At 44.3% G+C, this 71,522-nt stretch overlaps 3 protein-coding genes across 5 annotated transcripts; all 3 read right to left on the reverse strand.

Moving 5' to 3' along the window:
* Window positions 1-517: 517 nt before the first annotated feature.
* On the reverse strand, window positions 518-5,388 carry LOC121578099 (transmembrane protein 82). Of its 2 annotated transcripts, none has more exons than XM_041892208.2 (6): window positions 5,079-5,388; window positions 4,821-4,893; window positions 4,428-4,641; window positions 3,766-4,183; window positions 3,035-3,219; window positions 518-878 (listed from the first exon to the last, which is right to left on the reverse strand). In XM_041892208.2, exons 1-6 carry the CDS (start codon window positions 5,161-5,163, stop codon window positions 690-692), a joined length of 1,164 nt encoding a protein of 387 aa, XP_041748142.1. In that variant the 5' UTR covers window positions 5,164-5,388; the 3' UTR covers window positions 518-689. The 2 variants fall into 2 exon arrangements, with proteins under 2 accessions (XP_041748142.1, XP_041748141.1); XM_041892207.2 differs by having other exon boundaries at window positions 4,428-4,644.
* A 294-nt stretch (window positions 5,389-5,682) lies between these two features.
* LOC121578102 (solute carrier family 25 member 34) lies at window positions 5,683-19,578 on the reverse strand. Of its 2 annotated transcripts, XM_041892214.2 has the most exons (5): window positions 18,343-19,552; window positions 14,582-14,647; window positions 13,280-13,432; window positions 7,031-7,165; window positions 5,683-6,895 (listed from the first exon to the last, which is right to left on the reverse strand). In XM_041892214.2, the coding sequence occupies exons 1-5, from the start codon at window positions 18,865-18,867 to the stop codon at window positions 6,668-6,670; spliced, it is 1,107 nt and encodes a 368-aa protein (XP_041748148.1). In that variant the 5' UTR covers window positions 18,868-19,552; the 3' UTR covers window positions 5,683-6,667. The 2 variants fall into 2 exon arrangements, with proteins under 2 accessions (XP_041748148.1, XP_041748149.1); XM_041892215.2 differs by lacking the exons at window positions 5,683-6,895; window positions 7,031-7,165 and adding an exon at window positions 12,883-13,138 and having other exon boundaries at window positions 18,343-19,578.
* Window positions 19,579-22,321: 2,743 nt separating this feature from the next.
* LOC121578088 (F-box only protein 42-like) lies at window positions 22,322-43,016 on the reverse strand. Its single transcript, XM_041892191.1, has 10 exons — window positions 42,873-43,016; window positions 41,925-42,210; window positions 33,049-33,165; window positions 30,678-30,812; window positions 28,770-28,923; window positions 25,277-25,387; window positions 24,879-24,975; window positions 24,598-24,654; window positions 24,360-24,476; window positions 22,322-24,216 (listed from the first exon to the last, which is right to left on the reverse strand). Exons 2-10 carry the CDS (start codon window positions 42,193-42,195, stop codon window positions 23,167-23,169), a joined length of 2,109 nt encoding a protein of 702 aa, XP_041748125.1. The 5' UTR covers window positions 42,196-42,210; window positions 42,873-43,016; the 3' UTR covers window positions 22,322-23,166.
* Between the last annotated feature and the right edge of the window lie 28,506 nt (window positions 43,017-71,522).

The raw sequence follows: 71,522 nt of genomic DNA on the forward strand, positions 1-71,522 counted from the left end.
TGCGAAACTGGGTGTGCTGATGACTGCTTTTTGAAGGGACAAGGTACAACCAGTAGAGACAACAGTTACCACACACCTCTCCCTCTTATCTTTGAACCTCAGTTCATCTCTATCTTCAACCCTCTCCTTCTCATCATCCCCCAAGTTACTTTCCACTCAACCACTTACTTACCACCTTCTATCTTTCACTGTGTACTCACCCCTCTTAAATAATAGAAATGATCATCACAATTGTTATATTTTGAATAGTCAGGACATCTGGTAAAGCTAAATAGACTACAATTCCTAGCTACAGCGCAAATCTACACCGCAAAGCTGGAGTGTTATATAAGCCACTTAGCCAGAGAACAAACTGTATATTTATGGCTCTAGCAACCACACCCTTGTCACTGTGGTAATAGACTGGTTAATAATTCAAGAGAAGACAGAGTAAAGAAACAACAGATCAGTGTCCTTGTGTAAGCAGGTTTAGGTCTCCCTTCACTGGTCCAAACAACATAGTGTCATAACAAGGTTATAAACAACAGTTCATATTTTAATATTGATATAATTTATGACAGAAATGGTGTACGTCTATGTGACAAAACAGCATCAAAGCTTAATATGGCTGCGTAAATGGGGACATTATTGGATTTCAACAGTATCACTGAGTGAGATAGGCCAGTAGATGGCAATATTTGAAGTCTGAGTTATTTGTCTCTATCTGAGGTAGAGTGAAACAGGGACTGGTCTGTGTTGTGGTATTCTGCAGCCTGATAGTCTCTCTGTGTGTCGCAGTCTGATGACATGGAGCACAGACTTCTCCTTGTTGACATGTGCTGCTGTGTGCTGCTGGAGTGCCGGGCAGATCTGCTGGGAATGTCTTTTTCTGCTTCCTCCTAAAGAGCAATAGAACAACAGAGAATACTGTCATGAAGAAACAGAAAACGATTTGGAATCAATGATTACCGTATGATCACAAAAGTCTGTGCCATAAAAGCGGAAGAATCTTTCACGTTTTAGAGGTATTGTGTTTTCACCCCGTTCCCTAAAGCTCCTCGAAGCAGAAATGAAAGAGAAAACGTAACCGATTTCAACTAGATTATTGATGCATTCATTCTAACATTATTCTTGTAAGCAAAGCTATATTAAGTCTTCTAGGGCAAAGTTATGACAGACGAGAAGCTGCATGTATGTACAGTGGGGGAAAAAAGTATTTAGTCAGCCACCAATTGTGCAAGTTCTCCCACTTAAAAAGATGAGAGAGGCCTGTAATTTTCATCATAGGTACACGTCAACTATGACAGACAAAATGAGAAATAAAATTCCAGAAAATCACATAGTAGGATTTTTAATGAATTTATTTGCAAATTATGGTGGAAAATAAGTATTTGGTCAATAACAAAAGTTTCTCAATACTTTGTTATATACCCTTTGTTGGCAATGACACAGGTCAAACGTTTTCTGTAAGTCTTCACAAGGTTTTCACACACTGTTGCTGGTATTTTGGCCCATTCCTCCATGCAGATCTCCTCTAGAGCAGTGATGTTTTGGGGCTGTCGCTGGGCAACACGGACTTTCAACTCCCTCCAAAGATTTTCTATGGGGTTGAGATCTGGAGACTGGCTAGGCCACTCCAGGACCTTGAAATGCTTCTTACGAAGCCACTCCTTCGTTGCGGGCGGTGTGTTTGGGAACATTGTCATGCTGAAAGACCCAGCCACGTTTCATCTTCAATGCCCTTGCTGATGGAAGGAGGTTTTCACTCAAAATCTCACGATACATGGCCCCATTCATTATTTCCTTTACACGGATCAGTCGTCCTGGTCCTTTGCAGAAAAACAGCCCCAAAGCATGACGTTTCCACCCCCATGCTTCACAGTAGGTATGGTGCAACTCAGCATTCTTTGTCCTCCAAACACGACAAGTTGAGTTTTTACCAAAAAGTTATATTTTGGTTTCATCTGACCATATGACATTCTCCCAATCCTCTTCTGGATCATCCAAATGCACTCTAGCAAACTTCAGACGGGCCTGGACATGTACTGGCTTAAGCAGGGGGACACGTCTGGCACTGCAGGGATTTGAGTCCCTGGCGCGTAGTGTGTTACTGATGGTAGGCTTTGTTACTTTGGTCCCAGCTCTCTGCTGGTCATTCACTAGGTCCCCCCGTGTGGTTCTGGGATTTTTGCTCACCGTTCTTGTGATCATTTTGACCCCATGGGGTGAGAACTTGTGTGGAGCCCCAGATCGAGGGAGATTATCAGTGGTCTTGTATGTCTTCCATTTCCTAATAATTGCTCCCACAGTTGATTTCTTCAAACCAAGCTGCTTACCTATTGCAGATTCAGTCTTCCCAGCCTGGTGCAGGTCTACAATTTTGTTTCTGGTGTCCTTTGACAGCTCTTTGGTCTTGGCCATAGTGGAGTTTGGAGTGTGACTGTTTGAGGTTGTGGACAGGTGTCTTTTATACTGATAACAAGTTCAAACAGGTGCCATTAATACAGGTAATGAGTGGAGGACAGAGGAGCCTCTTAAAGAAGAAGTTACAGGTCTGTGAGAGCCAGAAATCTTGCTTATTTGTAGGTGACCAAATACTTATTTTCCACCATCATTTGCAAATAAATTCATAAAAAATCCTACAATGTGATTTTCTGGATTTTTTTTCCTCAATTTGTCTGTCATAGTTGACGTGTACCTATGATGAAAATTACAGGCCTCTCTCATCTTTTTAAGTGGGAGAACTTGCACAATTGGTGGCTGACTAAATACTTTTTTTCCCCACTGTAATTATAGACAAGTTGACTAACAAATAGCCTACCCAAATATTATCTAGGCTTAATAGAAACATATCTAGGCTTAAACCATTGTTTTCCCGCACCCCCTGTGAAATGTTTTCGCTGTCCCTGCAGAGAAAGAAAGAGAAGGTGAAAGAGAAAGAGAGACAGACAGAGAGAGAGACAGAGAAACACAGAGAGAGAGAAACAGGGAGAGAGAGAAACAGAGAAAGACGGAGCGAGAGTGAGATGTGTCCAGGCTGTAGAGCCACACTGACCTGGGGCAGGGCTTGGAGGAGGTCCTGAGAAGGCAACAGGCAGACAGCTTCCCCCAGGAAGGTGATGAGGATATGGAGCACGTCGGTCCAGCGGCCCACCATCAGCATGAGCACCAGCAGGGCTCCCAGACGCAGAACCACCGTGTGCAGCAGGGCCTCACTACCAGGGCGCCGATTCTGCTCCTCTGTGGAGGGCAATAGAGAAGATAATGAACAAACGTGACACTACTAGAGTGCTAGATCCATTTTACTGATAATGTACATTTGTACATCCACTGTATATCAACTGTATATTTGTATATCTGCTCATCCTCTTATAGCTCTATGTTCACTCTACCTGTTTGTATATAATGTATGGAAACTTTGTGTAAACTCCGCTGTCTGTATTCTGTCTCTAATTGTTGTCTATCACTAGCAGCACCATATCACCAAGTACAATTCGGAGTATGTGTAAATGTACTTGGCGAATAAAGGTGATTCTGTTCAGTAGGGCACACTGTAACGTTTTGTGACTGAAAATGAAAATCTGTGTTCTTATTGGACAAATTGAAGTAGTACTTGCCCCATTTCACTCTGTTTTGAAATGTTTCCTCAATACTGAACACGACCCTGATCTTTAAGAGGCGATGCTACTTGTTGTGGTGCTACTTCTCTCAATTGATTGGTTCAACTCATTCTTTGGGCTGCTAAGAATTTCTATGGAAATCAAGTTAATCTAAGTGAAGCATCACCTTGGACGTAGACCACCAACAGGGTGTAGCAGATGGTCAGTGGTGTCCAGAACCTCAGAGACTCCGCCTCGGACAGGAAGTGGTGGTGCACGGTGGCGAGGCCGGCCATGCCGGCCACGGCAAAGGCCAGGACCACGGCTCTCTGCAGCGAGGGGAGCAGGGAGTGACCGGAGGTCAGGAGGGTGATGCAGACCCCACAGTAACGCTGGGAGCTGTGTAGGTGGTAGAGCCTGGAGACGTGGCCCCAGAGAAGGTGGCAGTGACCTGCCAGCAGCCAGCTGAGGCCAGCCGCAAGCAGGAGGCTGAGGGAGCGGTGGGGAGCCCCCTCCTGGAGGAAGTGGAGACTGCAGCTCAGAGCACAGCCCAGAGAGAACTGGCACTGGACCAGCATGAGCTTGGTGCTGCCTGGGAGGACATCCTGGGTACAGAGCCAGGCAAAGAAACAAAGAAACAGACAGACAGACAGACACATTAACGAATGGATTAAGGAATACATTTATAGAAGAATGAATGACTGAATATCCCCCAAAACAAAACACTAAAATAACACAAGTGTATCATATTTACAAAAGGAACCAAAAAACTATATAAAACACACTGTGTTGATGTGTGCGTGTGTGTGTGTACGTGTGCGTGTTCGTGTGTTTGTGTTTGTGTCTCACCGGTCCTGCAGTGATCCAGGCAGCAACGGCCCTGAGGGAGAACTCCAGGACCACTAGGGAGGAGACCCGGGGGCCGACCAGAGACAGGAGGCCAGTCAAGAACCAAAACTGCAGCACACCACTCAACCAATGTCCCCCCACTGGCCTGTTCCCTGCTGCAGGTGAAGACTTCGACCTTTCCTTCTCTTTACTGTCCCCATTACATTCAGAACCACTGCTACAGGGGAGAGATTAAGTTAAGTGTACACAAATAACGTTGTACACATAAACACTATAGATTACAACATTGCATTTGATATAAGCATTCATGAACACAGGTTATTTTTACTCTAATACAGTAGGGGTTATTTATTGTTTTGAGACAATATATATTAAAAAGCAATAGTATCTCACCTGATTGACTGAAGGAGTAGGTGAACTCTCATGAGATTATAGAACACTGAGATTCCACATGCACCAACCAGACCTGAGGACCAAAAGCACACACACGCGCGCGCGTTACTATCATCTTCATCATCACCAATAAAGTTCCTGAACATGATCGTTTCATCATCACCACCATAATTCAAGGACTTTGATATCAAGTAATATATAACCGGTGCAATAACATAGACGGCGAACGTATAAATGCACAACCGCATAGCGACCCACCTTGTAATACACAATCAAAAGGGTTGGAGTCAAATGGCAGCCACACGGGTATCCACGCTAGCCAGGTTGAGGGAGACATTGACATTTGTTCGTTTTTTCTGACTCGCACGATCCGACAAGTATTTGTTAATTAACCAATGCTAGAAACTTCGATCCAAAATGTACAGTGATATTGTCATTGATTAGAAACGCAGTGACCAAATGGGATGCATTTGTATCCTTTCCTCCGCAACACGACACTCTTCAGATGGTTTTCATGTTGCCTTCATTTACACCGTATTGATCACTTGTGTGTCCTCTCCATGTTGAAGTTTCAAAGGTCGTCTGATTGTGGTCTGACGTGTGCCCCCCGTCTGTCTGAGAAGGCCTACACGTTTCATGATCAAAAGGGGTTGCAAATGAATAACTGTCAGAGATAGGCTTAACTATTCAACAATTATCAAAAGCACTGTATCTAAATATAGATGATTGCTTGAAATTGCATCAAGAGAATCTGCTTGATTAGGCTATTGTCTTGAAGAAATTCATTCTCAGAAACTAGGCTGGGGTACTCATCTGTGCCATCAATGGGATCTGTGAATGTTAAAAAGGAGGTGTATTCCAATTTTAAAGTAGAAATGTCTTTATTAATAGCAATTCAAAATAACAATTATACATATACTTCAGTTAGTTCAAGTTATCTTACATTTTTCTAATCTTCAGACATGCACAAGTCAAGGCATTGTTATTTTCACACATTACATGGAAACAACAAACATATCAGTAAAACTGTTGCCTCAAAATTATCTAGGTCACTAACCCAGACTAAAAGGCACATATTACACAGAATTGTTGATCCGACCAACCTTAGTCTTGCTTCATCAATAATGGGCCTTCTTGTGCACAGTTTTACTTTTGACCTTATAGTGGCAATCAGCAGTTGAATAAAACAATTTTTAAAGAGACTCCCCACCCCTGTTTTGGCAAAAGTTGAGGGATGGGGTGAAATTCATAGACAGAGCTATGGATGCAAGGACTGACCATCCATGATATCAAAATTATAGTTTTAACCATGTTTTTGTTTGCATTTACAATTTGTTTACAAACACTGGAGTAAAACAAGCTTATATTTTGGGTTCTGATGGGGTAGGACAGTTGAACTAAGCTCATGAGGCAATTCTAAGTTATATTCTTTAAGAATCAATGGGTACATATCATTCATAAGTCCAAAAATGTATATAGAAACTTCAGATTGCCCCTTTAAGGCTTAGGCATGGAGTGAGCCTCATCTTCCATATCCTCCTTCAACATCACCGTCCAGCAACTTGAAGTGTCTATAAAATAAACCGGAGATGGATCAAGTTGTTTAAGTCAAGTCAAGTGATATATGTCAAGCTATTATGTATCCTTCCTGTCAACCACTGAGTGAGCACAAGTATATTCTGTGGAATCAAGAGCGTCTACTCCTCATCGTCTCTCCTTCTCTCCACCAATGGACCTGTCAATTATTACACCTCAACTCTGTCCATGTACAGTATGAGGCCTTATGTCTCAGCTCCGGCTCTGACGAAGGCAACAGGTCGAAACGTAATGAAGAAGTCTTTTTTAATTCAACTTCCATTGTCATCCAGGATTGGCTGAATATCCTCTTCTCTACAGCTCTGGTTCTGGACGTCCTGAAAGGCCCGTTGTCTCATCAGGTCCCAGAAGAGCATGCTGAGAACAGTGTGAGGGCACAGGCGGAAGAATACAGGGCCCATGCCTTTATACAGCCCCAGCAGACCCTCGGTCCGGCACACCTTCACCAGACAGTCTGAGAAGCCCAGGTACAGACGACCCTAACAGACAGGCAAGAGAGGCAGAGAATAAAACTGTGAGTTCAACAGCTAAAGATAGTTACAGTATAGATATTTATATATATTGGAGTTGAACAGCTAAGAGGAAGGAAAACGAGATAATGAAAAAAGGCTCACCCTATGACGCTCATCCACTGGCTGGTTGTAGAGGCGGGTGCTGATAACATCAAACGGCGTCATGGTGATCGCCACCACAACTCCACTGATACAGGCAGCTGTCAAGGCAACCAGCCAGCTGTTTGGACTGTACCACTACAAGGACACAGAGAGAGAAATCAACTAACTGTAGAGGTGCCAGATTATTCATATCTTTTTGGCTTCTTGTATCATATGTACCTTGTAAAAAAACAATCAAGTCAGAAACGATCAATCGTTCTATATTAGAGCTGGTCCCTGTATTACCGCCACACCAGCAGTCATGAGTCATGACTGAGTCACGGTAATCTCCTTTTAAGCACTCTGGAAATGCTTTGGTAGTACCCAACTTGCTAATGACCATCAGGTCACTAATGGCCTGGTATTCAGGGATCTATTGTCCCTCTAAACACTCTGACATCAATGCACATGCAATCGAAAATCATATCAAACACTTATCATCAAAACAGTATCCTGCTTTTAAAACTCACCTCACTGTGATGAAAAATGTTAAACAGCAGATTGAAACTCAGTGTATAACATGGTCGTAGTGGATGTTGTTTCAAAGCCTAACACAACGAAATGGACAGAGCTTTCTAAGGTGATGATTCATTCAAAACACCCATATGAGCCTTTTACAATACATATACTACAGCATATTACGCATAAAAAACAACTGATTTAAGATGTCTTTGGTACATAATTTGTCTAGCCTATACAGTGCATTCAGAAGTATTCAGACCCCTTGACTTTTTCCACATTTGGTTATGTTACAGCCTCATTCAAAAATTGATTAAATAGTTTTTCCCCCTCATCAATCTACGCACAATACCCCATAATGACAAAGCAAAAAACATAAATATGACATTTACATAAGTATTCAGACCCTTTACTCAGTACTTTGTTGAAGCACCTTTGGCAGCGATTACAGCCTTGAGTCTTCTTGGGTATGACACTACAAGCTTGGCACACCTTGGGGAGTTTCTCCCATTCTTCTCTGCAGATCCTATCAAGCTCTGTCAGGTTGGATGGGGAGCGTCGCTGCACAGCAATTTTCAGGTCTCTCCAGAGATGTTCGATCGGGTTCAAGTCCGGGCTCTGGCTGGGCCACTCAAGGACATTCAGAGATTTGTCCTGAAGCCACTCCTGCGTTGTCTTGGCTGTGCCTTCCTGTTGGAAGGTGAACCTTCGCCCCAGTCTGAGGTCCTGAGCGCTCCGGAGCAGGTTTTCATCAAGGATCTCTGTACTTTGCGCCGTTCATCTTTCTCTCGATTCTGACTAGTCTCTCAGTCCCTGCCGCTGAAAAACATCCCCACAGCATGATGCTACCACCACCATGCTTTACCGTAGGGATGGTGCCAGGTTTCCTCCAGACGTGACGCTTGGCATTCAGGCCAAATAATTCATTCTTGGTTTCATCAGACCAGAGAATCTTGTTTCTCATGGTCTGAGAGTCCTTTAGGTGCCTTTTGGCAAACTCCGAGCGGGCTGTCATGTGCCTTTTACTGAGGAGTGGCTTCCGTCTGGCCACTCTACCATAAAGGCCTGATTAGTGGAGTGCTGCAGAGATGGTTGTCCTTCTGGAAGGTTCTCTCATCTCCACAGAGGAACACTGGAGCTCTGTCAGAGTGACCATTGGGTTCTTGATCACCTCCCTGACCAAGGCCCTTCTCCCCCGATTGCTCAGTTTGGCCGGGCAGCCAGCTCTAGGGAGAGTCTTGGTGGTTCCAAACTTCTTCCATTTAAGAATGATGGAGGCCACTGTGTTCTTGGGGACCTTCAATGCTGCAGAAATGTTTTGGTACCCTTCCCCAGATCTGTGCCTCGACACAATCCTGTCTCTGAGCTCTATGGACAATTCCTTCGACCTCATGGGTTGGTTTTTGCTCTGACATGCACTGTCAATTGTGGGACCTTATATAGGCAGGTGTGTGCCTTTCCAAATCAAGTCCAATCAATTTAATTTACCACACGTGGACTCCAATCACACTGTACATACATCTCAAGGATGATCAATGGAAACAGGATGCACCTGAGCTAAATTTCGAGTCTCATAGCAAAGGGTATGAATACTTATGTAAATAAGGTATTTCTGTTTTTAATTTTGTATACATTTGCAAACATTTCTAAAAACCTTTTTTGCTTTGTCACTATGGGGTATTATGTGCAGATTGATGAGGATTTTTATTTATTTAATCAATTTTAGAATAAGGCTGTGAGTGACAAAATGTGGCAAAAGTGAAGGGGTCTGAATACTTTCCGAATGCACTGTACTCCAAAATTAAACAAATTCGAGTAATCACCTTTGAGTGTGGACTGTATTATTATCCATACTGGATGGACTGGTTACCTTATGCTACACTCAAAAATGTATATCCATGTGTCTGAGAGAGAACATATAGCCCTAGGCGATTACATTTACATTTTACATTTTAGTCATTTAGCAGACGCTCTTATCCAGAGCGACTTACAGGAGCAATTAGGGTTAAGTGCCTTGCTCAAGGGCACATTTACGTCATTTAGCAGACGCTCTTATCCAGAGCGACTCACAAATTGGTGCATTCACCCTATAGCCAGTGGGATAACCACTTTACAAATTTTTTTTTGGGGGTAGAAGGATTACTTTATCCTATCCCAGGTATTCCTTAAAGAGGTGGGGTTTCAAATGTCTCCGGAAGGTGGTGAGTGACTCCGCTGTCCTGGCGTCGAGGGGGAGCTTGTTCCACCATTGGGGTGCCAGAGCAGCGAACAGTTTTGACTGGGCTGAGCGGGAACTATGCTTCCGCAGAGGAAGGGGAGCCAGCAGGCCAGAGGTGGATGAACGCAATGCCCTCGTTTGGGTGTAGGGACTGATCAGAGCCCGAAGGTACAGAGGTGCCGTTCCCCTCACTGCTCCATAGGCAAGCACCATGGTCTTGTAACGGATGCGAGCTGTTGGTTCATTGATTGTGCAGGGCGGCTTACAGGTAGCCTATAATTATAATCCATTTCTATTTGATTTTGAATAGCCTAGTAATTAGGGCATTTTTTATATTTTCATAATTAATTGGGTGGCACATTACCTTTAGCTATAGAGAATATTTCACCACCATGCGTTTCCATCCGCTAGTCTTTCTCCATTATTCCAGTTTAGTGAAATATGTTTCGGTGTGAAAACATGTTCGCCTACTATCAATGTTCCGGAATAGATTTCACTTGGTTTCCCAAATTAAGCACTTGGTAGCTGCAGGAACAGGGTTGGTGATTCCATGGCATACAGAGTTTGGGCTGAATATCACCTGTCACGCAGCGAGAGCATGCTCCTCAAACAGTGGTTGATGAGTGGAGTGAAATAAGTGTTCTTATATTTATTTCTCAGCTGCTCATATTAAGCACACCTCCACTATAAAACCGAAGTAGCCTACCAGGCATCACTGAAAAACGGCCCGGCGGAAAAGCGCGCGGCCTCCATTCGCTATCCCAGTGCATACAGATGACGTCTTTTTTCCACTGCCCATGTTCCTGGCCATTTAATAATGGGCCATTCTAAATCGAAACTAATTTTACATATTAGTAAAGACAAAATTAAATTGAAAATATGATCGCTTGATGAGAGAACAGCTGTGCAGCGTGAGGCAAGGAACAGGGTGCAATCTTTTTTTGCGGCTTTCTCAAATCATCAATAGCCTATAGTCGCATCATGCAGCCTATATATGTTTTTATATCTAAGACATTATAAGGTTTGTATCATTCAAAACTAAAGTTGCCAAATAACTCTAAATCTAGCGTATAGGACCTGTTTCAAATGATCACTTTTACGCTTAACATAGCCACTTCATACCCACTCGCTTCGGAATGGGAAAAAATATCCTTTCTATTTTATTCAGCTAAGTTCAATTACATTCTTCTTACTATAAAATCATATCATATCAAATAATGGCACGGGGCTTATAAACCTACATTGTCTGCAAAATGAACAAGCCTACAGCCTATGGCATGGAGCATAGCCAGATAACATACAGTAGGCCAACTTATATTCTGTTTTTCGGAAATACATTTTCTTCATATCATAATGTTTCTTTAGACCTGCCTAAAATAAATAATGGATTTATTGTGATGGTGTATATTAAATTGATTTATTATAGGCCTACTTTTTTCAATGTAGATGTTCCAAAGGCGCGCATCAGCTGCTTGTTTGCAGCTTGTGTGCGTGGAGGCCAGGAGATTGTCACGCCCTGGCTCTGGGGACAATGTTATGTTGAGCCAGGGTGTGTAATTCTATGTTTGATTTTCTATGTTGGTCTGAGTGACTCCCAATCAGAGGCAACGAGTGTCAGCTGGGTGTCTCTGATTGGGAGCCATATTTAACTGTCTGTCTTTCACGTTGTGTTTGTGGTTTCTTGTTCGTGTTGGTTTAACCATAGACGTCACGTTTTTCGTTTGTTGTTTTGATCGTGTGATCATTTAATAAATATAATATGTTCACCCGCAACGCTGCGCCTTGGTCTCTCCATGACGATCGTGACAGAAGAAACCACCTAAACCAGACCAAGCAGCGTGTCCAGGAGCCATCACTGGCAGATCTCTGTGGCAGCCTCGACTGGGTCAAACCTAATGAGGAGCAGAGAGGGTGGACTTGGGACCAGTTGAGGAGGAGCTTCGACTGGGTCAAGCCCATTGAGGAGCTGAATGGCGAGAGTTGGAGACAGAGGAGCGAGAGTTGGGCGAGAACGATGGAGGCCTGGCCCACGGGGAGGAGAGACCCCCAGAACATTTTTAGGGGGGGGCTCACGACGTCGGGGCAGCAGGAGGCCGCGATAGAGCGGTCCAGCGGGTTGGCAGAGGAGGCCGCCAGGTTACGGGAGTCACTGGTCACCAGGGGGAAGGAGGTTGTAGAGGCACGGCGAGAGGTACTGGCGTGTGTTGCCAGTCCGGTCCAGCCTGTTCCTGATCCTCAAGTAGGGCCAGTGGTGTGTGTTCCCAGTACGGTCCGGCCTGTTCCTGCCACTCCCACCAAGTCAGTGGTGCGTTTCGTCAGCCCGGCGCGGCTCGTTCCTGCTCCCCGCCCCAAGTCAGTGGTGCGCGTCGTCAGCCCGGTCTGGCCCATTCCTGCTCCCCGCACCAAGTCAGTGGTGCGCGTCGTCTGCCCGGTCCGGCCCATTCCTGCTCCCCGCACCAAGTCAGTGGTGCGCGTCGTCAGCCCGGTCCGGCCCATTCCTGCTCCCCGCACCAAGTCAGGGGGTGCGCTCGTCAGCCCGGTCCGGTCCATTCCTGCTCCCCACGCCAAGGCAGTGGTGCGCCCGTCAGCCCGGCTCGGCCCGTTCCTGCTCCCGCACCAAGTCAGTGGTGTGCTTCGTCAGCCCAGTCCGGCCTGTCCCTGCTCCACGCACCAAGCCTACGGTGTGCGTCGTCAGCCTGGTAAGGCCCGTTCCTCCTCCACGCACCAAGCCAGGGGGTGCGCGTCGTCAGTCCAGCACAACCCGTGCCTGGGTCATGTCCGGAGCCGGATCCGCCGCCTAGGCGGAGTGCCCACCCGGTCCCTCCCCTGTGGGATTTAGTTGGCGCGGTCGGAGTCCGCGCCTTTAGGGGGGGGTACTGTCACGCCCTGGCTCTGGGGACAATGTTATGTTGAGCCAGGGTGTGTAATTCTATGTTTGATTTTCTATGTTGGTCTGAGTGACTCCCAATCAGAGGCAACGAGTGTCAGCTGGGTGTCTCTGATTGGGAGCCATATTTAACTGTCTGTCTTTCACGTTGTGTTTGTGGTTTCTTGTTCGTGTTGGTGTGTGTTTAACCATAGACGTCACGTTTTTCGTTTGTTGTTTTGATCGTGTGATCATTTAATAAATATAATATGTTCACCCGCAACGCTGCGCCTTGGTCTCTCCATGACGATCGTGACAGAGATGCTAAACGTGTTTATGTTAATTGACGGTCAGTTACTGTGAGACCAGCAGTATTTCGCATGACAATAACAGACAGCCTTTTTCTATATACACCATCCTTATCTGCTGGTACTGTACTATAATTGTCATCTGCACGTGTGACACCTGGCTTGTAACGCAATAAGCAACACAGTCTGTGAGTGCGATACATAGTTTCTATGGTTACCTGCAGGCGTGCCACCCATTCCTTGGCGGAGCTGAAGGTGGCCAATTGGGCGGCTGATCCCACCATGACTCGAGGCACAGCACCGTTCACACCCCTCCACAGACCCACCACGCCCTCCCGCCACATAGTTTCTATGGTTACCTGCAGGCGTGCCACCCATTCCTTGGCGGAGCTGAAGGTGGCCAATTGGGCGGCTGATCCCACCATGACTCGAGGCACAGCACCGTTCACACCCCTCCACAGACCCACCACGCCCTCCCGCCGGTAGATATTGGCAAAGGCACTCGACAACCCCTTAGGGAGGTAAAGAAAGACAGAGGGAAAAGGGGTCATCCATCAGTTAAAGGGCTTTACTTCTTTTTACTACGAGGTATGCGCTAGCAAACTGCAGGTAGAGGCAACTGGCTTGTAAAGAAAATTCAGAAGAAGATGGATACATTTTATGAGGGAGAAAAGTTGGAAGTGTTGAGCCACAAGTGTAGGCTACCATACATAGCCTAGTGCTTCTTGCTGTTGAATGTGAAAGTGTTTTCTTATGGAAATCCCTCTCTGAAGGATGGACATTTTTCTACTATTAAATTATGAACTCTGCACTTACATCACTTGTGGACATTTTGCCCACAAATGGCAGTGTGTCAGGGTATTGGATTGCTTCAGCCTATGGCACACACAAAGGGATATTGTGCCAGTTGACTTCACTGTAGAAAACCTGCATACCTTAGATCTATACATTGCCTTGAGCTTTACTGCAGGGTTTCCCAAACTCGGTCCTCGGGACCCCAAGGGGTGCACGTTTTGGTTTTTGCCCTAGCACTACAGAGCTGATTCAAATAATCAACTGTCATCAAGCTTTGGTCATTTGAATCAGCTGTGTAGTGCTAGGGCAAAAACCAAAACTTGCACCTCTTGGGGTCCCGAGGACCGAGTTTGGGAAACGCTGATTCATTGTAAGTGTGTGAGAGGAGTACCAAGATTACATCTCAGTGCTTGTCTTTATCATTGTGAGTAGAGTATCAGTCACAAAGGTTGTGTGTCATTCTCTTGTTGACACCCCTCCGCACCTCTGTTTGTCTGTCGCTGATTGGCTGGTGGTTGTGAAATGTGTCTCTGGGGTTGGCAAGGAGCTCTAAAACACATTTGGGGCCGTGTATTCACTCTTTTATAAGCACGTTTACACTAACACAACACTCCTGACCACACTCGATATGGTCAGCTATTCTGTGTGAGCCGAAATGATAGAGTGGGATTGGAAAAAATGACAGTGAAACAGCATCAAAACCTGAACAGCAACATGAAAGCTGGATGTTGAGCCTGAACGACAGGATTGTTGAAATATCAGAGAAATCATTAAAAATGTATTGGCAGATCTTGAACACAGGGAACAGATGTCCTGCATCCACACACACATACACATGCACACACACAGATGCACACACCCCTCACCTGATGGTTGTGCTGGTGACCCACTGCGATGGCCTCAACTGTCTGGGCCTGCAGATGTGTCTTCACCTGTGGAGGCAAAATAAGACTAAGATGCTTCAATGTAGTGTATACCCATTTGACATACACAGCATTGCAAAGAGAGCCTCTGCAGTACATCACCCTATAATTACAGAAGCATTACTCAGGTTATTGAGATGACACTGCACACTGACTGAGTCTTGAAACCTGAGTTTGGCTCCCACAGTATACATGCACACACACTCACACACACATACTCCGGAGGCCGAACCCTCCCTGCACTTTGTCACATACCAGGTGTAATCAGAAATCTCTTTCTATCGTTCTGTCTCGCTTACCTTCATATATTGCCAAAAAGTACAGGAGGGAGTGCTGGGAATTATTTTGGGTAGTGCTTGGAAGTGGGTACATGCCAGGTATATTTAGTGACCCAGATACTCAGAAACATATCTATATGTATAGTGTTTTCAGGATGCTGGAGAGATTACATGGCTACATTGATGTATTGAGCAACAGATGCAGCCTAGACAACAGCAACAGTTGCAGGAGTATATTTACATTTACATTACATTTACGTCATTTAGCAGACGCTCTTGTCCAGAGCGACTTACAAATTATATAGCCAAGATGATTCCAGTGCTTTATGACATGGATGAACACATGCATTGCAAATGGTAGCTACAACAGCACTACCAGCATTATTAGTGATTGATTGATCATTTAGCATTTTGGAATCGCAGGAGACAAAATAACGTGTACATTTCACAGTTGAAACAAGTACAACTGGTTTTACTTGAATAGTTTGGATCTTTCTCCCCCTCTGAAATGCAACACTACTAAGAATACTTCTAGTCCTACTTACAGGCTTGACCCAGTTTGTTTGATAGTTTTCCTGCTTCTATATGAGGGCCAGCTTGGGTTACACACACCTCTAGGGAAATTATACAAGTGAGGGGCAACTGCCTGAACGCATGGGGAAATACACAGCCACTGTAGAAGCCACTGCCCTTCGCACAGTAACAATCACATCCCTGAACATAACATGATACGTAACACGCTGAACCGGCTGACTTGATAGATTTGTATTTATAGTACTTGCACAAATGCCCCAGGTTCTCGTAACAGGGAACATGGCTGGTGCAATATTTATGACACTTATGATTATACTCCATACTCCAAAAAGCCTTTGTTGTGAAATTGGGGCACATACTGTAGGGCAGGGATCATCAACTAGATTCAGCCACGGGACGATTTGTTCTTGAACGGATGGTCAGGGGGCCGTAACATAATTACAAATTATTTGTAGACTGCAAATTGACCGCAAGAAGCCCAAACAGATATAACATTTGACTAAAACATAAGCAATTCAAACCTTGCTTACGTTTGTATACGATAACGTACAGTATATCTCTCTATTGTGTGGGAAAACTTTGGAAGAGATTTCCAAAATTAAAATCACTTGGAGCTGATTTGCTGGTGTTTTTACAGTACTTTATGAAAAATAAAAATAAGTTAAAGTTTTTGCTCAGAAAACTTGGGGGCCAAATAAAATGACCTGTGGGCCACCAGTTGGAGAACCCTGCTGTAGGGTAAACACTGTTGTTACGATCTGGCTCATAGTTCATAACAACAAAGGGAGACCACGTATGACTTAAATGTAAAAAGGAATAAATGTATTAAACTAAATACAAAAATGTAACATAAACTGTGGATGTCTGTAGAATCAGTAGTGTATGCAGCATGTGGATGAGTGGAGAGAGTGCTGTATGGTGAAAACAGACCAAAAAAACAAAAGGTGGTGGAAGCCAGCATGCCAGTCAGGGAAGAGAGGCCTGAAGGTGGCCAGCATGCCAGTCAGGGAAGAGAGGCCTGAAGGTGGCCAGCATGCCAGTTGGCTGACGTGGCCACCTTTATAGCCTGCAGGCCAAACCTGCCCAGGTGCGCCATATCAGTTGACAATCCTCCCAGCTCTGCCCACTGGCCTCCAGCAACAAGCAGACTACCAAACAGGAGATCCCAGCAGACAGAGCGGGCGGGACGTCACACTGTAAATACTGTAGATGCTATATATGTTATGTATGTACATTATAACCCCAAGTACCTTACATACAGTGAGGGAAAAAAGTATTTGATCCCCTGCTGATTTTATACGTTTGTCCACTGACAAAGAAATGATCAGTCTATGATTTTAATGGTAGGTTTATTTGAACAGTGAGAGACAGAATAACAAAAAAATCCAGAAAAACGCATGTCAGAAATGTTATAAATTGATTTGCATTTTAATAAGGGAAATAAGTATTTGACCCCCTCTCAATCAGAAAGATTTCTGGCTCCCAGGTGTCTTTTATACAGGTAACGAGCTGAGATTAGGAGCACACTCTTAAAGGGAGTGCTCCTAATCTCAGTTTGTTACCTGTATTAAAGACACCTGTCCACAGAAGCAATCAATCAATCAGATTCCAAACTCTCCACCATGGCCAAGACCAAAGAGCTCTCCAAGGATGTCAGGGACAAGATTGTAGACCTACACAAGGCTGGAATGGGCTACAAGACCATCGCCAAGCAGCTTGGTGAGAAGGTGACAACAGTTGGTGCGATTATTCGCAAATGGAAGAAACACAAAATAACTGTCAAACTCCCTCGGCCTGGGGCTCCATGCAAGATCTCACCTTGTGGAGTTGCAATGATCATGAGAACGCTGAGGAATCAGCCCAGAACTACACGGGAGGATCTTTTCAATGATCTCAAGGCAGCTGGGACCATAGTCACCAAGAAAACAATTGGTAGCACACTACACCGTGAAGGACTGAAATCCTGCAGCACCCGCAAGGTACCCCTGCTCAAGAAAGCACATATACAGGCCCGTCTGAAGTTTGCCAATGAACATCTGAATGATTCAGAGGAGAACTGGGTGAAAGTGTTGTGGTCAGATGAGACCAAAATCGAGCTCTTTGGCATCAACTCAACTCGCCGTGTTTGGAGGAGGAGGAATGCTGCCTATGACCCCAAGAACACCATCCCCACCATCAAACATGGAGGTGGAAACATTACGCTTTGGGGGTGTTTTTCTGCTAAGGGGACAGGACAACTTCACTGCATCAAAGGGACGATGGACGGCGCCATGTACCGTCAAATCTTGGGTGAGAACCTCCTTCCCTCAGCCAGGGCTATGAAAATGGGTTGTGGAAGGATATTCCAGCATGACAATGACCCAAAACACACGGCCAAGCCAACAAAGGAGTGGCTCAAGAAGAAGCACATTAAGGTCCTGGAGTGGCCTAGCCAGTCTCCAGACCTTAATCCCATAGAAAATCTGTGGAGGGAGCTGAAGGTTTGAGTTGCCAAATGTCAGGCTCGAAACCTTAATGACTTGGAGAAGATCTGCAAAGAGGAGTAGGACAAAATCCCTCCTGAGATGTGTGCAAACCTGGTGGCCAACTACAAGAAACGTCTGACCTCTGTGATTGCCAACAAGGGTTTTGCCACCAAGTACTAAGTCATGTTTTGAAGAGGGGTCAAATACTTATTTCCCTCATTAAAATGCAAATCAATTTATAACATTTTTGACATGCGTTTTTCTGGATTTGTTTGTTGTTATTCTGTCTCTCACTGTTCAAATAAACCTACCATTAAAATTATAGACTGATCACGTCTTTGTCAGTGGGCAAACGTACAAAATCGTACAAAAACGTACAAAAAGCTATTGACTACGAGAGAAACAACAAAACAAACATGCTACTCACCAGATAGGCAGGAGAGGCGATGAAGGCCCCCAGAGCCCCGGCCATGGCTCCTGACATCAGACTCCCTCCAGGGGCTGCAGTGACCCCCACAGCATCACAGTAGGAGTAGAAGCCCAGCCTCACACCGTTCATCAAACCCTGGTACATCAGCCCAGCCGAGAGCCCCTTCTGCAGCCCGCGGAGCCCGTCTGTCCTACCCACCACCCATAGGGCCTGGACCACCCCGCGGTAGTGCCGCTGGTAGGTCCCCCGCGCCCGCAGCTCTCCCTGCAGCTGCAGTCGCGTCTTCACCACCTCCAGGGGGTTAGTGAACACACAGGCCCCGCAGCACGACAGCGCACCCAAGGCAAAGTCCAGCGGGGGCCACAGGGCCGGAGGGAGCTGCGGCGATGGGACCGAGGCGGCCCGGGAAAGAGGGGGGACTGGGGATGTCATGGCAGCTGAATGGAGCTGAATAGAGTGGGAGCTGGGAGAGCTGAAGGGAGAGTCTGTGGTAGGGTAGTTTAGGAGCTGGGTACCGGTCATCTCTGAAGGGCGGGGTGTCCAATGGTGTCCTGGGTGATGAGTCTTTCCACTGCCCAGGCTATGTCAGGGCTCCCAGATGGGTGAGAGGGTATGAAGTGTGCTACTGGGTATGGTGCATGTGATCATGAAAGCGTGGAAACATTGAGGTCAGAACTGTACGGCTGACGGAGACTGGTATGATAAGAAGTCAGTGATTACTGCCTGATAAGCCTGATTTGACGTCACGTGACCTGTGCTCCTGTCACTGTGCTCCCCTGACATTGGTGCTCATTGTTTCTGGGATGTTGTTCTTAGATGCCTCATGCCAGTCTGTCCATAAGTATAGCAACATGTTGAGGTCAATGTCCTTGAAAACATTGATGAATTGGGTTAAAGGGTTGTGTTTGTTCACTGAGCTAACATGTCTACATGTGCAATTATCATTGAGAAAGTCCAGCCAAGAGATCTGGCCCAACCTGAGAGACAGTAGAGCCTGCCACCCCTCTGTGTAAAGGTGAGACTCTCACAAACACGTACATGTCGGTTGTTTTCCTCTAGGACGCCCACAGGCCTCACAAGACTCGTCTGAATGTTCCCTGGTACCAGTTGAAAAGATGAATGGAAGTACACAAGGAGAATGTTTAGTGCCAAAAATAAGGGGTTAAATACATGTAAAAAATTAAAATAATAATGTTTCCTGGTCTTTCTTATATCGCTCAGATATAAGGCAGACACTTCAGAACAAACTTCCTTTTGATTTTTTGGGGGGGACTATCTGTTGTTCCATGTAGTGAATCTGTTATTCAATGCATTTGTATGGGCTTATAGCAGTAAGGCCAAAAATAATTTTTCATCAAATACATTTTTTATATATTTTTTGGACACTACATTTCTTCTCAACAAAACTGTCACATAACAATCATATTTTCCACCTCTGCAGTTTGGTCACTTTACAGCTTGTTGTACAAAGACAAATACACATAAACTTCTACAATTACAGACATAAGCAGGGCCCACAAGGTACAAATCAAGCACTGGTCTGATCCCCAGAGTGGCATAATCTGCACATATCTACAAACGTCTAAATGTCTGATAGCAAATGAAGCAAAACTTACTCTTGTTGTGTTCTTTTCCTCTCTGTGCTTCCCCTCCCTGCACAGCCAGACAACTTTTATAAACATGTGTTCCCAGAAGTCCCATCCATTGTGAAAGTCTCCTCCTACTGCCTTAGGCCAGAGCCAATCAAGACAACCCTGTCCAACACCTCACCACATCCCCTGCTTTGTTCCAATGCTCTGTTCCAATCAAATGCTCTGCTCTGTCCCCTGCCTTGGTCCTATGGATTCTCTCTGGGTAAAAGGTTATAGTTATGAGAGAGGGGGTGGAGTGGAAGAGTGTCACTGGCAAAAGGGGGTAAGGGGGCAAGCATATCGACCACTGCTGTGTTGCTGATACTGTGGTTTAGATAGACCACTGCTGTGTTGCTGATACTGTGGTTTAGATAGACCACTGCTGTGTTGCTGATACTGTGGTTTAGATAGACCACTGCTGTGTTGCTGATACTGTGGTTTAGATAGACCACTGCTGTGTTGCTGATACTGTGGTTTAGATAGACCACTGCTGTGTTGCTGATACTGTGGTTTAGATAGACCACTGCTGTGTTGCTGATACTGTGGTTTAGATATTTGTCAAATAGAAAGACTAATCCTGTGCTAAGGAAAAACAGGTTAATCTGCGAACCACAGCAAAGGAAGTGACACATTTATAGGCTACTACACTCGGTCCCTATTTAAAGTCAGGCTGGTATTATATTATATTCATAGTGGTAAGGAATTATGGTAGGTAAAAAACTGGTTTACACAATAAATTACTGGGAGCTTGTATATAGTTTACTCACCATTAGTCAGCAACTCCAACTTTTTGGGGTTTGTGCCAGCTCATGCTTTTTATTAGGTAAAAACAGATAAAATAATGTATTCTTCATGAACAAATCACAACACCCCACATGAAAAAATACTACAGTATACTATGGTATAAATACTATAGTATTGACTAGTGTTTTACAGACTTTACTGTAGTATTCATTGTAGTGTTTTCCAAACTAAACTATAGTATACATACTGCAGTAAAATAAAACTGTAGTATATTCTATAGTAATTAATGTAGTGTTTTTGCAGATTGTAGTATACTGTAGTATTTACTGTAGTATTTACTGTAGTGTTTTTGCAGACTGTAATATACTGTAGTATTTACTGTAGTGTGTTTGCAGACATTACTGTAGTATTTACTATATTTTTATTCGGATAATACTGTACTATTTACTATAGTATACTAAAACATTCTATAGTAAGTGCTACACATGATCGAGCGATACTACAGTGTGTAGTGTAGTATTCTACAGTATACTACAGAATTATATAGTAAGTACTGTAGTATTCTATAGTAAACTGTAGTATTTTTTTCATGTGGGACTGACCTTGACAATTGGGAAATGCTGCAATGGATGATTTAGTAGTTATTGTATTGTAATCAAACTGTCTCTTTAAGAACATAGCTTTTGTTTAAAAATGTCTACATTCTTGCCAAGGGCTCTTTTAATGCCAATGTGTTCGTTTTTTGTGTTTCCCATTCACATTCATTTGATTATGGCTATAACCACTGGGGCGACTAGAGGCCTAGACTTTAGCTAGTGCGGTACCAATAGTGTACGATCAGAACATCCCATCCTTTGTTTTTGGCCTGAATATCAGGAAATTGACCCAGGAGTCGTTCCTGTCATTCGTCTGTCATTTTACTTTTATTTATAACCGTTATTTTGTAAGACGGGTGCCACGTCCCCCAGGAGCCAAATATGTGTTGGCCCAGTATCTAAATACTTTCAGGACACAAATCAGCTTAGCCGCTCCACTGAAGGTTGATGAATGTGTCTAAGAACTACAACACTCATCTAGTGCCAAGATAAAAATCAATATCTTCCTTTTATCAGCACTGTGTGCATTCCCATCAGTATTAAATGTTAGGCTATTTGTGATGAAACCCCCTCAAACGCTCACCACTAGTTTCAATGACTATTCTTAATATAATAATAATAATATAATATGCCATTTAGCAGATGCTTTTATCCAAAGCGACTTACAGACATGTGTGCATAAATTTTTACGTATGGGTGGTCCCGGGGATCGAACCTACTACCCTGGCGTTACAAGCGCCATGCTCTACCAATTGAGCTACAGAGGACCAGGTGATGACAGGTGATGTCATCACAACCAGACCATTGGTGCATAGATTGTGAAAAGAGCAGGAGTGCACTCGTGTAAAAAAGAAGCTAAACTCCTATACAAAAGCTGTGAGGTGGTTTTCATTCTTACAATAAATGGCAGATTTAGACCTGTAACCAGTCAAGAACGCATCAATAACTGCTAGCATACATGACCAGTCAAATGAATCAACAATAAATAAAACATAAAACCAAACCTGACAGTTAAGACATGGAAGTCTTTATTGTTTTCCTATCCTTACACAGTACATTGCAACATTCCTCACTCTCCCCAGCCCCCCCTAAACAACAATCAACATACAATAGCATTTACACCACACTCACACACATCAACATACACGCTATTACACTCACTCACATCAACATACACGCTATTACACACACTCACATCAACATACACGCTATTACACACACTCACATCAACATACACGCTATTACACACACTCACATCAACATACACGCTATTACACACACTCACGCAGTTTTCAATGTAAACAACGCAGGCTGAAAGAGTGATAAAAAAGCAAGGTAGTCAGTCGTCCACTGTTGCGCCCTCGTAAGCACAAGGCTAGTTCCATTTTCTTTTCTCTCAGTAAGTTCAAAGCGGGGTGACTGAAGAGGAACAGAAACTGTCTACATCTTTTGGGATAAACTGCTGTCCACTCAGGCCATTTGACCAACCTTTGTCACTCACACACACACACTGCAGGTGTTGGGAGGTCAGGATGCCCATTCATCCAACCGTCACCATTATAGCAACATGTCCTCAAGTGTCTTTTAAATGCACTGTCTGAAATGTTATCTTCTTTGAAGTTATGCGATAGGAAGAGGGGGAGGGGGTAGAGAGAGAAATAGATGGAGAGAAGTTAGTGTGAGAGGGAAGAGGAACGTCAAGAATTAGTGTGACACGTTCTTTTCCCATGATCCTCTGCGGTAGAGGAAAAAGGCCTTGTTTTACTTCCCTTGTATGGGTCAGGATGGATTGATCGTCCGTTACCTAGCAACACTCTCTGGCGTCACTCACAAACCCGTCCGTCGCTGCATTACCTCTTAGCACGCACAAAGTACAAGGCGTTGGTTTTAGGGTAGTACTTCACGTTCTGCTTCTTGTCCATCAAGCCCCCGAATATGATGAGCTCGCCCCTACCCTGGACCACTGTGTGGAGGCTGGTCTCGGGGGGGCCTGTGACGGCGGCGGGGGTGCCGTTCCCGTAAACCCTCCAGGAGACGAGACCGGCTGCTTTGGCTTGGGACACGTCCAGAACATACATCTGCATTGGCTTGCAATTGAGCGACTGGTACAGGGGCTTTCCCACGTTCAGGCTCTGGGGCGGGTGGTGGCCAAGCCGCCGTGCGATAGGCGGGATGGAGTGTCCATCAGTCCCGGCAGTAGCAGCCTGTGGCGGGCTGGAAGAGGAGGAGGGGGGTGTTCCCGCTGAAGCCACTCCTCCCCCACTTCCACTTCCTCCTGAAGCAGCTCCTTGGGACAAGGGGTTTGATGATAATGAAGATGACAGGTTTTTGACAGCCTCCAGGCCTCGTCTCAGAGCTGCGGGGGACACGGCCCCCGGGGGAGTGCGTGGGGAGCCAGGGGCAGGCGTGTGCACGCCATTAGTGCTGGATACCTCAGCAGAAAGGGGGTGGGTGGCAGAGGGGGGAGACTCCCAGCCGTAGTCCGAGGAGACAGGGGGGCAAGAAGGCGGGGAGGCAGCTTGGGCAGGGCTGGTCCGGGGAGATGGGGATGAGCCGTTGAGTAGTGGATGGAGGGAGGGCAGAGGCGGGCTGTCAGGCCCCTGGGAGGGGGATGGCTGCTGAGAGGAGGAGCCGGGGCTACCCTCTCTGGCACCCCCTCTGGCCGAGGGACGTGGTCTCAGTGTTCCCCAGCGGCCGTTCACACAGGGAGCCTCCTCAACGGCCCCCAGGACGACCCCGGCGGCGCCGCTCCTCACAGGGGACTGGGAGCGCAGTGAGGGGGGCTCTGGGCCCAGGGGGCCGGGAGAGGCGCTGATGGGGGAGGGCCGAGAGTTCAGGCTGGGGCTGAGCGGCGCACGGCCAGACGGAGCCTGGGAGAATACCACCACACACTGTCCAACCTGGAGAGAGCGCGAGATGGACAGACAGAAAACAAATAATGAAGGAAGTTGAGTTGAAAGTAGAAAACCTGCAAAACAAACATCCCAACAGTGTTTAGCGCAGTGAGACTGGGGATAGATGACAAACAGAGAGCCACACATACCCTGCAGGCAGGGTGGCACCACAGCTCTGGGGCTCCATGGTCGTCGTTCTCCACCCTCAGCTGCTGCCATGTCCAGGGTGGAGCACCCATGTTCAGGAGCCAGGCATCCTTCAGCAGCTAGCAGGGACATGAGAGAGAGGGGAGGTGCAGAGTCACAAACAGCAAAACAAGAGGACAGAGCTCTTTACGCATTGGAAAATAATAATGCTGCCTTCCACTGGAGAACACAGGTTCTCACCGCATTAGGGCCTCCACAGCCTCCCAGAATAAGAAGAGTCTCGTTGTCAATCACAATCTGTGAGAGAGGAGAATATACATTTAAAAACATATAAACATCTATACAAGACACAAAAAGGTAACTTTATTCCCTGTAAAAACACACAGATATTTACAAAATAAATCAGAAATACTGCATGATGGGGGTATGGACGGTGTGTAGTGGAGATGCAGGAATTGAGATGTGTAGAGGGTGATGGAGGTATTGAGGGGAGAAGGTGTGAAGAAAAACGTCATCCTGACCTGAGACTGGCCTCCTCGTGGGTGGGGGGATGGGCCGGTGATGGTGGGCTTGGACCAGGACCACTGCTCCAGATCCAGAACCCACACCTCGTTACTCCTGATTAGGGACCAATGGCGAGCAGGGGGACACGGTGGGACAAAAATACACACAGTGACAGATTTACAGACAACTATCAAAATTGCAAAACTGACAGTTTGTAATGACATTATTTTCCTTTACTTAAAAGACATTCACACTACAACCTTTCTACATTGTCTAGTTACACCACAACTGTATTCATTCAAAGTGTTTTAACTGATGTGTGTCAGGTTGTCCCATTGTAGCGAGCGGTTTGGCACAGTATAGTAAAATGTGCAGGAAGACGCAAAGGTAAAAGCTCCTCAAAGTAATGACATACATTTGGCGTGCCCCTAGCGATCCTCCAAACACCACCATGGCGCTCCCTATGACGGAGGAGGAGTGACCGGCCATGGGCAGGGGTCCTTGGGTTGTCACGATGCAGTTCCACCTGAGAGGGCACAGGGAGAAGTTTACGGCTTAGCTAGATGAGGGGAAAGTGATAAAAGACCAAGCACTGATGGCTAGGTAAGGCTATAAGTATAATTAAAAACTAAAACCAAAGTTAAGCGAGTAGGCATTGGTCTGAAGCCGAAAAAGAAAGGAGATTCATGAGCCCCACAACGTTATTCCACATTCTAAGCAACAGTGCATTCGGAAAGTATTCAGACCCCTTGATTTTTTCCACTTTGTTATGTTATAGCCTTATTGTAAAATGGATTAAATTGTTTTTCCCCCATCAATCTACACACAATACCCCATAACGACAAAGCAAAAACTGTTAATTTTTTTGTGCAAATGTATTAAAAATAAAAAAACGGAAATATCACATTTATTTGCACCTGAGCTCAATTTCGAGTCTCATAGCAAAGGGTCTGAATACTTATGTAAATAAGGTATTTCTGTTAAGTTTTCATACATTTGCAAAAAATTCTTAAAACCTGTTTTCACTGTCATTATGGGTAAATGTATGCACTCACTAACTAAGTCGCTCTGGATAAGAGCGTCTGCTAAATGACTAAAATGTAAATGTAAATGCATTGTGCGTAGATTGATGAGAAAAAAATGCATTTAATACATTTTAGAATAAGGCTGTAACGTAACAAAATGTGTTAAAAAAAAGTCAAGGGGTCTAAATACTTTCCGAAGTACAACAGACCAACATAGTGTAGTAGGTCAAAGTTGTGTGCTGAAAAGCATGGGTGGAGTAGGCATTTTGGTGCTCATGTGAATTTCCTTTCTTTTTCTTTTTCAGACCAATACCTACTTCTCACTTAAAAACAATGTATATTGAACAAAAATGTAAATGCAACATGTAAAGTGTTGGTCCCATGTTTCATGAGCTGAAATAAAATATCCCTGAAATGTTCCATACACACAAAAAGCTTTTCTCAAAACTTGTGTACACAAATTTGTTTACATCCCTGTTAGTGAGCATTTCTCCTTTGCCATCCACCTGACAAGTGCGGCATATCTAGAAGCTGATTAAACAGCATGATCATTACACAGGTGCACCTTGTGCTGGGGACAATAAAAGGCCACTCTAAAATGTGCAGTTTTGTCACACAACGCCACAGTTTTGAGGGAGCGTACAATTGGCATGCTGACCTCAGGAATGTCCACCAGAGCTGTTGCCAGATAATTTAATGTTAATTTCTCTATCATAAGCCGCCTCCAAAGTCGTTTTAAGAGAATTTGGCAGTACGTCCAACCGGCCTCACAACCACGTGTAACCACGCCCAGGACCTCCACATCTGGCTTCTTCACCTGCAGGATCGTCTGAGACCAGGCACCCGTTGTGGGTTTGCACAACTGAAGAATTTCTGCACAAACTGTCAGAAACCGTCTCAGGGAAGCTCATCTACGTGCCTGTCGTCCTCACCAGGGTCTTGACCTGACTGCAGTTCGGCGTCGTAACCGACTTCAGTGGGCAAATGCTCACCTTCGATGGCCACTGGCACGCTGGAGAAGTGTGCTCTTCACTGATGAATCCTGGTTTCAACTGTACTGGGCAGATGGCAGACAGTGTGTATGGTGTTGTGTGGGCGAGCGGTTTGCTGATGTCAACGTTGTGAACAGAGTGCCCCATTTTGGCGGTGGGGTTATGGTACGGGCAGGCATAAGCTACAGACAACGAACACAATTGCATTTTATCAATGGCAATTTGAATGACAGCCCATTGTCGTGCCATTGATCTGCCGCCATCAACTCATGTTTCAGCATGATAAAGCGCGATTCCATGTCGCAAGGATCTGTACACAATTCCTGGAAGCTGAAAATGTCCCAGTCCTTCCATGGCCTGCATACTCACCTGACATGTCACCTATTGAGTTGCTCTGTATCGACGTGTACAACGGCATGTTCCAGTTCCCGCCAATATCCAGCAACTTTGCACAGCCATTGAAGAGGAGTGGGACAACATACCACAGGCCACAATCAACAGCCTCTATGCGAAAGAGATGTGTCGCGCTGCATGAGGCAAATGGTGGTCACACCAGATAATGACTTGTTTTCTGATCCACGCCCTACCTTTTTTTTTTGAAGGTATCTGAATTCCCAGTCATGTAAAATCCATAGATTAGGGCCTAATGAATTTATTTCAATTGACTGATTTCCTTATATGAACTGTAATCAGTCAAATCTTTGAAATTGTTGCATGTTGCGTTTATATTTTTGTTCTGTGTAAAATAAAACGGTTTTAAGTCATTGACTTTTGAAGGTTGTATAACTCAGCCATAGAGACTAAAAGATATCCCCATGTATACCAGAGCCGCGTCTTTCTTGTGCCTTTTACAGCTTGTTTCTAGCCTAAAGCATCCTATACAAAGATTTTATGCATCCTACACAATTATGCATCCTATACAATTACATAATCCGGGTTTGGTGGGGCATTAGTTGTTGACAAATATCCAACACATGGGCTAGTCCAACATCCATATCGGCACTGTAAATACAATCAGAGTTGTTAGTTTGGCACTGTTGATCAGCACACATTTGGATTCAAATCTCAAGAAGACAGGAGAAGGAGCGTACTGGAATTTATTCTGGATGTTCGAAACTGGTGAGTTCTTCTGATACTAGCAAGCATGCATTTGCACACTATAATGCACAAGCGAAGCTCTGTTTAAATGTGCATTGGGGATTTAACATAGCTAGCTAGCTACATGTGGCTAGCAATTTGTTTTCTCAGCTACAGTGTGAGTTGTGTCCTGTCTGACAGTAAAATGTGGCTAGCTCTTAGCGTAGCTTGGACTATGGAATAGCTAGCTAGTGCTACAAAAAAAGGTAGCACATCGTTTGGATCTTAATGGACAGAAGTTAGCATATATATTTAATAAAAACTGTTGCACCTACAAACTTAGTCAATCCGAAATGTTTTAAGTCCAATGGTAACTTTATGGACAATATAGTCTTGTTTTAATCCGACATCTAGAATTTGAGCTAGGTGGGCACAGAAAATAACTCTGAAAACTAAATTGCTAACAACCCTGTTAACAATCTGGTATGTGGTTCTCGGTGACGGCTGGACGGCTCATGACGAGAGGCGGGGAGTGTGTCGTGTACCTCCAATCAAGTTGATTTGCAAATTTGGCTTACATATGATGGAATGGAGATTTGAATTTATCGTTGAGCTTCAACCAATGCCATACTATTGTGGGGCTATGGGTCTTCAGTCTCTACACAGAAGGAATTGTCATGAGTAATAGCACACTGACTATCAGCCTGTATGAGAGTGAACAGTAGACAATGTGTGATGACACTTACGGCTAAAGGAGTTAATTCATCCACTGGGTCTAGGCCTATCTCCAAACCACCTGGTCTCTTCCGCTTACCAGTTTTTGGAGGGGGAGTATGTGTGGATCTCGTCAAAGAACCTCTCAGGCTGATGTAGTGGGTAGGGGCTAGGGCGAGTCCATCCACCAAACAGCACCAGCAGGTCATTGTACATCACCAGGGTAGCACCCGCTTTAGGAGACGGATAGGAACCTGTGTGGGCAAAAGGACAAAGAATGAGCCTTCATACAGTGCATTCGGAAAGTATTCAGACCACTTGACTTTTTCCACATTTTGTTACGTTACAGCCTTATTCTAAAATGTATTAAATTATTTTCCCCCCTCATCAATACCCCATAATTACAAAGCAAAAACAGATTTTTAGAAATTTTTGCAAATGTATTCAAAATAAAAAGTATTCAGGCCCTATACTCAGTATTTTGTTGAAGCACCTTTGGCAGCGATTACAGTCTCGAGTCTTCTTGGGTATGACACTACAAGCTTGGCAGACCTGTATTTGGGGAGTTTCTCCCATTCTTCTCTGCAGATCCTCTCAAGCTCTGTCAGGTTGGATAGGAGCGTCGCTGCACAGCTATTCTCAGGTCTCTCCAGAGATGTTCGATCGGGTTCAAGTCCGGGCTCTGGCTGGGCCACTCAAGGACATTGAGACTTGTCCCAAAGCCACTCCTGCGTTGTCTTGGCTGTGTGCTTAGGTTCGTTGTCCAGTTGGAAGGTGAACCTTCGCCCCAGTCTGAGGTCCTGAGTGCTCTGGAGCAGGTTTTCATCAAGGATCTCTCTGTACTTTGCTCAGTTCGTCTTTCCCCTCGATCATGACTAGTCTCCCAGTCCCTGCCGCTGAAAAACATCCCCACAGCATGATGCTGCCACCACCATGCTTCACCGTAGGGATGGTGCCAGGTTTCCTCCAGACATGACGCTTGGCATTCAGGCCAAAGAGTTCAATCTTGGTTTCATCAGACCAGAGAATCTTGTTTCTCATGGTCTGAGAGTCCTTTAGGTGCCTTTTGGCAAACTCCAAGCGGGCTGTGAGGAGTGGTTCCGCCTGGCCACTCTACCATAAAGGCCTGATTGGTGGAGTGCTGCAGAGATGGTTGTCCTTCTGGAAGATTCTCCCATCTCCACAGAGGAACACTGGAGCTCTGTCAGAGTGACCATTGGGTTCTTGATCACCTCCCTGACCAAGGCCCTTCTCCCCCGATTGCTCAGTTTGGCCGGGCAGCCAGCTCTAGGGAGAGTCTTGGTGGTTCCAAACTTCTTCCATTTAAGAATGATGGAGGCCACTGTGTTCCTGGGGTCCTTCAATAGCGCAGACATTTTTTGGTACCCTTCCCCAGATCTGTGCCTCGACACAATCCTGTCTCGGAGCTCTACAGACAATTCCTTCGACCTCATGGGTTGGTTTTTGCTCTGACATGCACTGTCAACTGTGGGAACTTATATAGACAGGTGTGTGCCTTTCCAAATCATGTCCAATCAATTGAATTTACCACAGGTGAACTCCAATCAAGTTGATCAATGGAAACAGGATGCATCTGAGCTTAATTTCGAGTCTCATAGCAAAGGTTCTGAATCTTATGTAAAGGTATCTTTTTATGTACATTTCTCAAAACCTGTTTTCGCTTTGTCATTATGGGGTATTATGTGTAGATCAATGAGAATTTTTATTTATTTAATCCATTTTAGAATAAGGCTGTAACGTAACAAAATATGGAAAAAGGGAAGGGGTCTAAATAATTTCCAAATGCACTGTACATACTTCTATGTCATGCATACACAGGTTGGAAGTCAATTTAAACATGACAAATTACATCTGCAAGCAGAGTAAAAAATTACAAAAACAATACATGTTTTCATATTTTGTAAAGCACACGAAGCCATCAAGCAACGTTATTTTCACTTTCCTTGTTACAAGTAGGCAGCATCCACCTCAAGGAATGATTTCTTACCTGAGGCTAAAGGGCGGATCCACTCCTTGCTGTTGAGGTCAAGTCTCCATAGGTCGTTGAAGGCAGCGTTGCAACTACTCTGAGTGCAGCCCCCAAACACATACATGGACTGGTTGGAGTCGTAGTAGCATGCACCTGCAACACACACATACATGGTTTGAGTCACAATGACTTACACCAGGGATATTTAACTGGCAGCCCGTGGGCCAGATCCGGCCCGTTTATACATTTAGACTGTCCCTTTGATCAATTCTGAACATTAATTTAAAAAAAAATTATAATAATAATAAATCCTCGCAAAAATCTAACGTTTAGTGCCAAAAGGAGCCCTCGTTCAATGTTCTCCAATGGGAGAATCTGTTTTCCTGTAGTCCCGCCCATTAAGTGCTGTAGCTTAGTAGTTTAGAGCGTTGTGCCAGTAACCGAAAGGTCGCTGGTTCTAATCCCCGAGCCGATTATGTGAAAAATCTGTCGATGTGCCCTTGAGCAAGGCACTTAACCCTAATTGCTCCTGTAAGTCGCTCTGGATAAGAGCGTCTGCTAAATGACTAAAATGTAAATGTAAATGTCAATCAATATCACCCAACATACCAGTTACAGTCAATCAGAGCTGCTAACAGGGGTACAGGGTCAGTCTGCCCGCCTATTGGCTCCTTCACCGCAGATGAGATCACTACACTGCCTGATACACCAGAGTTTGCTTTGCACTTAACTCAGCGGTGAGTTAAACAACACCATGGACTCAGTTATGGCTATCATAAACTTTATTCCATCAACATCTAGACTGCAACATCGCTTGTTTTCGAACTTATGGGCGATTCACGATATGCATCGACTTTATAATGTTTTCTCTAAATAAGCTTTGATGTACAATTAAAGGTCAAATACACTGCATTTCAAACAGTAAGCAATAATCAAATGAATTCAGTGCATGTGAAATAAGGCTAAATGCATTGAGTGTACAAAACATTAAGAACATATTTCCATGACAGACTGACCAGGTGAATCCAGGTGAAAGCTATGATCCCTTATTTATGTCACTTGTTAAATCCACTTCAAATCAGTGTAGATGAAGGGGAGGAGACAGGTTAAAGGATTTTTAAGCCTTAAGACAATTGAGACATTGTGTATGTGTGTCATTCAGAGGGTGAATTGGCAAAAGATTGAAGTGTGCCTTTGAACAGGTATGGTAGTAGGGGCTAGGCGCACAGGTTTGTGTCAAGAACTGCAACGCTGCTGGGTTTTTCACACTCAACAGTTTACAGTGTGTATCAAGAATGGTCCACCCCCTAAAGGATATCCAGCCAACTTAACACAACTGTTGGAAGCATTGCAGTCAAGGTGTTTGACACCTTGCAGAGTCCATGCCCCGACAAATTGAGTCTGTTCTGAGGGCAAAGGAAGGTGTTCTTAATGTTTTGTACACTCAGTGTATAAGCACCACTAATAATTAAATGACTTTATCAAAATAGTTTAACCTGCTTTTTTTTGCAATAACCACTGATCTGGCTTTCAGGTATTTCTATGAAAATGCCCCTTTTGTTACAAATTTAAAAAGAATTGTGAATAATGCACATTCACTAAGAATGACTAACTTCTTGTAGCAGACATTATAGAAAATTAACACAAGGTCTCAAACAATCTCACGTGCTAGTGAGTAGCCAGCTAATCTTTATATTTAAAGTTGAACCAACTTGGATCTATTTGCTAGCTATCAAGGCACAACAGTTGAATTGTTATGAATACACCCTTCTGTCCGTAACTGTTTGAACAGCATGCTAGCCTGTCAAGTGGCCTACCTTATTTCTCAGAATGAGAAAGAGTTGCCAACTCCTTATATAATTGAGTTTTATGCTTATTGCACATTAATAAAACACAGACTAGTATAACAGTCTTTGGCTAAAATGCTGCTAGCGGTACATGGTACCGCCATGCCGCATGTGGCAAACTGAGCATTCATTTTCCAGAATCAATGTTTGACACTCCTGTTTTAGTAGTGTCTGTTCTGCATGCAATTTAAGGAGTTGAGACATAAAAAGGATTTCATTAGAAAGGTTATCTTCTCCTCTATTACAGTAAAATTATGTTGGACCAAACCGCAAATAGCGAGTTGAAACCACTTGTCAGAGAGGAAGAAGTGTTCTCTCAACTTTGTTGGCGTGTGTGTGTGTGTAAACAGAGAGGAAGAGGCGAAGGGAGAGGTTTTAATCTCGCCAAAATCTGTCCAAAATAAACCCAATGTGTTTATATGGCCTTATTTTGGAGTTAATACTTAGACTGCACAGCCTGGAGTTAATTATCCAGCTTCTACCATGGCCAATCAACTCAATTCAACAAAGCGGTGGTATATATGTATATGTTGTATACTGACTGTGTGAGAAGCGTTGCGTGATGGGTGTTCCAGGATATGGGTATGTACGACTCTCCCACTGAATATCGCCCTCCTGGACAGCCCGCAGAAAACCATGGTAACACTGATATGCAACACCTGGGGGGAGAAAGAGATTGGAGATGAGGTGAGTGAGTGACTACTATGGTTTTATGTGAGTCACAGCCACAATAAAAGCAACATAATAAGTAACACGTCAGTATCTTATAACTGTTTTTGAAAGAAAACATTGTCATGGGTTGACTCAGTGTCCCATCTGAAAACGGGATAAACGTTACTTCACCTATTGTAAAAAATAACCACTTCAGTCAAACAGCTGAGTGGTTATTAGTTTGGGTTTCCACTTGGGTGTCTCAAAATGCAGCATAATGGCATGCTGTTGCCTTCTTGGTAGTGCTGAGTGATTAGTGCTTTTTGAGGTCGGTTTGGTTTCGGTTCAATTATTACAAAAATAATCACGATTTCTGAATATATTTATTTTACATTAAATGCATAATGAAATAATGACATTAAAATGACAGAGCTTTTTAATGGAAATTCCAAAGCCCAAAATTGTGAACATTCAATTACCAAAACATTGAAAATATTCCATTGTCTCCGTCAGGTCAACATTGGGTAGACATCAATAGAAAAATAGGAAATTACTATGAAATAATTAAATATTTAAGTTGTGAATATTACTTAGTTTTATTTGATGACTATTATTTTTAATTCCTTAAAGTCATAATCTCATCTCTGTTCAGGCAGTAGCAGCCAGCCAGCCAGACAACGTTATCTCTGTGTGCTACCAATACTTTCACCAACTGTCTCTATCCCCCTCTCTCATCGTTGTGGTGTACATTCCTCTCTCATGAAGTCTATGTGTACAGTGCCTTCAGAAAGAATTTACACCCGTTGACTTTTTCCACTTTGTTGTGTTACAGCCTGAATTTAAAATGGATTAATTTGAGATGTTTTGTTACTGGCCTACACACACACACAACACCCCATAATGTCAAAGTGGAATTATGTTTTCGGATAAAAAATAATAAACTAATTAATAAAAAATGAAAAGCTGAAATGTTTTGAGTCAATAAGTCTTCTACCCCTTGGTTATGGCAAGCCTAAATAAGTTCAGGCGTAAACAGTTGCTTAACAAGCCACATAATAAGTTGCATGGACTCACTCTGTGTGCAATTATAGTTTTTAACATGATTTTTGAATGACCCCACACATACAATTATCTGTAAGGTCCCTCAGTCGAGCAGTGAATTTCAAACACAGATTCAACCACGTAGACCAGGGAGGTTTTCCAATGCCTTGCAAAGAAGGGCACCTATTGGTAGATGGGTAAAAAAATAAAAAACAGACTTTGAATATCCCTTAGAGCATGGAAGTTATTACACTTTGGGTGGTGTATCAACACACCCAGTCACTACAAAGACACAGGCGTAGTTCCTAACTCAGTTGCCGGAGAGGAAGGAAACCCCTCAGGAATTTCACCCTGAGGCCAATGGTGACTTTAAAACAGTTACAGAGTGCAATGGCTGTGATAGGAGAAAACTGAGGATGGAGAAAACTGAGGATGGATCAACAACATTGTAGTTACTCCACAATACTAACTTAATTGACAGAGTGAAAAGGAAGCAAGCCTGTACAGAATACAAAATATTCCAAAACATGCATCCTGTTTGCAACAATGCAATAAGTAATACTGCAAAAAGTATGGCAAAGCAATTAACTTTTTGTCCTGAATACAAAGTGTTATGTTTGGGGCTAATCCAATACAACACATTACTGAGTACCACTCTCCATATTTTCAAGCATAGCGGTGGCTGCGTCATGTTATGAGCAGGGCTCGGAATTAAGGGTGTCCCGTCGTCCCGGGTACAATAAAAAATATGTCTGGAATGGTTCAAAACAGACGTTGGGACAGTTGCGGGACGATAAGCCAGAAAAATTTAAAATGCTTACAACAGTGGTTCATTACTGAAATGTTTAAACACAAAGATGAGGCTGATGAAACAGATCACAACATTTAGCTTAAAAGTTGATAAACTATAAATAATTCACATTACAAGCGCAGCAATGTGTTTACTCATCTCGGCCATATGCCTGAATGTTCCAAAATGCTATCACGGGATAACACCATTCTCAAACGCGCACCTGATGCTAGAGGTTTTTATAATGCGACAGATGGATATACAGCCTAATAGTAGAAACTTAGAAAGAGGGAATATCTGAAGATGCAACAATATGATTGTGCCTTACTGACTTTGGACAGTAGAAGAAGAAATGCTGGTTGCAATGGCATATCAGGAAATCTTTGCTTTTATTCTATGGTCGGATTTTGGCTGCAGGTTATTAAAAGAAAGGTAAGATAGGCTAAGTAAAATGTCCAGGTTTCAAACAATGATACGGCTGGCTAAGTACAGCATATTTAATTATTTAGGTTAGTTGCTGCGGCATTTGCATTGTCTGTAGGCTATGACTAGCTACTATGGTATTCTAGAGAATATGGTTGGATCTCCCTGACCTGAACCGAATCCACACTGTAAAATGTGCAAAGTATTTCTGCCTTGTGCTGCAACACTGCCTGGCTGGGGGCTGTGCGTGCGCATGTGAAGAGCTGAGTGACAGATTCATTTTTAGAAGCGCATAAAAGTTTGTTTAATTAACTTGAAACGGAAGTCTACTGAAGTGAGACTTTGTCCTTGTGTTCCTTGGCTATTTACATTGTTTTGTTCACAAGCTAGGTTGTTTTTCAATGTTTGAGTTTCAACTGCTAGGGAAGAGAAGCAACGTGGATACTAGTCAGACTCCCAATCTCCAGGCACAAACATGACTCGAGTCGCATTATCAAGGTAACCTCCCGCCCTTAAAGAGGTAGGTGAAATGTTTTGTCTCATCTGTGATATTCTGGTTAAAAGTCTCAGGTCACAAAAAATGTAATTAAACAATATACCACATTGCTCCTTACTAGTAATACATTTATTGATTTAGAAACATTGCAAAGCATGCTCATCTGTTTTTTTGTGTTTTGTTGGTGTAATTTTAGCCAAACATTATTTTTGTCTGGTAAGAAATCTGAGTGGCTGGTAGATTTTTAAATCTACCTGCCACAGTGGCTGATGTACCAAAAAGTACATTTTAGGACCTGGCCGTTAGCAAGTGGTGGCGCTCAAAAAGGTCAAGGCGACCATTCTTCAGTACCTGAAAAGGGAGGGTGAAGCAGAGAAATTGAAGGCTGGGGAACACACACGTTCTTTATTGTATATCGTTGTGTTATGTTGTTTAATGGGGCAGCTGGTGGTGGAATGGAATGTCTCTAACTTAAGTCTATTCAGTAACCAGTTCACAATAACATTGTTCTCTCTTATATACAGTGGGGGAAAAAAGTATTTAGTCAGCCACCAATTGTGCAAGTTCTCCCACTTAAAAAGATGAGAGAGGCCTGTAATTTTCATCATAGGTACACGTCAACTATGTCAGACAAATTGAGGAAAAAATTTCCAGAAAATCACATTGTAGGATTTTTTATGAATTTATTTGCAAATTATGGTGGAAAATAAGTATTTGGTCACCTACAAACAAGCAAGATTTCTGGCTCTCACAGACCTGTAACTTCTTCTTTAAGAGGCTCCTCTGTCCTCCACTCGTTACCTGTATTAATGGCACCTGTTTGAACTTGTTATCAGTATAAAAGACACCTGTCCACAACCTCAAACAGTCACACTCCAAACTCCACTATGGCCAAGACCAAAGAGCTGTCAAAGGACACCAGAAACAAAGCACCAGGCTGGGAAGACTGAATCTGCAATAGGTAAGCAGCTTGGTTTGAAGAAATCAACTGTGGGAGCAATTATTAGGAAATGGAAGGCATACAAGACCACTGATAATCTCCCTCGATCTGGGGCTCCACGCAAGATCTCACCCCGTGGGGTCAAAATGATCACAAGACCGGTGAGCAAAATCCCAGAACCACACGGGGGGGACCTAGTGAATGACCTGCAGAGAGCTGGGACCAAAGTAACAAAGCCTACCATCAGTAACACACTACGCCGCCAGGTACTTAAATCCTGCAGTGCCAGACGTGTCCCCCTGCTTAAGCCAGTACATGTCCAGGCCCGTGCTAGAGTGCATTTGGATGATCCAGAAAAGGATTGGGGAGAATGTCATATGGTCAGATGAAACCAAAATAGAACTTTTTTGGTAAAAACTCAACTCGTCGTGTTTGGAGGACAAAGAATGCTGAGTTGCATCCAAAGAACACCATACCTACTGTGAAGCATGGGGGTGGAAACATCATGCTTTGGGGCTGTTTTTCTGCAAAGGGACCAGGACGACTGATCCGTGTAAAGGAAAGAATGAATGGGGCCATGTATCGTGAGATTTTGAGTGAAAACCTCCTTCCATCAGCAAGGGCATTGAAGATGAAACGTGGCTGGGTCTTTCAGTATGACAATGATCCCAAACACACCGCCCGGGCAACGAAGGAGTGGCTTCGTAAGAAGCATTTCAAGGTCCTGGAATGGCCTAGCCAGTCTCCAGATCTCAACCCCATAGAAAATCTTTGGAGGGAGTTGAAAGTCTGTGTTGCCCAGCGACAGCCCCAAAACATCACTGCTCTAGAGGAGATCTGCATGGAGGAATGGGCCAAAATACCAGCAACAGTGTGTGAAAACCTTGTGAAGACTTACAGAAAACATTTGACCTGTGTCATTGCCAACAAAGGGTATATAACAAATTATTGAGAAACTTTTGTTATTGACCAAATACTTATTTTCCACCATATTTTGCAAATAAATTCATTAAAAATCCTACAATGTGATTTTCTGGATTTTTTTTCCTCATTTTGTCTGTCATAGTTGACGTGTACCTATGATGAAAATTACAGGCCTCTCTCATCTTTTTAAGTGGGAGAACTTGCACAATTGGTGGCTGACTAAATACTTTTTTTCCCCACTGTATATTATTGTATACATGTGGTTAGCATGTTCAATTAATAAATTAGAATGATTAATAATGTAATGGATGTTTGTCTGATTTCATTAACAAATTACGTTTATGTAATATAGACTGTATCCGTCTCAGAAAAACACCAATTACTTTAAAAGCACTGCAAATGACCCATGGTGGCATATCAAAACATTTTAAAAAAACAAGTATTTTCAGTTTGGGATAGTTGAAATTGCACTTCGGGACAGTGACGAAAAAGTTAGTCGCAAGCCCTGGTTATGGGTATGCTTGTAATCGTTAAGGACTGGGGAGTTTTTCAGGATAAAAAATAAATGGAATGGAGCTAAGCACATGCAAAATCCTAGAGGAAAACCTGATTCAGTCTGCTTTCCGGAGGCAGAAGAAATGCACACCAAGTTAGGCGAGGTGATGGCTAGCGGAGTAGAACACTGGAAAAAGAAAATGAGCGCTGCACACTCTAGGAGCTCGAATGCAATAATTTAATAACATTTTGACAGTCAAGCTGCTTTCATCAGGGTATAATGACAAACACTGCGGGTCACTAGTTTATATAGAGTTTGAAAGGACACACATGGGTGTCTGTAATCATGGCCGGCTGTGGCTTGATTTCATTGGATCGATTTACATATAAATAGAACATTTAAAAAAGCATGAATGGATTACATATGATCAGAGATACCATTTGACTACATAGGCCTCCAAACATTATTTACAATGGATAGTAAAAACACAATAATCACAAGCGTGGCTTCAGATCAAACCGAAGGGAGCAAGGGTCTTTAAATTAAAGATTCAGACGGCCTCTCGTTTTAACAATAAATTGTCAAAGTCACCCCCCCTCTCCTAAGGAGGGTGACGTGTTCGATGCCAATAAAGCGAAGGGACAAAATAGAGTGGTTCGCTTCCAAAAAGTGGGCCGCAACTGGGTCCGTCAAGTTTTTGCACCTAATGGTGCTATGATGCTCAGAGATTCTTACTTTTAGTTTGTGCTTTGCCCACATACTTTTTTACACAAGGACAAGTTATAAAATAAATAACTGCCTTATTTGAGCATGTGATAACACCTTTGATTGATCTGTTTCCCTGTTTGGAGGTGTTTTAAGGATCTACATTTGTAAACGCTATTGTATTGAGCGCAGCCATTACTTGTAGTTTCCATCCGGATGGGGCGCAAGGAGATGTCGTGCGGGGGTATTTTGGGGTGGTAAATCACAGTGTTTACCACTTGATCTCAGATTTCTGCCCCGCGAGAACACGACCAAGGGAGGGTCAGAAAAAACACATTACCAATACTGTCATCGGATCTCAGAATGTGCCAATGTTTGTGAACGATTCCCTTAAATTTGTTCAGAGCACTTTGAATAGCACGTAGTAAGAACACAAGAATGAATATTTTTGCGAGACTGTCCTTGAATGAAAGCATGTCTTCTTTTTTTGTATTTTTTCTCAACGGCAGTATTCATCTGACCATTTTTGTACCCCCTTTCCTTGAATATTCTTTGCATCTCAGCCATGTTTCAGTTGAAATCTGATAGTTTACTTGCAAATTCCTATGATTCGGCAGAATTGGCTGTGGGGCAAACTATTTTTCAAGTGAAGCGGGTGACCGCTATCAACCCTCAAACTGTTACGATCAGTGGGTTTCCTGTAATTCAGTCTGCTTTCCACCAGACACTGGGAGATGAATTCACCTTTCAGCAAGACAATAACTTAAGACAAGGCCAAATCTACACTGGAGTTGCTTACCTAGAAGACGGTGAATGTTCCCGAGTGGCCGAGTTACAGTTTTGACTTAAATCAGTTTGAAAATCTTTGGCAAGACCTTAAAATGGTTATCTAGCAATGATAAACAACCAATTTGACAGCGCTTGGAGAATTTTGAAAAGAATAACAGGCAAATCTTGCACAATCCAGGTGTGAAAAGCTCTTAGATACTTACCCAGAAAGACTCATAGCTGTAATCACCTCCAAATGTGATTATAACATGTACTGACTCAGGAGGTTGAATACTAATTCTAATCAAGATATTAGTATTTTTTCTTTAATATGTTTTTTTTTTTACAAATATTATAATTTTTCTTCCACTTTGACAGAGTATTTTGTGTAGACAAAAAATGACAATTAAATCTATTTTAATTTCACTTTGTAACTACAAAATATCTAACCTAATGTAGCAGGCGTAAAAGTGTATCCATCTCTGTCCGAGCCAGAAAATACAGGCACGATGGATTATGGTCATTGTAGTTAATTACCACGATTCCGTGCTGAACTAGGTTGAATATTTGCTTAACAAAAATATAAACACAATATGTAAAGTGTTGGTCCCATGTAGCATGAGCAATAAAAGGCCACTAAAATGTGCAGTTTTGTCACACAACACAATGCCACAGATGTCTCAAGTTTTGAGGGAGTGGGCAATTGGCATGCTGACTGCAGGAATGTCCACCAGAGCTGTTGCCAGATAATTTTATGTTCATTTCTCTACCATAAGCCGCCTCCAACGTCGCTTTAGAGAATATGACAGTACGTCCAACCAGCCTCAAAACCGCAGACCACATGTATGGTGTCATGTGGGTGAACGGTTTGCTGATGTCAAAGTTGTGAACAGAGTGCCCCATGGTGGCGGTCGGGTTATGGTATGGGCAGGCATAAGCTACGGATAATGAACACAATTGCATTTTATCGATGGCAATTTGAATGCACAGAGATACCGTGACGAGATCCTGAGGCCCATTATCATGCCATTCATCCGCCGCCATCACCTCATGTTTCACCATGATAATGCACGGCCCCATGTCACAAGGATCTGTACACAATTCCTGGAAGCTGAAACTATCACAGTTCTTCCCATGGCCTGCATACTCACCAGACGTCAACCATTGAGCATGTTTGGGATGCTCTGGATCGACGTAAACGACTGTGTTTTCCATTCCCGCCAATATCCAGCAACTTCGCACAACCATTGAAGAGGAGTGGGACATTCCACAGGCCACAATCAACTCTATGTGAAGGAGATGTGTCGCGCTGCATGAGGCAAATGGTGGTCACACCAGATACTGACTGGTTTTCTGATCCACGCCCCTACATGTTTTAAGTATCTGTGACCAACAGATGCATATCTGTATTCCCAGTCATGTGAAATCATTAGATTAGGGTCTAATTAATTTATTTCAATTGACACATTTCCTTATATGAACTGTATGTATGCATGTTGCGTTTATATTTTTTGTTAAGTATAGTTCATTTTTTAATCCCATTTTTATCCCCAATTTCGTGATATCATTTTTTTAAAAATCCAATTGGTAGTTACGATCTTGTCTCATCGCTGCAACTCCGCAACGGGGTCGGGAGAGGCGAATGTCGAGACGTGTCCTCCGAAACATGACCCGCCAAGCTGCACTGCTTCTTAACACACTGCTCGCTTAACCCGGATGTCAGCCGCACCAATGTTTCGGAGGAAACAACATTCGACCGACGACAGCGCCCGGCCCTCCACAATAAGTAGCTAGAGTGCAATGAGCCAAGGAAAGCCACCCGGCCAAACCCTCTCCTAACCTGGACGGCGGTGGACCTATTGTGCGCAGCCCTATCGGGCTCCCGGTCACGGCCGGCTGTGACACAGCCTGGGATTGAACCTCAGGTCGTAGGTCGTGGTGCAGTGCCTTAGACCATTGCGCCAATCGGGAGGCCAGCGTCCCACATAGTTCTCGACTTGATTTCTCTCATGAATTATTTGATTCTCTCTAGAGAAACGGCTCGTGGGGCTCACAAAAAAATAAAATATATATCAATGAGTTGTTTGATAACCCAAATTTTTTTATTTGGGTTATTCGCTCAGCACTACTACTTGGGTTTAGAATGGTGGTGGTGGTTGTTGTGTCGTCAGTAGAGAGACATACCTTTAATGAGGCGATACCACTGTTTACACACCAGTGCAGCGGTCTTGTGCTCCTGGTAAGGTGAGAGGAAGGACAGGATGTATTCTAGGACTTCCTCTGGCAGCTCCACCATTGTCCCCTCACCCTCACTGCATCCTTCTAGGTCCCTCTCTCCTCTGCTGGTCCCCACCTTCTCATCTTCCCGCTGTGCCATTCCAACAGGCCCTGATCCATCTTCCTCTGTATCCATGGCAACAAAGTATCCATCGTCACTGTCTGAAGAGCGGGACATTCTTTCTTTCTGTGCCTGGACAAAGATGGGAGATGACACTTAAAAGGTGGGCCCAAAAATAAACAATAATAGTACCTTCCATCAATTTCATCACGTGACGTGCTTTCATGGTATTGGGAAATTACAACAGGGTGGGGATAGACATATCTAATTTAGCAAGCTAGCTTTGGGACAGGGAGTCTATGAGGTTGGAACCAATACACAGACTCCCGCCCGATGTGTCCTAAACTAAAGCTAACTAGCAACCTGCTTAATTAATGTAGCTAGCTAGCTGGATAACTAAGGAAAGTGGTTAGCTAATTGGCACAATACCGTTAGCTAGCTACTAGTAGCGTTAACATCCACCGATGAACGCATCCATTCTGGCCCGCCCTCACTAATTAGAATTTCCATCTATGGTAGGGCATCAAATTAGTTAAAACTGTGTCAAATCATGGATATTTTGCTACCAATCCTTGGAAAACTGTAATACATTTTTTTTCAGTTTATATAACGTTAGCGATTGCTGGCTAGCTAGTGGGTATGTTAGCTAACGTAGCTAGCTAACGCGTTTAGTTAGCCAGCTAGGATGCAGTCAGAAACTACTAGTGGTTTGTTTGGTTTCTGCTCTACTTCTGTCAGGTTTTCAGGGGTAATATTTCCCTTCCAATCATAACCCCAACAGCTTTTATATTCACCACAATTCTGCACGTATTCTTTTGTTGGTTTTCTATCTTTTGAATTATCTCTTCTTATTCACTTTATCAGCTTCTGCAGTAAATCGCCATACTCCAAGCATTCGCCATCTTCATCAGTGGCAGCATCATCGGCAACGCGGGAGCGCGCACGTAAATCGTTATGGTCAAGCAGTAGAGAAGTGAAGTGGATTGGTAATAATCGGTATAGCTAGGTCTATTGGACTAAAATAATGTACCATGACAAACAACCACAACAATATAACTCTTACATTGCTCATTCAGTTTTTTCTTCATTAATTTGTTTACATTTTTGGGATTTGTGTCTATTGTTTTGTATTGTTCGTATTACTGCACTGTTGGAGCTAGAAACATAAGCATTTCGCTGCACCTGCGATATCATCTGCAAAATATGTGTACACGACCAATAAATAACATTTGATTTGATTTTTACACAGAAGAGAACAGGCCATCTCAATTTCTGCACCTGGATGAAGTTGAGACCAAGTTGCCATACCTAAATTAAAGGTCACGTACAATAACAAAGTTGGGACAAACGAAGTCATATAGAGAGAATGGATCTTTAAACGTATAGCTATAATAACCTGTACAACACATAGGTCCTCCTCCTATGTTCAAATCAGTCAACATTTAATTAAATCTTCCAACATTTTATTTATGGAGGAGTACAGTTTTAGGTCAGGAATCAATGTACATATGCAATGTCCATACAATAGAGGTCGCTGTTAACTGTATATCAGGATTTTGTGGCAATTTATACAGATGGTTGAAAAGACCCAAGGACAGGTTGTACTGGGTCAGCATTTGTAGCGCAGGAATGTGGGGTGGCAGTCAGGAAACGTATTACAGACCACCTGGCTGGAAACACGGCAGAGATGATGGCCGTACAGTTGGCCTTGCATGTGCCAAGACCTGCTGTATGAGGTACTCCAAACCCATGGCCGGGTGAGACAGATGGGTATACAGACGATATTTACTTGGGTCCCAGCCCATGTGGTTGGTGCAGGGGAACGAGGCAGCTAAACAGGCCAATAGCAGTGAGAAGGTGGACGTTGAGGTTTCAATGAGCAAGGCAGAGGCAAAAGGCCTGATATGGACAGTGGTGGTGAAGAGATGGCAGGAGCAATGGAATAAAGATTATTACTATGGGCAGGCATCTCTTCCAAATACAGCGATTCAAAATCTAATCAAATTGTATTTGTCACATGCGCTGAATACAACAGTCGTGGTCAAACGTTTTGAGAATGACACAAATGTTGGTCTTCACAAAGTTTGCTGTTTCAGTATTATGAGATATTTTTGTCAGATGTTACTATGATATACTGAAGTATAATTACAAGCATTCCATAAGTGTCAAAGGCTTTTATTGACAATTTCATTAAGTTTATGCAAAGAGTCAATATTTCCAGTGTTGACCCTTCTTTTTCAAGACCTCTGCAATCCACCCTGGCATGCTGTCAATTAACTTCTGGGCCACATCCTGACTGATGGCAGCCCATTCTTGCATAATCAATGCTTGGAGTTTGTCAGAATTTGTGGGTTTTTGTTTGTCCACCCGCCTCTTGAGGATCGACCGCAAGTTCTCAATGGGATTAAGGTCTGGGGAGTTTCCTGGCCATGGACCCAAAATGTCGATGTTTTGTTCCCCGAGCCACTTAGTTATCACTTTTGCCTTCTGGCAAGCATGCTCCATCATGCTGGAAAAGGAACTGGTCGTCACCGAACTGTTCTTGGATGGTTGGGAGAAGTTGCTCTCGGAGGATGTGTTGGTACCATTCTTTATTCATGGCTGTGTTCTTAGGCAAAATTGTGAGTGAGCCCACTCCCTTGGCTGAGAAGCAACCCCACACATGAATGGTCTCAGGATGCTTTACTGTTGGCATGACACAGGACTGATGGTAGCGCTCACCTTGTCTTCTCTGGACAAGGTGTTTTCCGGATGCCCCAAACAATCGGAAAGGGGATTCATCAGAGAAAATGACTTTACCCCAGTCCTCAGCAGTCCAATCCCTGTACCTTTTGCAGAATATCAGTCTGTCCCTGATGTTTTTCCTGGAGAGAAGTGGCTTCTTTGCTGCCCTTCTTGACACCAGGCCATCCTCCAAAAGTCTTCGCCTCACTGTGCGTGCAGATGCACTCACACCTGCCTGCTGCCATTCCTGAGCAAGCTCTGCACTGGTGGTGCCTCGATCCCGCAGCTGAATCAACTTTAGGAGACGGTCCTGGCGCTTGCTGGACTTTCTTGGGCGCCCTGACACCTTCTGCACAACAATTGAACCTCTCTCCTTGAAGTTCTTGATGATCCGATAAATGGTTGATTTAGGTGCAATCTTACTAGCAGATATATCCTTGCCTGTGAAGCCCTTTTTGTGCAAAGCAATGATGACGGCACGTGTTTCCTTGCAGGTAACCATGGTTAACAGAGGAAGAACAATGATTTCAAGCACCTCCCTCCTTTTAAAGCTTCCAGTCTGTTATTCTAACTCAATCAGCAGGACAGAGTGATTTCCAGCCTTGTCCTCGTCAACACTCTCACCTGTGTTAACAAGATAATCACTGACATGATGGCAGCTGGTCCTTTTGTGGCAGGGCTGAAATGCAGTGGAAATGTTTTTTGGGGATTAAGTTCATTTTCATGGCAAAGAGGGACTTTGCAATTAATTGTAATTCATCTAATCACTCTTCATGACATTCTGGAGTATATGCAAATTGCCATCATCAAAACTGAGGCAGCAGACTTTGTGAAAATTAGTATTTGTGTCATTCTCAAAACTTTTGACCACGACTGTAGACCTTACCATGAAGTGCTTACTTACAAGCCCTTAACCAACAATGCAGTTATAAGAAAAAAAAGAGTTAAGAAAATATTTTTTAAATAAACTAAAGTAAAAAATAAATAAATAAATAATAACACAATAGAATAACAATAACGAGGCTATATACAGGGTGTGTGCTGGGGTACAGGTTAGTCGAGGTGGGGCTTGCAGGTAAGATTTAGTTCCTCCCTGTCTCTGGCTCACACTCCAGCACAGTAGGTAGCGGTAATGCACCAATAACTTTGGATGCCAACAGCAGAAAAACCCCAACGAAGAAGAAGAGGATGCTGTTGACCATAGAGATAGATAGAGGACTCTAGTTCCCAAAAGCCTGTTTTAGCATGGGCAGCGCCATTGAGGACTTTCACAATTTTGAAGTAGTCAACTTGGTGGGACTTCCTATGGGTTAAGGAAGGATCACATGATTCCATTCGGATTGTGGTGGCCGAACAACGATGCTGATATGCTGCGTTGACAAGGAATCCGCTGACACTGTACTTTGATTATAAAGGTTTATTATATCAAAAGATTTCAGCGTAAATTTACAGATTTCTGCAGAATCTGGAGAACAACTAACCCAATCTCAAATATGATTATTCTCTCCGTCCTTTGTTCAAAACCTGGTATATATCCTATGTAACATAAGATGGGTGTTTTGAATAGACCAATCCCTGGCCTCCACATATCCCCATGTCCACTGTTTCAGGGGGCCCCTATAGTAATGCTTTCCAGATGTTTCAGCAAAGCAGAGTAAAGTTAATCTAACACACCATTTGCAAACGTCAGCCAAAATTATAAACTGTTCAGATACTACATATTTCCCCCCTTCGAGACTAATTAAGTCTCGAAAACAAAAAGAATATCAAATCAAATCAAATCAAATCAAATTTTATTGGTCACATGCGCCGAATACAACAGGTGCAGACATTACAGTGAAATGCTTACTTACAGCCCTTAACCAACAGTGCATTTATTTTAAACAAAAAAAGTAAGAATAAAACAACAACAAAAAAAGTGTTGAGAAAAAAATAGCAGAAGTAAAATAAAGTGACAGTAGGGAGGCTATATATACAGGGGGGTACATTTACATTTACATTTTAGTCATTTAGCAGACGCTCTTATCCAGAGCGACTTACAGTTAGTGAATACATTTTTTATTTTTTTTATTTTTTATACTGGCCCCCCGTGGGAATCGAACCCACAACCCTGGCGTTGCAAACGCCATGCTCTATCAACTGAGCTACATCCCTGCCGGCCATTCCCTCCCCTACCCTGGACGACGCTGGGCCAATTGTGCGCCGTCCATGAGTCTCCCGGTCGCGGCCGGCTGCGACAGAGCCTGGATTCGAACCAGGATCTCTAGTGGCACAGTTAGCACTGCGATACCGTTGCAGAGTCAATGTGCGGGGGCACCGGCTAGTTGAGGTAGTTGAGGTAATATGTACATGTGGGTAGAGTTAAAGTGACTATGCATAAATACTTAACAGAGTAGCAGCAGCGTAAAAAGGATGGGGTGGGGGGGCAGTGCAAATAGTCCGGGTAGCCATGATTAGCTGTTCAGGAGTCTTATGGCTTGGGGGTAGAAGCTGTTGAGAAGTCTTTTGGACCTAGACTTGGCACTCCGGTACCGCTTGCCGTGCGGTAGCAGAGAGAACAGTCTATGACTAGGGTGGCTGGAGTCTTTGACAATTTTGAGGGCCTTCCTCTGACACCGCCTGGTATAGAGGTCCTGGATGGCAGGAAGCTTTGCCCCAGTGATGTACTGGGCCGTACGCACTACCCTCTGTAGTGCCTTGCGGTCGGAGGCCAAGCAGTTGCCATACCAGGCGGTGATGCAACCAGTCAGGATGCTCTCGATGGTGCAGCTGTAGAATTTTTTGAGGATCTGAGGACCCATGCCAAATCTTTTTAGTCTCCTGAGGGGGAATAGGCTTTGTCGTGCCCTCTTCACGACTGTCTTGGTGTGTTTGGACCATGATAGTTTGTTGGTGATGTGGACACCAAGGAACTTGAAGCTCTCAACCTGTTCCACTACAGCCCCGTCGATGAGAATGGGGGCGTGCTCAGTCCTCTTTTTTTTCCTGTAGTCCACAATCATCTCCTTTGTCTTGGTCACGTTGAGGGAGAGGTTGTTGTCCTGGCACCACACGGCCAGATCTCTGACCTCCTCCCTATAGGCTGTCTCATCGTTGTCGGTGATCAGGCCTACCACTGTTGTGTCGTCGGCAAACTTAATGATGGTGTTGGAGTCGTGCCTGGCCATGCAGTCATGGGTGAACAGAGAGTACAGGAGGGGGACTGAGCACGCACCCCTGAGGGGCCCCCGTGTTGAGGATCAGTGTGGCAGATGTGTTGTTACCTACCCTTACCACCTGGGGGCGGCCCGTCAGGAAGTCCAGGATCCAGTTGCAGAGGGAGGTGTTTAGTCCCAGGATCCTTAGCTTAGTGATGAGCTTAGAGGGCACTATGGTGTTGAATGCTGAGCTGTAGTCAATGAATAGCATTCTCACGTAGGTGTTCCTCTTGTCCAGGTGGGAAAGGGCAGTGTGGAGTGCGATAGAGATTGCATCATCTGTGGATCTGTTGGGGCGGTATGCAAATTGGAGTGGGTCTAGGGTTTCTGGGATTATGCTGTTGATGTGAGCCATGACCAGTCTTTCAAAGCACTTCATGGCTACAGACGTCAGTGCTACGGGTCGGTAGTCATTTAGGCAGGTTATCTTAGAGTTATTGGGCACGGGGACTATGGTGGTCTGCATGAAACATGTTGGTATTACAGACTCAGTCAGGGACATGTTGAAAATGTCAGTGAAGACACTTGCCAGTTGGTCAGCACATGCTCGGAGTACACGTCCTGGTAATCCGTCTGGCCCTGCGGCCTTGTGAATGTTGACCTGCTTAAAAGTCTTACTCACATCGGCTACGGAGAGCGTGATCACATAGTCATCCGGAACAGCTGGTGCTCTCATGCATGCTTCAGTGTTGCTTGCCTCGAAGCGAGCATAGAAGTGGTTTAGCTCGTCTGGTAGGCTTGTGTCACTGGGCAGCTCGCGGCTGTGCTTCCCTTTGTAGTCTGTAATAGTTTTCAAGCCCTGCCACATCCGACGAGCGTCAGAGCCAGTGTAGTATGATTCAATCTTAGACCTGTATTGACTCTTTGCCTGTTTGATGGTTCGTCGGAGGTCATAGCGGGATTTCTTATAAGCGTCCGGGTTAGAGTCCCGTTCCTTGAAAGCGGCAGCTTTACCCTTTAGCTCAGTGCGGATGTTTCCTGTAATCCATGGCTTCTGGTTGGGGTATGTACGTACGGTCACTGTGGGGACGACATCATCGATGCACTTATTGATGAAGCCAGTGACTGATGTGGTGTACTCCTCAATGCTGTCTGAAGAATCCCGGAACATGTTCCAGTCTGTGCTAGCAAAACAGTCCTGTAGCTTAGCATCTGTTTCATCTGACCACTTTTTTATTAACTGAATCACTGGTGCTTCCTGCTTCAGTTTTTGCTTATAAGCAGGAATCAGGAGGATAGAGTTATGGTCAGATTTGCCAAATGGAGGGCGAGGGAGAGCTTTGTATGCGTCTCTGTGTGTGGAGTAAAGGTGGTCTAGAGTTTTTTCCCCTCTGGTTGCACATTTAACATGCTGGTAGAAATTAGGTAGAACGGATTTAAGTTTCCCTGCATTAAAGTCCCCGGCCACTAGGAGCGCTGCATCTGGATGAGCGTTTTCCTGTTGATTAATGGCCTTGTACAACTCATTCAGTGCAATCTTAATGCCAGCATTGGTTTGTGGTGGTAAATAGACAGCTATGAAAAATATAGATGAAAACTCTCTTGGTAAATAGTGTGGTCTACAGCTTATCATAAGATACTCTACCTCAGGCGAGCAAAACCTCGAGACTTCCTTAGTATTTGATTTTGTGCACCAGCTGTTGTTTACAAATATACACAGAATAGGATTATGACAAATAACAATTTTTATTACATCAGGCTTCTTGAGTAACTTTAGCAATAAAACAAAATTTATGAAGAGTAAACACATTTTTGTGTAGACACATTTTCATGGAGTGTGAACACATTTTTATGGAGTGTGAGAGCGAAAAACCTGTCTGGCAGCTTTCATTCCAAATATCCATCAATCAAGACAGGAAAATTCTCTCACGGCCCCTCTGCCCCAGGCGACCACCTAAGTACTCCAGATCAATTTATAAATCTTTACCAATGCATTTTAAGCTATGATGCAATTGAATACACATGAAAACCCCAGAAAACAAAATACAATCAAAAATGTCCACATTCAGGCTGGTCGACCCATTGGACCCTCCTGTGGATTCTCTCTGACCCTGCCTAGACCCAATATCCCTAAGCATCCACGAAAAAAACAAAAACCTCTGAGGTTCCCACATGTACCCAACCACAGAAAACATAATTCTTCCAAAAATTAATACAGAAAGAATATGACACAAATTATGTATTACACATGCAAATATGTCTATATATCATTGCAGACACTGGAATGTAGTCCACTACACTGCAGCTCCTCAGCAGTGTCGACTTTTAATGTAACGTCGATGATGGAATCTGAACATTTCCACACCTTCCTTGTTCAACTTTCTCCAGTCCATTCATATTGTCCATGTTTGAGTATTTGAATCCCACTCTACACATCCCCATATTCTTCTGGAAGAAAAGAAAACACCAACCAGTATCTTTTGCAAAACAACACATGCAAATTAAAACATCAATATCAAAAATAATATCAAAATGATATATAAAATGAATCACATTCCATTTCCCCCCTTTGATTCATAAGAAAATACTAAATATCACAATAATATGCAAAGAAATGTGAAAAATGATCGGATATTCAAAATTTCCTAGAGTTACTTCAACCCTAGTTTTCGTAACATTTTGGTCTGACTTTTTTTTTTTCCCCAATTTTTTGAAAAATCAATTTCACTGATTTATCCTCAAAACTCTTTCCCATTAGCTGAGGATATTCAATCGGGAAATCCCCACCTGCTTATGACTTCTTTACACAAAAACTTTGCAACCGACTGAGCTTCTTTTCGCTTGGCATGCCTCCTGCCATCGTGAAAATCTGTCTACAACCACCAGCATTTATCTTTTCCCTTCAACTGGTTTTATCATATCAACAAAGTCGATAACCAACTCACGCATAGGACCTCTCGGTGTAGGAATGTGACCAGGAAGAACAGTCACACCCCTGCGAACATAATTTTTCAGACAGATTGTGCACCTGCCTATGACATAGTCAACCTGTTCAAGCAAATATGGTGCCCAAAAACCATACTCCTTTGTGATCTTTCTCCTAACCTCCCCCCTTGCAACATGAGCTAACCCATGTGCTTCCTGAATCATCAGGCCTAATAGGTCTAGAGGCGCTACTATCAACCCCTCATGGTTTCTCCAAAGACCAGTAGCATCTTTGACAGCACCTCGGTCTAGCCATAAATGTTTGTCAATCGTAGAAGCAGCTTCCTGCATCAAAATCACATCCTTAAGCGTAATTTTGTCTTCCAAGTCCACTCCATGAGTGACCAGAAAAACCATGCCCAATTTGTCCGCTCTTGTGACGGCTTTTGCAGCTTCATCAGCAGCTTTGTTTCCTTGTGTGACTTTTGACACATCTGTTTTATGAGCTGCACACTTAGCTATCGCTATCTCTTTAGGCTTCATCATAGCATGCAACAATTTCATTATTTGCGCGTGATGTTGCATCGGAGAACCATCCGTTTTCTTAAACCCTCGACCTTTCCACACTGCTCCAAACAAATGACATACACTATGTGCATATGCAGAATCAGTATATATCGTCACTCGCTTTCCTTCTGCTAACAAACACGCTTCTGTTAGCCCCACAAGTTCAGCAAGTTGTGCGGACGCAGGCTGTGGTATTACTTCAGCCTTTTCAACAACAAATCCAGTTCCTTGAGCTTTAACTACTGCATAGCCAGCACACAATTTATCTCCCACACGATAACAAGATCCATCAGTCCAATACTCCAGGTCTGCCTCACGTAATGGAAAGGCTTGCAAATCTGATCTAAGCCTCGAGTATTTCTCTGCTTCTTGAACACAATCATGTGGCTCACCATCCTCTGAAGTTGGCAAATTCTCGGCTGGATTCACCGTATCACACCTCACTAGGGTGACATATTCCTGCTCTAAGAGCCTATGATAGTCTCTGAGCCTAGGCATAGTCAATGTATATTTTCCATAGTTCAGAAGATTTCTGAGACTATGATGGGTAAGAATTGTTACTGGGTAACCCATCGTAACAGATGATGCTTTGTCATACATTGAATATACTCCCACCATTGCTCTGTAGCACAGTGGTAGCCCTAGTTCTACTTCTGAATAGGCAGTAGAGTAGTAGGAAATAGGTTGAGGATTCGTCCCTGTACCTGTCGGCTGACAAAGAACTGCACATGCATATTTACCTCCAGTAGAAGTAGACACATATAGCAAGAAATTCTTAGAGTAGTCTGGTAGTGTGAGTGCAGGTGCTTCCTGTAGCCTCTGTTTGATCGTTTCAAATGCTACAAGGCCTTCCTGTGTCCAGGAAAGATTGCTATGGAGTTGACCACTCACAGTATCTTTAACCATAGCTCTCAAAGGTCCCTACTTCATTTACTGCTCTCAAATCATGAACCATACGATAAGTCTCATCGGGTTTCTTCAAAGGCAACAAAGGTGTGTTACTCTGAGGATTTTGTATTGTCTTCAAAACACCTGCTTTCGAAAGTCCTTCAATTTGTGGTCCGATCCCTTGGATTGCTTAATCTTTCAATGGACACTGATTCTTCCAAGGAGGTCTGGCTCCTGGTCGAAGTTCAACTTTCACCGGTTGGGCTGATTTCACAAGTCCAATATCGGCACTGTGTTGAGACCACAAACCTTCTGGAACTTGTTGCAACATCTCCTCTTTCATAGAGTCTGAATCCATCTTCGCACTGCAAATAGATTCATGTGTCATCCGTACAGCTTGTGGCTGTCCTTGTCCTTGAGCCGAAATCATGATTTTGAGAAATCGCTGATCTTCACTCCTCCAAATCACCAAATTCTCTTTCATTGGTACGAAAACAGCTTTCTCTGCTTCTGTCATAATTTCTCCTATATGCTTCTGCTCATAGTCTTCAGAAACCAACAAGGTCACATGTGGCACACTCTTCTCAATCTCAAATTCTTTATCCAGATAATCGTCTGTGTTTATCTTCATAGCTGCTCCTTGTGGTCCTACAATTATGCAACATGAGCTGAGTTGAACTTTCTTTGGTTGATGACTCAACCATTCCTCTGAGTTCGATTGGGCAGCATTCTTGAAATACTTCAGCGTACAATGAAATGGATATTTCCGGAAGCCTCGCACCTGGCATGTTTGCCACAATGAATTTATCCCATATCTTAGCCTGCTTCAAAAAATCTGCACTGAGATTTCCAATCCAAAATACTGAAGAAGAGTCCATCTCTGTCGTCATCAACAATTGGTAAACTTTTTCTTTTGGCACTTCTACCAGACAGCCGTCTGGCGTACATTTTATTGTACAATTCAATCTACACAATGCATCTCTTCCCAACAATGCAATAGGTGTATGTTCCGATACCAGTATGGGTATTGTAATTTTCTGATTTTTATAGCAGAGCTCAATTGGTTCCGTAAGATGAATCAGCTGTTTCACTCCCTCAAATCCGATTGTCCGAATCAGTTGATTGGACATGGGGAGATGTGTAGCATCTTCAGGCCGAACACAGGTGAAAGCAGCTCCGCTATCCGCCATCACTTCCAATGGTCGATTGTTTACTTTCACCTCAATTGTTGGATCTTTTTCCGGTCCTGATGCTACCAGCTGACAACCCCCCTTCGGATCTTCTGGGCACCTCTAGAATCCTTGCTCCGGGCCCCTATAAGGGTTCACCGGTCCTCCAAATGATCTTGACTGGCCCCTGTATCTTCCTCTGAAATTCCCTCTGGTGTTTCCTCCTGGCCCATTACACTCACGGGCAATGTGACCAACCTGTCCACAATTATAACACACTTCTGAAGATTGCTGGAAGTATGGCTTAAATCTTCCTCCTCTTCCTCTTTCTAAGCCTTCTTGTCCTCTTCCTCTCCAATTCTGTGTCTGTCCAGAAACTGGCTGTGGATATGAAACAACTGTTCCCACTAGTGGTGGCTGGTACAATTGCGGTTGGACCTGGTTCGGTTGAAGCTGTGGCAGTGATTGTTGATTTGGTGAACACTGATTCTGCATAACCAAAGCCTGTTTCTTCTCCGTCTTCTTATTCTCCACCAGTTGTATTTGATTGAGTTTTCTGAGAGTTTCTTGGTCCTGTTCTTTCTGGTTGTGTTCCTTTTTCCGGTACAGATCCACTTGATGGGCTATATGATCTGTATAGACACCTTTTGTCATGCTTCCAAGTCCAACCACCTCTGCCAGTTTGCTCCTTACTTACTTACATCTGCAGTTTAGCTCGCAAAATTGACTGCTCTATTTGACTCACATCTGGATCATTTCCGGTAATATTTCTCCACACTTGATGAACTCTTGACACATAGGCTCTCTGATTTTCTTGTTGTCCTAGTGGGTCAATCAGAATGTTGTCAGGATGCACATTTGTTGGAAACGTATCTTTCAGTGCTCTCCACAGCCGATTTCTACTTGCAGCTAACAACTCAGGATCATTCACCGCAGTCCCCACTTATCGATTAAGTCCAGCTCTCTGAAAAATGTCTTCCATACCTGGAATCCCAAGGAGATTAGCCAAAAGTCTCTTAATGTCTCCTATGGCCGACTGTGTTCCCACCGTAATTTCTTCCAACTTAGAAATCCAAGGATATGCTCCATCTTGAAGAGTAGGCAGCTTCTCAAGTATATCTGACATATCGGTATTCTGCAAAGGCGTATACTCCAGGTTCTGTCCTCAAATTATCACTGGCATCATCTTCTTACTCGTGCTCCCTTTTCTTGGCCGCAATATATATTATCTCTCCAATTTTTGAGATTCTTTTTTCAGCAGTTTTTCCTTCTGTATCTTCAACTTCTTGAGTTGTTCTTCCAATTCTCTTACTTCTTCTAAATTATTCACCTTATCCAAGCATGATATGCATCGATCCATATCTCTTTCTATTTCTTCTGTGCTAGTCATTGTAGAATAAAATCCTCTTGAACATGAAGCACCTTTAATCTCAAAATCTTCATCGCTGTCTTCATCTTGACTTTCATCAGAGCTCGGATCTCTTGTATCCTTCTTCTTCCAACTTCCATCAACCCTTCTTTCCGCTCTGGCCAATCTCTGTCTGATCACAGGGTCATATCCACCCATGATCTCTTCTGAATCACTCTGATCATCATCATCATCTTCAAATTCCATCCTCCTGAACCTCACTCTACCCTTAGTTTCCAGACATGTCGTTTTCTTCTTACTTTTGGAGTTCGGATTCATCTTTATGGTTGTTTCTGCTTGTCCTCTCTCTATTATTCGTTCATCTTCATCTCTGATGCAATAATCACCCTCCTGAATGATCATTGGAAGCTGAGGATAGACGTCCTTAAACTCTACTTCTTCCTCGTAAGGTGGGGGCCTCTTTGCTGAATCCGTATGTGAGAAAGGTGTATTGACTTCTGCCATTAGTTTTTCTGTTATCTTCGCCTCTTTTGCCATTTTCTCTATACCTCTGTCTCTTTAATCTTTTGTATCTTTTATCAGTTTTTGTCCCTCATTTTCAAACAACTTAAGAACACCCAGCTCTCTTTGTCTCTTTTCTTTACGTTGTTCCCCTTTTTTCTCCTTCTTTTGATCTGCCTTATATGTTGTCACAAGCACTTGCATTATTTTAATTACTTCTGGGTTAAGAGTCCCTTCCACTGGCCATGGTTGTTCAATGTCAGGCCAACGTTTATTCAATTTTCCAGATAACGTTGCAATACCATTAACTAGAGGATTACTATTTTGTACTACATCAACAGGAGTAATTACTTTCGTAGTTTTGATGTCCTTTTTCCGCATTGTAACAACTCTTTTATATTCCTTTATTGTGAATTATTGTATTATTATTATTATTATTTTAAACTAATTAATTTGTAAACCAAAAAATACTTTAAAAAAATATTTTTATATATTTTTATTTTTACCAAATTATTGATTAGTGGCAATCTTACCACATCCAATAAAGAAAAGTAAAGGAAACAAGTCAACTTCAGAGGAAACAAAAAAGAAAGACCTGTAATCCAGCAACACTACAGCACCCACAAACCAATTGCTTAATAAGCACCCAATCAATTTAATTTTACAGAATAATCTCAGGGCTGGATTTCCAACACAACTCTAATCAAAACAACTCATGCACAAAAAACCCTAATGTGCAATTCTCAATTACATCAATTGATCAGTCTGTTGCCAAGTCCCTGTCAAATGGTCACAACATGAAATATTCTATGCATACACAATGTATCTATTATATCCTGTAAGGGAAAGTAAGTTTGTGGATAGAACAGTACTGGCCTTAATTGGACTGGATCCGGGGCAGCACACGCTGTCGCGTAACGCACTGGTCAGCACCTCCTCTCTCTCTGTCTCCTCCTTCTCGTTTCTCACATCACAGGAGAACAAAAGAAACAGACAATAATTTAGTCTTTTATCCACTCACTGTGTTATTTCAACCATACAATACCCTTTTAGACATACCTATGTTCACATTCGCGCTAAGAAATAAGCAAACAGCTTAACTCAGGACTATTATAAATAGTGCAATAATATTTTATTTTATTTCTTTCTTTATTTACTTTTAATCCATCAACATAACTCTCATTTATAAATTCAATGAATCTCAATGAAATGGTTTCATAGTTAAGCAACAGCCACTTAACAAACAGAATACTTTATTCGTGTGTACTCAAAGTCCCCCTCCTTATTTTTCAGCTCTAAGTCTGCGTCTCCCAGCAGCTCAGTGTAGGCAGGGGAGTGGCATATTTGCTCTGTGTAACTCTAAACTCATAAAATCCCACACATGCGCAGCTCATTTGCTAGTGCGATTTCAAGGTGAGAGGAGCTCTCCCACAGTAACTTTTCTCTAAGTCAGACAGCAGACAGACCAGCTGTCCCTCCGTTCTTTCTAACACAGACAAACAGTAACACTGAACAAAACACACAAATCAACACAAAACATAGAACACAAATCCTTTTTCGAAGTTTCTTAACTTTACTATCTTCACTTATTCTACTATAATCTGCAGATTTATAGTTATTTTCTTATCCATTACAAATCCTCTCTATACAATCATAACGTCCTCCCGGGGGCTCATAGATTTTAACAATGTTTAAAACGAATCCTCTCTATACAATCATAACGTCCTCCCGGGGGCTCATAGATTTTAACAATGTTTAAAACGAATCCTCTCTATACAATCATAACGTCCTCCCGGGGGCTCATAGATTTTAACAATGTTTTGAAAACGTTCTCTCAAATGGAGACTCATAAGGTTTTAACCGTAATTAACATATTTCCTTACAAAAACTAAAACCCCTGTTCTCAACCAAAACATATATATGTATATATCTCTAACATAAATCTTATCATAGCATGAGTCGACACACAGCTGAAACACAACAGAGACCTCTTTATTTTGCGCCAACACACACACTCTCTTTCCCTCACACACACATGAAAAGAATGCATCCATTCATACGGTCCTTAAAAGCATGCTTCCGTCGCTCCTATTTCCTTTATATTCCTTCCTAAATTTGTGCTACCTTGAGTTGCAGATATTCAATGAGAGGCTACTTCGGACATATACCTCGTCAACTATATACCGAGAGGTAACATACAATTGAATGTGTATTCTACAACCTCCAGTCCCTTGGACTGACCTGAAAATGCACCTAGTGACTCTTCAGGATTTTGTGGCCCATCTTAATGATCGCCTCGTTTGAGGGCTTCCGTAGATCAGCGACGTCCTAACAGTATACATTTTTCCTTAGTTCCTTTTCCATTCTATTCCGTTATTTTATTCCTTTTCCCTTTAATTTTATTCAAGCCAAATATCCCTGGGCCCAGTGTTATCAATTCCTTTTTTTCCTTTTATCCTGTATTATATTCTTACTCCCCCCTGTTTGCGTTGTTTTCAACGCAAACAACTTTAGAAATTTACAACGGATTCTCATCCCACAGCAAATAACAGCAAGGCGCACACACAAGTACTTAACGGTGCATCCCCCAACGCACACACAGGCACACGAACTGACCAGCGCCCAAAGTTGTGAGAAAGCTCACCTTATCTGCCGGCCTCTGTAGCGGGAGTCAGCTCGCAGCCCATGATGGAACGTTGAAACAGACGCAACACGTCCAAAGATCCTCGTCGCCAATTTCTGTGGTGGCCGAACAACGATGCTGATATGCTGCGTTGACATGGAATCCGCTGACACTGTACTTTGATTATAAAGGTTTATTATATCAAAAGATTTCAGCGTCAATTTACAGATTTCTGCAGAATCTGGAGAACAACTAACCCAATCTCAAATATGATTATTCTCTCCGTCCTTTGTTCAAAACCTGGTATATATCCTATGTAACATAATATGGGTGTTTTGAATAGACCAATCCCTGGCCTCCACATATCCCCATGTCCACTGTTTCAGGGGGCCCCTATAGTAATGCTTTCCAGATGTTTCAGCAAAGCAGAGTAAAGTTCATCTAACACACCATTTGCAAACTTCAGCCAAAATTATAAACTGTTCAGATACTACAGGATCATCAGGAGGGATTAGCCAATTAAATATACTTGTGAGCAAACATTCCATAACTGCAAGTGGCAGTAAGTAGCCAAACTTGGCTTTATACCTGTTCAAACCACACACTCTAGGTGGCAGTATGCACCCTTTCAGTTTATTTGCCAACTCATAGAAGTAGTCGAAGAAGAAAATTAACTCATTCAAAATGGAGATGGCCTCAATGGCGCTGCCCATGGTCTCACAGACGCCATAATGTGATATATATCTAAGTCTATGCTGGTGACTGACTGCGCTTCTTTTTCGATTTCACATCGGTGCAGACACCCAGCTACAGCGTCCATTGTTATGGTGAACTGTGAAGTGTGGAAGTATGCAGCAGGGCATGGGACAAAGGAATGTGTAGTATTGGTGGGAAAAACGGTGTGTGTCAATTCTGTGGGTGCCCATGTTGCTGGGCTTCAGAAGTGCCTGGTGCGAAAGAGACAGGTTAAGGTTGCCAGGGTCAGAGTAGAACAGAAGGTGTCTTGTGCTGAGGCAGTGATGAGAGTATAGGTGTCACGATCGTCTGAAGAAGCGGACCAATACGCAGCGCGTGGAGTGAACATGATGACTTTATTTAATAAAGCAACCACAAAAAACAACAAATGACGATAGTGAAGTCCTCTGTAACACTGACAGAAACATGGAACAAAAACCCACAAACACACAGTGAAACCACAACAGTTTAAATATGGCTCCCAATCAGAGATAACGAGCCGACAGCTGTCACTCGTTACCTCCGATTGGGAGTCACATGAATAATAACCACCACAACATAGAAATGAACACCTAGAAACCAACATAGAAATACACCCAAAAGAAAATGAACAACCCTGGCTCAATAATCAAAGTCCATGGAGCCAGAGTGTCACAGTACCTCCCCTAAAGGTGCGAACTCCGGGCGCACCAACATACAGTCTAGGGGAGGGTCTGGGTGGGCGTCTGTCCATGGTGGCGGCTCTGGCACTGGTCGTGGTCCCCACCCCACCATAGTCACTACCCGCTACGTAGCCTCCTCCAAATGACCACCCCCCAACTAAACCCCACAGGATTAAGGGACAGCACTGGACTAAGAGGCATCACCGGACTCAGGGGCAGCACCGGACTAAGGGGGCAGCACCGGGCTAAGGGGCAGCACCGGGCTAAGGGGCAGCACCGGGCTAAGGGGCAGCACCGGACTGAATGGCGGATCCTGGCTGGCTGGCTCTGGCGGATCCTGGCTGGACGGCTCTGGCGGATCCTTGCTGGACGGCTCTGGCGGATCCTGGCTGGACGGCTCTGGCGGATCCTGGCTGGACGGCTCATGGCTGGCTGACGGATCTGGCTGCTCATGGCTGGCTGACGGATCTGGCTGCTCATGGCTGGCTGACGGACCTGGCTGCTCATGGCTGGCTGACGGATCTGGCTGCTCATGGCTGGCTGACGGATCTGGCTGATCCTGTCTAGCGGAAGGCTCTGGCTGATCCTGTCTGGCGGAAGGCTCTGGCTGATCCTGTCTGGCGGAAGGCTCTGGCTGATCCTGTCTGGCGGAAGGCTCTGGCTGATCCTGTCTGGCGGAAGGCTCTGGCTGATCCTGTCTGGCGGAAGGCTCTAGCGGCTCCTGTCTGGCGGAAGGCTCTAGCGGCTCCGGTCTGGCGGACGGCTCTGAAGGCTCATGGCAGACGGGCGGCTTTGCAGGTTCAGTACAGACGGGCGGCTTTAGCGCCGTTGGGCAGACGGGCAGTTCAAGCGCCGTTGGGCAGACGGGCAGTTCAGGCGCCGTTGGGCAGACGGGCAGTCCAGGTGCCGTTGGGCAGACGGGCAGTTCAGGCGCCGTTGGGCAGACGGGCAGTTCAGGCGCCGTTGGGCAGACGGGCAGTTCAGGCGCCGTTGGGCAGACGGGCAGTTCAGGCGCCGTTGGGCAGACGGCAGACTCTGGCCGTCTGAGGCGCACCTTAGGCCTGGCGCGTAGTGCCGGAACTGGAGGTACCGGGCTGAGGACACGCATCTCAGGGCTAGTGCGGGGAGAAGGAACAGGCCGGACCGGGCTGGCGACGCGCACCGTAGACTTGGTGCGGGTGGCAGGAACAGGCCGGACCGGGCTGGCGACGCGCACCGTCAGTTTGGTGCGAGTGGCAGGAACAGGCCAGGTCGGGCTGGCGACGCGCACCGTAGACTTGGTGCGGGTGGCAGGAACAGGCCGGGGTCGGGCTGGCGACGCGCACCGTAGACTTGGTGCGGGTGGCAGGAACAGGCCGGACCGGGCTGGCGACGCGCACCGTATCCCTGGTGCGAGTGGCCGGAACAGGCCGGGTCGGGCTGGCGACGCGCACCGTATCCCTGGTGCGAGTGGCGGAACAGGCCGGGCCGGGCTGTCGACGCACACCGTATCCTTGGTGCGTGGAGCAGGAACAGGCCAGGCAGGGCTGTCGACGCACACCGTATCCTTGGTGCGTGGAGCAGGAACAGGCCGGGCAGGGCTGTCGACGCACACCGTATCCTCTGTGCGTGGAGCAGGAACAGGCCGGGCTGGGCTGGCGACGCACACCGTAGGTTCTGTGCGTGGAGCAGGAACAGGCCGGGCTGGGCTGGCGAAGCGCACCGTATCCCTGGTGCGAGTGGCCGGAACAGGCCGGGCTGGGCTGGCGACGCGCACCGTATCCCTGGTGCGAGTGGCCGGAACAGGCCGGGCTGGGCTGGCGAAGCGCACCGTATCCCTGGTGCGAGTGGCCGGAACAGGCCGGGCCGGGCTGGCGAAGCGCACCGTATCCTTGGTGCGAGGGGTCGTAACAGGCCGGACCGTACTGGAGGCACACACCACTGGCTCTACCCCGGGAACTGGAACGGGCCGGACCGGACTGGATACACACCTCAGTCTCTCACGCCGTGCCTCTACATCTCCTTTCCCTACTTTGGCCAGTGACCCCCGTAACCTGGTGGCCTCTTGAATTCGCCCCTTCTCTGCCTCCGTTAGCCCCGTCGTCCAAGCCCTGTGCCCCCCCCAAAAAACTTTTTGGGGTTGCCTCTCGTCCTTCCAACGATGATGGCCCTGCTGACGCCGTTGCTCCTCTCGCCGTCGCCTCTCCACCGTTTCGCTCCATGGACGGCGATCCATCCCATCCAGGATCTCCTCCCAAGTCCAGGACCCCTTTCCGTCCAAAATCTCCTCCCATGTCCAGGAAGCCTTTGGAGCTGGGTCCTGTTGCCGCTTGACACGCTGCTTGGTCCTTTGATGGTGGGTTTTTCTGTCACGATCGTCTGAAGAAGCGGACCAATACGCAGCGCGTGGAGTGAACATGATGACTTTATTTAATAAAGCAACCACGAAAAAACAACAAATGACGATAGTGAAGTCCTCTGTAACACTGACAGAAACATGGAACAAAAACCCACAAACACACAGTGAAACCACAACAGTTTAAATATGGCTCCCAATCAGAGATAACGAGCCGACAGCTGTCACTCGTTACCTCCGATTGGGAGTCACATGAATAATAACCACCACAACATAGAAATGAACACCTAGAAACCAACATAGAAATACACCCAAAAGAAAATGAACAACCCTGGCTCAATAATCAAAGTCCATGGAGCCAGAGTGTCACAATAGGATGATTGGTCAAGGGTTAGTAGGCCTAGGCCAGGGTTTCCCAAACTCGGTCCTCTGGACCCCAAGGGATGCATGTTTTGTTTTTTGCCTTAGCATTACACAGCTGATTAAAATCATCAACCCATCATCAAGCTCTGATAATTTGAATAAGCTGTGTTGTGTTAGGGCAAAAAACAAAATGAACACCCCTTGGGGGCCTGAGGACCGATTTTGAGAAACGCTGGCTTAGGCCAATACAGAGTGATCTGAATTTGTGCTTCAGTAAGGTTGGCTTCTTAGCATTCATTGCCATGGTTATCAGCTGTACCACAGAAATATAATGTAAATCACAGAAAATAGATGTTGTGATGGCAGCTGCAGAGAAGTACTTGGGTGTACGAGGTTTTACTGCAGAAGAGTTCATGCTCCATTATGCAGAAATCCCAAAACAAGCAATAATTGTGTAGATAATCATTATTTTTTATTTTTTTATTTTTTTTATTTCACCTTTATTTAACCAGGTAAACCAGTTGAGAACAAGTTCTCATTTACAACTGCGACCTGGCCAAGATAAAGCATAGCAGTGCGATAAAAACAACAACACAGAGTTACATATGGGGTAAAACAAAACAAAAATCAAAAAATACAACAGAAATACAATTAATATACAGTGTGCAAATTTAGCAAGTTATGGAGGTAAGGCAATAAAATAGGCTATAGTGCAAAATAATTACAATTTAGTATTAACACTGGAATGATGTGCAAGAGATGATGTGCAAATAGAGATACTGGGGTACAGATGAGCAAAATAAATAACAATATAGGGATGAGGTAGTTGGGCGGGCTAATTTCAGATGGGCTGTGTACAGGTGCAGTGATCGGTAAGGTGCTCTGACAACTGATGCCTAAAGTTAGTGAGGGAGATAAGCGTCTCCAGCTTCAGAGATTTTTGCAGTTTGTTCCAGTCATTGGCAGCAGAGAACTGGAAGGAATTGCGGCCAAAGGAGGTGTTGGCTTTGGGGATGACCAGTGAGATATACCCGCTGGAGCGCAGACTACGGGTGGGTGTTGCTATGGTGACCAATGAGCTAAGATAAGGCGGGGATTTGCCTAGCAGTGATTTATAGATGGCCTGGAGCCAGTGGGTTTGGCGACGAATATGTAGTGAGGACCAGCCAACAAGAGCGTACAGGTCACAGTGGTGGGTATTATATGGGGCTTTGGAGACAAAACGGATGGCACTGTGATAGACAACATCCAATTTGCTGAGTAGAGTGTTGGAGGCTATTTTGTAAATGACATCGCCGAAGTCAAGGATCGGTAGGATAGTCAGTTTTACAAGGGCATGTTTGGCAGCATGAGTGAAGGAGGCTTTGTTGCGAAATAGGAAACCGATTCTAGATTTAACTTTGGATTGGAGATTCTTAATGTGAGTCTGGAAGGAGAGTTTACAGTCTAACCAGACACCTAGATATTTGTAGTTGTCCACGTACTCTAGGTCAGACCCGTCTAGAGTAGTGATTCTAGTCGGGTGGGCGGGTGCAAGCAGCGTTCGGTTGAAGAGCATGCATTTTGTTTTACTAGTGTTTAAGAGCAGTTGGAGGCTACTGAAGGAGTGTTGTATGGAATTGAAGCTCGTTTGGAGGTTTGTTAACACAGTGTCCAATGAAGGGCCAGATGTATACAAAATGGTGTCGTCTGCGTAGAGGTGGATCTGAGAGTCACCAGCAGCAAGAGCGACGTCATTGATATACACAGAGAAAAGAGTTGGCCCAAGAATTGAACCCTGTGGCACCCCCATAGAGACTGCCATAGGTCCAGACAACAGGCCCTCCGATTTGACACATTGAACTCTATCTGAGAAGTAGTTGGTGAACCAGGCGAGGCAGTCATTAGAGAAACCAAGGCTATTTAGTCTGCCAATAAGAATGCGGTGGTTGACAGAGTCGAAAGCCTTGGCCAGGTCAATGAAAACGGCTGCACAGTACTGTCTATTATCGATCGCGGTTATAATATCATTTAGGACCTTGAGCGTGGCTGAAGTGCACCCATGACCAGCTCGGAAACCGGATTGCATAGCAGAGAAGGTACGGTGGGATTCGAAATGGTTGGTGATCTGTTTGTTGACTTGGCTTTCAAAAACTTTTTGAAAGGCAGGGCAGGATGGATATGGGTCTGTAACAGTTTGGATCTAGAGTGTCACCCCCTTTGAAGAGGGGGATGACCGCGGCAGCTTTCCAATCTCTGGGGATCTCAGACGTTACGAAAGAGAGGTTGAACAGGCTAGTAATAGGGGTTGCGACAATTTGGCGGCTAGTTTTAGAAAGAAAGGGTCCAGATTGTCTAGTCCAGATGATTTGTAGGGGTCCAGATTTTGCAGCTCTTTTAGAACATCAGCTGTCTGGATTTGTGTGAAGGAGAAGCGGGGGGCATGGGCAAGTTGCAGCGGAGGGTGCAGAGCTGGTGGCCGGGGTAGTGGTAGCCAGGTGGAAAGCATGGCCAGCCGTAGCAAAATGCTTGTTGAAATTCTCGATTATTGTAGATTTATCGGTGGTGATAGTGTTTCCTAGCCTCAGTGCAGTGGGCAGCTGGGAGGAAGTGCTCTTATTTTCCATGGACTTTACAGTGTCCCAAAACTTTTTGGAGTTAGTGCTACAGGATGCAAATTTCTGTTTGAAAAAGTTAGCCTTTGCTTTCCTAACTGCTTGTGTATATTGGTTCCTAACTTCCCTGAAAAGTTGCATATCACGGGGGCTATTTGATGCTAATGCAGTACGCCACAGGATGTTTTTGTGCTGGTCAAGGGCAGTCAAGTCTGAGGAGAACCAGGGGCTGTATCTGTTCTTAGTTCTGTATTTTTGAATGGGGCATGTCTATTTAAGATTGAGAGGAAATTACTTTTAAAGAACAACCAGGCATCCTCTACTGACGGAATGAGATCTATATCCATCCAGGATACCTGGGCCAGGTCAATTAGGAAGGCCTGCTCGCTGAAGTGTTTTTGGGAGCGTTTGACAGTGATGAGGGGTGGTCGTTTGACCGCGGACCCGTTACGGACGCAGGCAATAAGGCAGTGATCGCTGAGATCCTGGTTGAAGACAGCGGAGGTGTATTTAGAGGGTAAGTTAGTCAGGATGATATCTATGAGGGTACCCATGTTTACGGATTTAGGGTTGTACCTGGTAGGTTCGTTGATAATTTGCGTGAGGTTGAGGGCATCTAGCTTGGATTGTAGGATGGCTGGGGTATTAAGCATATCCCAATTTAGGTCACCAAGCAGTACGAACTCTGAGGATAGATGGGGGGCAATCAGTTCACATATGGTGTCCAGGGCACAGCTGGGGGCTGAGGGGGGTCTGTAGCAAGCGGCAACAGTGAGAGATTTATTTCTGGAAAGGTGGATTTTTAGAACTAAAAGCTCAAACTGTTTGGGCACAGACCTGGATAGTATGATAGAGCTCTGCAGGCTATCTCTACAGTAGATTGCAACTCCACCCCCCTTTGGCAGTTCTATCTAGACGGAAAATGTTATAGTTGGGGATGGAAATTTCAGAATTTTTGGTGGCCTTCCTAAGCCAGGATTCAGACACTGCTAGAACATCAGGGTTGGCGGAGTGTGCTAACGCAGTGAATAACTCAAACTTAGGAAGGAGGCTTCTGATATTTATGTGCAGAAAACCAAGACTTTTACAGTTACAGAAGTCAATAAATGATAGCTCCTGGGGAGTAGGAGTGATACTGGGGGCTGCAGGGCCTGGGTTAGCCTCTACATCACCAGAGGAACAGAGGAGGAGTAGAATAAGGATACGACTAAAGGCTTTAAGAACTGGTCTTCTAGTGCGTTGGGTACATAGAATAAAGGGGGCAGTTCTCCGGGCGTTGTAGAAAAGATTCAGGGCATTATGTACAGAAAAGGATATGGAAGGATATGAGTACAGTTCAGGTAATCCTAAGTGTTGGGTAACAATGAAAGAGATAGCATCATTGGAGGCATCGATTGAGCCGGTCTCGGCGTGTATGGGGGGGGGAACAAAGGAACTATATGAGACAGTTTGAGAGGGACTAGGGGTTCTACATTGAAATTGTATAATAAGAACTAACCCAAACAGCAATAGGCAAGGCATAATTGACATAGGAGAGAGGCATAAAGCAGTCACGTGTTATTAGAGAGAGCTAAGACACAACTGGAAATAGCGATAACGTTTGGGCTAAGACTAAACAGAAAAACAGGACAGAGTACCGTGTAAAGGAACAGTCCAGCAGGCATCAGCTGTGCAGCTGAGTGATCATAAGGTCCAGTGAACAGCAATATGTGAGTCCGAGAGCAGTTCAAATTGGTGCTTCAGCACAGCTAGCAGGGAGCTAGCAGGCTAGCTCAAGGCTAACTGGTGCTTGCTATATGGCAATGGTATCAGCCAGCAACAGGTTGCAGCTAGCTAGCTGGTTGTGATGATCCGGCGCTAGGGTCCAGTGATTCCGGCAGAAAGTCCAATAAGCTATGGGTCGATAGCACGCTGGGTCGATAGCACGCTGTGCAGACTGGCCGACGAATTGTCCAGGCTAGCTAGAGCTGGCTGGTGGATAGTGTAGGCCACGGACAAAGATGAAGACGCTAACAGTGACTAATAACACGTAGCCATTTAGTTGCAGCTAGCTAGCTGGTTGTGATGATCCGGCGCTAGGGTCCAGTGATTCCGGCAGAAAGTCCAATAAGCTATGGGTCGATAGCACGCTGGGTCGATAGCACGCTGTGCAGACTGGCCGACGAATTGTCCAGGCTAGCTAGAGCTGGCTGGTGGATAGTGTAGGCCACGGACAGTGGTGGAGACGCTAACGGTAACTAATAGCAGGTAGCCAATTCAGATTGCGGCTACACACGTTTCAGCTTACGGTTCTTGATGAAAGTTATAAAGAAATAATAGAATCCTTTCCACGTTGGGTGAGGCGGGTTGCAGGAGAGTATATTTAGTTAAAGAGTGAAAGTAAAAAAATTAGAAGTATAGACAAAAAAAACAAGAAACGGGATATTTACACAGGACGAAAAATAAAAGCGACCGTACTGCTACGCCATCTAAACTGCTGTGAAATATCTGTTCCATAACCAAAAATATTGTATTTTCAGCTGTTTGAAGCTGATTTCTATGTGATTTTGGTCGGATCGCCCAAAAACTTACATATTGTAGCTTTAAGTGTTGAAGGAAGCTTTAAGGAAAGAGTCCTCCCAGGCCATCGGCCTGGTGTAGGATCAGTTAGGGTCAAAGTAGTGGAATGGGGTGGTGATTCCTACTCTCCCGAGTGGCGCAGTGGTCTAAGGCACTGCATTGCTGTGCTACTAGAGATCCTGGTTTGAATCCAGGCTCTGTTGTAGCCGGCCACGACTGGGAGACCCATGGGGCGGTGCACAATTGGCCCAGAGTAGGGGAGGGAATGGCTGGCAGGGAGGTAGCTCAGTTGGTAGAGCATGGCGTTTGCAACGCCAGGGTTGTGGGTTCGATTACCCACGGGGGGCCAGTATAAATAAAAATAGAATTAAGCCTAGGCAACCGTACCACAGTGTGGCTGTCGCCTGCCATTGAACGTCTGACTGACATGACATGATACTAACGTCTGCGTGACCACAGCGTGTTAATAAACCTAGAAAACAGTACCTCCGTGTTGCTGTCGCCTACCATTGAACGTGTAACTAACAAGTCGTCATACTTTGCCTTACTAACTTCTGTGTGACACCTGTGTGTTAATGAAAGTCATAAGGTGCATAGTTTATATTTATATGAATTAAATCTCAACCATAAATGTTAGAAATTTAACATTTTTCCCGTGCAAGCCGACATTCCGATGTAGCCACCTTGAGCTATTGTGTAGCCTACGGCTTGTGTATTTCCTGTTATCGCTAATGGCCTAGAAAAGATGATGTCCAATCTATAGGTAATCTGTCTTTCCCTCAACACCTCATGGGATGGTATGTTATCATATCTCGCTGTATGCAGATCTAAATGTTGTTAAGCAATCACAGACTGTGTTGTTACCAGTTCCCAGTATCAGACAACCAATAAGAGTTGTGTCCATGGCTTTCAGTCAAATAGAAGAGTTTATAGGCTTTCCCAGAGGGTCCGTGCTATTCGGAATCCTTGGGATGTCCCTACCTCAATCAAGTATAAATGTAAAATGGTTAAGTTTAGTGTTAGTTAAGGGTTATAGTTTAGGGTTCAGGGTAGGGGCGTCCCAAGGAATCCGGATAGCAGTGACCATTCATAGAGTGAGAGAAGGGCACGGTATTTGAGAGCTCAGGGGCGACACAGACATTCATTTGTTTTGTTTTTTTACAAGCGGCAGACGCGATTTTCGAGAGTGCCTGCCCCAGATAGTTTCCTTAGAGACGATGAAAAGAATTACCAAGTTGTCTTTGATCCGATTGAGGAGTAAGTAGGCTATATTTAAGTTGTGATGTCGTTAGGAAATATTTAGGCCTAGTGTGTTGGTTTGGTTTATTTGAAAAAAATTACTTTTCGTTGATAACGAGTTGATAACGTATTGTCGAAAGCACGTAGCCAATATAATTTACTGTGTCGAGTAGGCTAGTGTACAATAATAATGTAATTTTATTATGAATTAAATTGTAAATGAAAATATACACACGTGGTGCTATAGGATACATACATATTTTACATTGTAATTGTCACGACTTCCTGCGAAGCTGCCGACTCTCCTTGTTCGGGCAGGCTTCGGCATTCGTCGTCACCGGCCTTCCAGCCACTGCCGCTCCTCATCTCATCATTCCATTTGTTTTGTCTTGTTTATTACACACACCTGGTTCATATCCCCTCATCAGTTCCTGTATAAGTGTTCCCTCTGCCCCCTTGTCTTTGTGTGTGATTGTTTGTTGGGACGTTAGAGAAGCTCGGTGGCGCTCCTAGTATTTTGTATCGCAGGGATTTTTTCCCTGTGTGCCTTGTTGTTTTCAGTGCGCCTGTTTTGCGCACTGGAGTGTTTTGACACTTTACTGAGTAGCCTTGTGTTGCGGAATAAATCCAGTTATTCTGTGATTTACCCTCCTGCGCCTGACTCCTTCTAAATCACCCATCACAGTAATACACTACCCCTACATGCCATTGTGTGCTGATCTCCGCATGTGTGGTTCCCACCGTGAAGCATGGAGGAGGAGGTGTGCTGGTGTGGGGGTGCTTTGCTGTTGACACTGTCAGTGATTTATTTAGAATTCAAGGCACACTTAACCAGCATGGCTACCACAGCATTCTGCAGCGACACACCATGCCATCTGGTTTGCGCTTAGTGGGACTCTCATTTGTTTTTCAACAGGACAATGACCCAAAACACACATCCAGGCTGTAAGGGCTATTTGACCAAGGAGAGTGATGGAGTGCTGCATCAGATGACCTGGCCTCCACAATCCCCTGACCCAATTGAAATGATTTGGGATGAGTTGGACTGCAGAGTGAAGGAAAAGCAGCCAACAAGTGCTCAGCATATGTGGGAACTCCTTCAAGACTGTTGGAAAAGCATTCCTCATGAAGCTGGTTGAGAGAATGCCAAGAGTGTGCAGTGCTGTCATCAAGGCAAAGGGTGGCTACTTTGAAGAATCTAAAATATATTTGGAGTTGTTTAACACTTTTGTGGTTACTACATGATTCCATATGTGTTATTTCATAGTTTTGATGTCTTCACTATTATTCTACAATGTAGAAAATAGTAAAAAAATAAAGAAAAACCCTTAAATGAGTAGGTGTGTCCAAACTTTTGACTGGTACTTTACAGTTGAAGTCGGAAGTTTACATACACCTTAGCCAAATACATTTAAACTCAGTTTTTCACAATTCCTGACATTTAATCCTAGTAAAAATTCCCTGTCTTAGGTCAGTTTGGATCACCACTTTATTTTAAGAATGTGAAATGTCAGAATAATAGTAAAGATAATTATTTATTTCAGCTTTTATTTCTTTCATCACATTCCCAATGGGTCAGAAGTTTACATACATTCAATTAGTATTTGGTAGCATTGCCTTTAAATTGTTTAATTTGGGTCAAGTGTTTCAGGTAGACTTCCACAAGCTTCCCACAATAAGTTGGGTGAATTTTGGCCCATTCCTCCTGACAGAGCTGGTGTAACTGAGTCAGGTTTGTAGGCCTGCTTGCTCGCACACGCTTTTTCAGTTCTGGCCACACATTTTCTATAGGATTGAGGTCAGGGCTTTGTGATGGCCACTCCAATACCTCGACTTTGTTGTCCTTAAGCCATTTTGCCACAACTTTGGAAGTATGCTTGGGGTCATAGTCCCCTGTAGCTCAGTTGGTAGAGCATGGCGCTTGCAACGCCAGGGTTGTGGGTTCGTTTCCCACGGGGGGCCAGTATGAAAATGTATGCACTCTGTAAGTCGCTCTGGATAAGAGCGTCTGCTAAATGATGTCATTGTCCATTTGCGACCAAGCTTTAACTTCCTGACTGATGTCTTGAGATGTTGCTTAAATATATCCACATAATTTTCCTTCCTCATGATGCCATCTATTTTGTGAAGTGCACCAGTCCCTCCTGCAGCAAAGCACCCCCACAGAATGATGCTGCCACCCCCGTGCTTCACGGTTGGGATCTTTGTCCCATGTGCAGTTGCAGTAGTCTGGCTTTTTTATGGCGGTTTTGGAGCAATGGCTTCTTCCTTGCTGAGCGGCCTTTCAGGTTATATGTGGTCCTCTGTAGCTCAGCTGGTAGAGCACGGCGCTTGTAACGCCAAGGTAGTGGGTTCGATCCCCGGGACCACCCATACACAAAAATGTATGCACGCATGACTGTAAGTCGCTTTGGATAAAAGCGTCTGCTAAATGGCTTATTATTATTATATTGATATAGGACTTGTTTTACTGTGGATATAGATAACTTTGTACTTGTGTCGTATCGGGTGAATGGTGGCAATTATTGCTGTCAACAAGGAGTCCGCTTAGGCTGCACCGTGTTTTAGAGGCTTTTATTAATATCACACGGTTACAGCATAAGTGACAGATGTCATGACATCCGGAGAGCGACGCCTCAGAATGGCCGCTCTGCCCTTTCAATGTCTAGCCCCTACTTATAAACAATGCAAAAAGATGGGTGGCTCCCTCTTCTGGCCAATCACCAGTCTCCCCTGGGGCGTCACCCTCCAAACGGCTACATTCAAACTTAAGATAAACAGTTATTCTTTGTCCCTCAAGACTAGTCATAATCGTCATACACGACATATCCCCCCTTCGAGACGAACTAAAAGTCTCGAAAACAAACAGAATAGGATTATGACAAGTAACAATTTATCTTATTGAGTATCTTTAACATTAAACCAAAAAACATTCTCCTCTAGAGTGTATATACCTTTCTATGAAATATGAATAACTGTTTATGAAGTGTGAATACATTACTATGAAATATGAACAAATCTTTATGGAGTGTAAGAGCGAAAAACTGTCCGGCA

This window comes from Coregonus clupeaformis, chromosome 12 (genome assembly GCF_020615455.1).
Source record: "Coregonus clupeaformis isolate EN_2021a chromosome 12, ASM2061545v1, whole genome shotgun sequence".
Classification (NCBI taxonomy): domain Eukaryota; kingdom Metazoa; phylum Chordata; class Actinopteri; order Salmoniformes; family Salmonidae; genus Coregonus; species Coregonus clupeaformis.

Excerpts from the sequence above, each read along its gene's own strand:
- LOC121578088 (XM_041892191.1), bottom strand. The coding sequence starts at position 42,195 with ATGTCCCGCTCTTCAGACAGTGACGATGGATACTTTGTTGCCATGGAT. Across the intron at positions 30,813-33,048 it reads CACGCAACGCTTCTCACACA|GTGCATGCTACTACGACTCC; the intron begins GTCAGTATACAA and ends TGTGTGTTGCAG. Across the intron at positions 24,655-24,878 it reads CACGAGGAGGCCAGTCTCAG|ATTGTGATTGACAACGAGAC; the intron begins GTCAGGATGACG and ends CCTCTCTCACAG.
- LOC121578099 (XM_041892207.2), bottom strand. The coding sequence starts at position 5,163 with ATGTCAATGTCTCCCTCAACCTGGCTAGCGTGGATACCCGTGTGGCTG. Across the intron at positions 4,645-4,820 it reads CTACTCCTTCAGTCAATCAG|CAGTGGTTCTGAATGTAATG; the intron begins GTGAGATACTAT and ends TCTCCCCTGTAG. Across the intron at positions 879-3,034 it reads TCCTCCAAGCCCTGCCCCAG|GAGGAAGCAGAAAAAGACAT; the intron begins GTCAGTGTGGCT and ends ATTGCTCTTTAG.
- LOC121578102 (XM_041892214.2), bottom strand. The coding sequence starts at position 18,867 with ATGACCGGTACCCAGCTCCTAAACTACCCTACCACAGACTCTCCCTTC. Across the intron at positions 14,648-18,342 it reads TCGCCTCTCCTGCCTATCTG|GTGAAGACACATCTGCAGGC; the intron begins GTGAGTAGCATG and ends TTGCCTCCACAG. Across the intron at positions 13,433-14,581 it reads GTCACCAGCACAACCATCAG|GGGTTGTCGAGTGCCTTTGC; the intron begins GTGAGGGGTGTG and ends TACCTCCCTAAG.